We start from the raw sequence: 72,089 nt of genomic DNA, 5'->3' as shown, positions 1-72,089 counted from the left end.
GCTTTTCTCCAAGATTTCCCTAGCTTTCTTTGAGGTTGTGCAATCACCAACCTTCTCAAAGATATATGCATCAACACATTGATGAATCAAATATAGTGCCTTGTAATCTTTCATCTCCTCCTCCTCCTTATGCATAGTTGTTAGTGCATTCGTTGCACCCTCTACAAGTGGAGAAACATTGTTCTTGATCACTTCAAGATTATCTTGATAACCAAACTACACCTTCATCTGTTTGCACTGCTTATCGTAATTTTTCGCATAAAAATTGGGAGATTTGTAGGGATTCGTTCATTAGAACATAAAGCATTTTTGCACCCAAAGTGTTTGATGAATCAAACCAGGCTCTTGATATTAAATGCTGGAACAAGAGAACCACAATAATGGTGATTTCTAATATGGAGAATGAGATAGAGTAATTATTGAAGATAAAAAAGAGAGTCAATTCATTAATGAAATACCTAAAAAGTATATATATTTAGTGAGATACAAGAAACAAACAAAATAACAGAAAAAACTACAGCTATAACCGGTTACATCCGTGTAATAATCGGTTATTGAACGCTATTGTTTTCTGCTGTAGTAACCGGTTACAACTAGAATGTAATCGGTTATCCAATACTTCTGGTTGAGTTGTAACTAATTATAGCTATAATGTTATCGATTGTCAATTAATTATGTTTGAACTATAAGCGTAAGCGGTTTCAGCCCCGTTGAATTGTAATCGCACCCAAAGTAAATAGATCCATGCATTTGGATTGTACTTTTTCACTTAATTTATTCACCTATTTATCTCTTTCATTCGTACTATTACTATCGTTTTTTCTGTGTGTGGCAATCAAGATACTTTTTTTTTCTGATAACTACTAGTCAAAACTCTGAGAGCTCTAGTCTGATCCGATAACAACAGTGTAATGTTTCCTTGCCCGAGCTATATTTTATTGTCACGGGAGAAACGAGTATTACTATTTTATTCATATCATTCATAAAATAAAAACTATATATATACTGCCATGCCATGCTATTGTTACCAACATATTTCTCATTCTGAAGAAGTAAAAGTAATGGGTTCTGAATCTCCCATTCACATTCTCCTTATCTCTTTCCCAGCACAAGGACACATTAACCCTCTTCTTAGACTAGAAAAATGTCTTGCTGCAAAGGGTTCTTCTGTCATTTTCATCACTACAGAGTATGCTGGTGTAACATCCGAAATTTTTACTTGATAGATTTAAACTCACTTAAATTTTTGATATTATATTTTTAAATTTCATGATAGTATTTTTTTTTTTTAAAGTTTGAAAATAAATATTTTTTTATAATAATAATAATAATAATAATAATAAATACTAATAGCTAATTTTTTTATTCTCTCAAAACATGAGAAACTATTTACACTATTTTATAGAATTAATATCCTAAATTAATTGAGATTTGTGTACATGACAAAATACATATTTAATTAAATCTAACACTAATAAATTGTTACATTATTATTTTAGTTTATACAATATTAAAATATAATAGTATGGCTATATATTGCATGTCACGTAAAAGTTATTATAATATAAGGGTATTACTATCTTATGACCTAGTTATATGACATTGTAACTTTAATCTACTCATGCATAGAGACATTTATTATTCTGATAAGTTCTATGGCACTACTATTTTATTTAACTTTTATTTGTCATGTAATAGTTACATAAGATAAGGATACATGCTTAGAGTAAACACCTCATAACCCTATAATCTATTTGTTGGACCAATCAAAATAATACACCTCTACTTAATTTTGAGTCATAAATCTAGATGAATACACCTCTCCCTACTATGATATGTTGGACCAATCATAAGAGACCAACAAATTTTTACTTTTAACAAACTTATCTTTTATTTCATCATTCTTATAAAATAAATTAATATTTTACTTCATCAAGACTAGTATATATATATCTAATGTCTTGCTACAATTTTTATTCACACTAGAACCTCACAGTATAATTTCATATATATATATATATATATATATATATATATATATATATATATATATATATATATATATATATATATATATATATATATATATATATATATATATATATATATATATATATATATATATATATATATATATATATATGTGCTCTTTTCAAATCTTGTTTACTGCAAACACAAAATCTAACGAGATTCTAAGGTATTTACTACTCATCTTCATTACATTTATAATACTATTATGTACAAGTTTTAGTTTTAATATTTTAATTAATTACTATTTTAATAGTGTCATAATATTAAAATAATTTCATTTAAAAATATTATTAGGATTATACTCTCGGTAATTTTTTTAAAAATACACATCAAATATAAACGAGGGTATAATCTAATTGACATTTAATATTGAATACATATTTTATATATCTAGAGATAATTTTCTATTTACTTTCTAAAATTCGTACAACCCGACGGTCTATGAAATTTAGGTTCTTTTCAAGGATCGAAAGCATCATCTGAGGAAATTCTCATAACGTCTCCAATAACAAAAGGTGGGGGCAAAGATTTCGTATATGTTGGGACGGTTAGCGTAGAATAGTTTAATATATATGTGTAGTGGTGACCCAAGCCCTACTAGAGATAAATAAGTAAGGAAAGCCTATTCTCGATTAATGATTTTCACGAATCACTAAACGAGGTTACGCCGGCCTTAATTATTTATCATAGGAATAATCTATGACAATTTGAAATTGTATTGTGTTTGTATTGTTTGATTATTTTCCTACATGTTTATTTGATTTATACTTGAATGATTGTGATTGTTAGACTAGGAAGCAGATCTATTAATCCTTCGAGGTGAGAAACAACAACATTGTTCAATCCCCAATAACATAAGTGAAGTTGAATACATTGAACTATTGTATTTGGTTGGGTTCTGGCTAAGGAAAGACTTGGTCGACTATGCCTTTTACGGTCCACCTCTCTTTCCTGGGAAGTCAACCATACACTATTCATTGTACAAACCGAACTTATTGTGTATATGTAGGGTTGGTGTGATGCAAAAACAAATGACAAAGACACATTGAGGTTATTGGTAGCACCCAACATAAGTACTTAGCATATGTGAGGACTAAATGATAAGTTCTTGAAGATTCTATTACTTCTTGGGGTTAGAGTTTCCATGATCTAATTAAGGGTACATATAGACTCTACTTAGAAGTGTGTAAGTCCACTGCCGTGTGTATGGGCGCACGAGGTTGATTAGCTGCCTGGATCCTGACGAGGATTATTCTGTGCACTTGGCAAGACAATTAGATCTTGGCCTGTTTATTTAGGGGCAATCAACTTATAACACTTGGACTCCACGTGAAGTCAGGTGGCGTTGCTCTTGGTAAATGGGAGAACGTATGTGGCATGTGGTTACGTGACATCTGATCTCGGTAATTGGGAGGATGCCCTTGACAGCGTTAGTGGCCAAAGTCAACATATAATATAGAAATGCATCAGGATAGATAGACCCTAGCTTAGAAGTACACATTTGAAATTAACACGCTTGATTGATTATTTGTGTTTGACATATATATTCCTATTTTATGCCAAATCCCAATTTTATATACTTGTACGAAAATCTTAGCCCCGTGATCTCTATGTTTTGTATATTTCATATAACCTTACAGATGGAGGGCCATTTCCCGACCCACATCCGCATAGCGGAGGGTCAGAGATTATGGAGCACGCTCGAGATTGAGTACCATGAAGACGACGAAGGCGAAGAAGGATGAAGGATAGATGCTCTTACTGATACTCTGACCTTCACTAGCCTAGTGACTTATACATATAGAAGTCCTGGGATGTATGATGCTTTATTTACCGCTCCCGTTCAGATTACTCAAACGTTACCGTTCCACCGTATTTGGGATAGCCATCGCCGGTTTCACGAACCCGCACCACAGAACTTGGGTAGAAGACGTGTAGGTGGGGATGCTTGTACTTACCGTCGTCTGTTTGACCAGGTTTACCGTGGATGAGGCCGTGGACATGGGTTTCGACATGTGCCTAGGGATCAACCTGCCTCAAGTGAGGATTCAATTGTTTCACTTTATCACCCATCTGATCCCTAGATGTTTGTTTCGATGGAGGTGGAATGGCGACTCTTTTGGACAAGGGAGCATTTTGTTTGTATAGCCAGTATAGTGTCTGTCTTTTTGTTTTGCCGACCGTCGTCATCTTTTATGGGTACTCTTGGTTTTGGATCTTTAGTTCTGTTCCTTTTTGGTATGGCGGAGCCACAGTTAACTATAATCTAACTATGTACAAATGTGTGTATATATATATATATATATATATATATATATATATATATATATATATATATATATATATATATATATATATATATATATATATATATATATATATATATATATAGGGGACGACTCAAGTGAGAACACTTGGTTATTATGAGAAATGAGAACAATGAATCACGACCATTAAATTTTGATTTTGTTGATTTTAATGGACTGGATTGGTTTCTCTTTCTATGATCCTTAATATTTATTTTAAATCAATATAGAAAGAGAAACCAATCCAGTTCATTAAAATCAACAAAATCAAAATTTAATGGTCGTGATTCATTGTTCTCATTTCTCATAATAACCAAGTGTTCTCACTTGAGTCGTCCCCTATATATATATATATATATATATATATATATATATATATATATATATATATATATATATATATGAAGTATGTTTGCTTGTATGATACTTATTTGTTTTAAAATTTGACAATATTTTTATATTTTATATTCGAGTTATTAAAATTCCACCAATGGGACATAGGCTTTCTATATCCCATTGGTGAAATTTTAATAACTCGAAGATAAAATATAGAAAAATTGTCAAATTTTAAAACAAATAAGTATCATACAAGCAAACATACTTCATATATATATATATATATATATATATATATATATATATATATATATATATATATAACATTTGTACATAGTTAGATTATAGTTAACTATGGCTCTGCCACACCAAAAAGGAACAGAACTAAAGATCCAAAACCAAGAGTACCCATAAAAGATGACGACAGTCGGCAAAACAAAAAGACAGACACTATACTGGCTATACAAACAAAATGCTCCCCTGTCCAAAAGAGTCTCCATTCCACCTCCATCGAAACAAACATCTAGGGATCAGATGGGTGATAAAGTGAAACAATTGAATCCTCACTTGAGGCAGGTTGATCCCTAGACACATGTCGAAACCCATGTCCACAGCCTCGTCCACGGTAAACCTGGCAAAAAATACGACAGTAAGTACAAGCATCCCCACCTACACGTCTTCTGCCCAAGTTCTGTGGTGTGGGTTCGTGAAACCGGCGATGGCTATCCCAAATACGGTGGAATGGTAACGTTTGAGTAATCTGAACGGGAGCGGTAAATAAAGCATCATACATCCCAGGACTGAAGGATAGAAAAACACTTAGAAAGGGGGGGGGGGGTTTGAATAAGTGTAGCTTTAAAAACTTGACCGATAAAAAATAAATTGCACAGTTATTTTTATCCTGGTTCGTTGTTAACTAAACTACTCCAGTCCACCCCCGCAGAGATGATTTACCTCAACTGAGGATTTAATCCACTAATCGCACGGATTACAATGGTTCTCCACTTAGTCAGCAACTAAGTCTTCCAGAGTCTTCTGATCACACACTGATCACTCCAGGAACAACTGCTTAGATACCCTCTAAGACTTTCTAGAGTATTCTGATCCACACGATCACTCTAGTTACAACCTGCTTAGATAACCTCTAAGACTTCCTAGAGTATTCTGATCCACACGATCACTCTAGTTCCTTACAACTTAATGTAATCAATTCTAAGAGTATTACAATTGCTTCTTAAAAGCTATAATCACAAACTGTGATATTTCTCTTAACGTTTAAGCTTAATCTCACTAATATATTACAACAGCAATGTAGTGAGCTTTGATGAAGATGAAGATTCTGAGCTTTGAATAGAACAGAGTTTCAGCAAGTTAATATGAGTTGTTTTGTTCAGAATCGTTAACCTTGCTTCTCATCAGAACTTCATATTTATAGGCGTTGGAGAAGATGACCGTTGAGTGCATTTAATGCTTTGCGTGTTCCGTACAGCATCGCATTTAATGTTATACGCTTTTGTCAACTACCTCGAGCCTTGTTCACGCTGTGTCTACTGACGTTGCCTTTAATAGCTTTTAACGTTCCTTTTGTCAGTCAGCGTAGCCTGCCACATGTACTTCCTTCTGATCTGATGTTTGTGAATACAACGTTTGAATATCATCAGAGTCAAACTGCTTGGTGCAAAGCATCTTCTGATCTTCTGACCTTGAAGTGCTTCTGAGCGTGATACCATCAGAACTTCAGTGCTTCTGATCTCATGTTCTTCTAATGCTTCCATAGACCCATGTTCTGATTCTGCTTCGACCATCTTCTGATGTCTTGCCAGACCATGTTCTGATGTTGCATGCTGAACCCTTTGAGACAAAGCTTCTGAGCGCTGAATTATGCATACTCTTTATATATTTCCTGAAAAGGAAATTGCATTGGATTAGAGTACCATATTATCTTAAGCAAAATTCATATTATTGTTATCATCAAAAATAAGATAATTGATCAGAACAAATCTTGTTCTAACAATCTCCCCCTTTTTGATGATGACAAAAACATATATAAATGATATGAATTTGCGATCAGAAAGAGCAGACGGCAAAAGACAAATTACACAGCTATAGCATAAGCATGTGAATATGTCTCCCCCTGAGATTAACAATCTCCCCCTGAGATAAATAATCTCCCCCTGAAATAAATACTCGAAGAACTTTAATAAAAGACTTCCCTGATTATTTCGATAGAGACGATCACATAAGCTTCTGTCTTCAGAGAATTCATAGCTTCTGACTTCTGCTTCCATTGGACAGCTTCAGAACTTGAATTTCTTTAGATCCCTAGAACACTCATAGCTTCTGATTCCTGCTTCCATTTAGGACAGCTTCAGAACTTGAATTTCTTTGATCTTCAGAACATTCACAGCTTCTGATTTCTGCTTCCATTTAGGACAGCTTCAGAGCTTTGAATTTCTACCAACATCACTTCATGCTAGATTTGTATCAGAACATTGTTGAATGTACCAGAGCATCATCAGAGCATCTCTACATCCTGAAATGTTACAGAACAAAAACTAAACGACAAAAGTCAGCATGAACGAGTCAGAACATAAAATGTATATTAGAACACATGATATGTATCAGAGCCATATAGGCTAAAATAATGTATCAGAGCAAATAGAATTTTGTCAGAACAAATAGACAAATATGGATCAAATTCTATTATTAGTGCTTCTGATTCTGAAGCTTGACAGCACTCAGCTTGCTTCAGTTTCCAAGAGCTATCTCTAATCATTTCTTCTTGCTTCTGATTCTGAAGCTTCATAGCACTCAGCTTGCTTCAAGAATCCAAGAATTTGATTCATCTTGTTGCTCCTCATGTTGGTCTTGAATGATTCCTGCAACAACACAACTTAAAAACATATGAAGCTTGCAGCTTCTGTTAGTAAATGTGGGGTCTTTTTACTCGGTAACTGATAATATTAATCAGATCATTTATCATATATTTTCTCCCCCTTTTTGTCATAACATCAAAAAGCATAAAAGATTCAGATGCAAAGCAAGAGACAAAAGGAAAGAAACACAAATAACTTTTCATTGATTTCAACAAGAAAGATTACAAAAGAGGAATGCAGGAAAACAGATGCAACAAGGAAAGAAAACTACAAAGACCAAAGGACTAAGATCCTAGCCTACGCAAAATCCGCGCCAGAACATCATGAATCCCGTCAGTGCTTGTAGCTTGCCTTGCCATGAAGGAGCGAAACTCAGCATTGGCTACTTCTTGCGCATCCAAACGAGAAGCCAGCATAGCTTGATTCTGATGAAGAGCTTCCAAGGTCTCCATCAGAGCTGAGGCTTCACCAGAAGAAGAGGCACCAGAATTTCTGCCAAAAGGGACAGCAATCTCAGCAGGGTGATCTTCTGGAAGGTCTTTAGCTTGTGCATCTTCCATTTCCTCATCTGAGTCTGACTCAGAAGTAGCCTTAGCATATTCTGGTTCAGGCAGCTCAGAAGTTCCAACTTCCAACGCTTGAAGAATAGCTGCTAGGTTTGTTGGAGGAGTAGGACCAGCAACTTCAGCAGGATAAACCACTACTGGAAAGACCATGTGAGGTGCTTTTTCAGAAGGGTTCATTCAGAACCAGTTAAACAGCCACTGAAAATCTCCAGTCAGCACAGGAAACCATGGTCTCCACACCACGATGTCTCTGCAGAGATTTTCTTCTTCCAACTCATCTGCAGGTATCTTCTCCTCAAGAACTCTTCTGTTCCTGATGAGATGGTGATAGCTGCTTTCACCAACTTCCAACCGAAGACCACGAACACCAGGAGCTTCAGACATGATCCTTCTCTGAGTGTCTGTAGCCCTAACCAGAAAATCCTGACGAAAGGTATCCCAAAGGTTGCTTGTAGCATACTCATCCAGATGGTTAAGGTGAGTAGCACCCAGAATCTCCAACCAGCCATTTACATCAGAATGTAAAAGCTCCAGAAATGATTGAGTGGTAGGGGTTGGAGGGTTGACAGTGAACCTGGAGTCGGGAAAAACAACACTGTAGGGGTTAGGTGTTCTGGTGGGAAAAGGGTGTGAGAGAGATGAAGAAATATCTGATGGATGGGTTGAAGGAGAGGAGATATCAGATGGTGAAGAAGGTGGTTCCGAGAGGATGAATGAGGAGGAAGAGGTGGTGGAGGTCTTTGAAGAGGGAGGTGATTGAGGGGTACCGTCAAGGGGTTGATACACACGTCTAGAGTAGTTTCCAGACATCATAGCTTCAAACGGGTTCACTTTGAGAGGGTCATAGGTGATCCTTACTCTTTTTGGTTTGGTTTCTAGTTCAGCAGTTGCCTTTCTCTTTTGTTTTCGATCATTATCTTGATTCCCAGAGCTTGACGATGGATTCATGATGAAGTTGCAGATATTGGAAACTGCTAGGGTTTATGATATGAATGCAAAGAGAGAGAACGAAAAAGAAACTGAATGCAAAGTGAGAGAAATATAAGAGGGAAAAGAAACGTTTGAAGAATATAAAAAGAAAACTGAAAGAGAGTAAATGATGAAAAGCATTTAATGTTACGTGACGTGAGGAGAGATAATAATGACAAAAGACGTGATTTGCACAATTACCTAAGTAGACGTCCCCTCAACTGCACGCATGCTTGTCCAGGAATAGTGAACACGTGTTTACCATCTGGATAGCCAGTTACAGCTGTTTTGCTTTTAAAGAGATTCTGAATCAACTTAGACAATGAAACGTTAGTAATAACTGAATCACAATTTCTAATTGATTTCAATCAGAACTTCTTATAAAAAAAAAATTTCATTTCAGAAGATACTCATACATAAGAACTTCTCATCTTCTCATTCTGGGCATAAATCCATACTGATGTTCTTCAGAATGAACTTAAACCTATCTTCAGCCAGGGGTTTTGTAAAGATATCAGCCCATTGATGGTCTGTATCCACAAAGTTTAAAGATAGAACACCCTTCTGAACATAGTCCCTTATGAAATGATGTTTAATCTCAATATGTTTAGCTTTTGAATGAAGAATAGGATTCTTAGATAAACATATAGCAGAAGTATTATCACAGAATATAGGAATGTTACTCTCATATATCTGATAATCTTCTAGCTGACTCTTCATCCAGAGCATCTGTGTACTGCAACCAGCAGCAGCGACATATTCTGCTTCTGTTGTTGATAGAGCAATAGTTGCTTGCTTCTTGCTATACCAGGAGATCAAATGACTTCCAAGAAATTGGCAACTTCCTGAAGTACTCTTTCTTTCAATTCTGTCTCCAGCATAGTCAGCATCGCAGAATCCTACTAAGTTGTATTCTTTAGATTTTCTGTAAACTAAGCCAACATTAGTAGTACCTTTCAGATACCTTAGAATTCTCTTAACAGCAGTTAAATGAGATTCTCTAGGATCTGATTGGAATCTAGCACACAAACAAACACTGAACAGAATGTCAGGTCTAGAAGCAGTCAAATATAGAAGAGATCCAATCATACCTCTGTATAACTTCTGATCTACCTTCTTACTTACCTCATCCTTACCTAGGATGCATGTTGGATGCATAGGAGTTTTGGCTTCTTTGCAGTCTAGAAGATTAAACTTCTTCAGAAGTTCCTTCACATACTTGGTTTGGTGAACATACGTTCCTTCTGATGTTTGATTTATTTGTATTCCAAGGAAATACTTGAGTTCTCCCATCATGCTCATTTCAAACTCAGCCTGCATAGACTCAGCAAACTCCTTTCCAAGTGTAGCATTAGATGTTCCAAAAATAATATCATCTACATATATTTGACAAATTAAAATATCCCTTTTAAAGGTTTTACAAAAGAGAGTAGTGTCCACTTTTCCTCTAGTGAAACCATTATCCAGAAGGAAAGAACTTAAGCGTTCATACCAAGCTCTGGGAGCTTGTTTCAATCCATACAACGATTTCTTTAGTTTAAAAACATGATTAGGAGACATGGAGTCTTCAAAACCAGGAGGTTGATGGACATAAACTTCTTCATCTATATAACCATTTAAGAAGGCACTCTTAACATCCATCTGATAGAGAGTGATGTTATGTTGAGTGGCAAATGAAATTAATAGACGAATAGATTCTAACCTGGCCATTGGTGCAAAGGTTTCTGTATAGTCAATCCCTTCTTGCTGACTATAACCCTGAGCCACCAGTCTGGCTTTGTTCCTTACCACTTCACCTTTCTCACTGAGCTTGTTTCTGAAGACCCATTTTGTACCGATTATATTGAATCCATCTGGTCTAGGAACAAGATCCCAAACATCATTCCTTGTAAACTGATTCAGTTCTTCTTGCATAGCAATTATCCAGTCTGGATCTTCTAGAGCATGATCAACAGAAGTTGGCTCGATCAAAGATACAAGACCTAATTGACAGTCTGCATTGTTCTTAAGGAATGCTCTTGTTCTGATTGGATCATCCTTCTTTCCAAGAATGACATCTTCTGAATGACCAGAGATGAGTCTGGATGATCTTCTGACAGATGGTTCTTCAGAAATGCTTAGATTCTCCAGAGAAGCTGATACTTGATCTTCAGATTCTTTGCTTCTGAGAAGCTCTGCTTCTGATGCGTTGCTTCTTGGCTCAACAACTTCTGATACATCAATATCACAATCTGCAAAATTATCAAACTGCTTTGGTTTTTCAGAACCAAGCTTATCATCAAACCTGATATTGATTGATTCTTCTACAATCAATGTTTCAGTATTGTATACTCTGTAGCCTTTTGAGCGTTCAGAATATCCAAGAAGGAAACATTTTTGTGCTTTGGAATCAAACTTACCAAGATGATCTTTAGTGTTCAGAATAAAGCATACACATCCAAAAGGATGGAAATATGAAATGTTGGGCTTTATATTCTTCCACAATTCATAAGGAGTCTTATTTAGAATAGGTCTGATAGAGATTCTATTCTGAATATAACATGCAGTGTTTATTGCTTCTGCCCAGAAATGCTTAGCCATATTGGTTTCATTGATCATGGTTCTGGCCATTTCTTGCAGAGTCCTATTCTTTCGTTCTACAACTCCATTTTGCTGTGGAGTTCTAGGACAAGAGAAATCATGGGCAATACCATTTTCTTTGAAGAACTCTTCAAAGAATCTGTTCTCAAATTCACCACCATGATCACTTCTAACCTTTATGATTTTACACTCTTTTTCAGATTGAATCTGAATGCAGAAATCAAAGAACACTGAATGAGACTCATCCTTGTGTTTCAAGAATTTTACCCATGTCCAGCGGCTATAATCATCTACGATGACTAATCCATATTTCTTCCCTCTGACAGATGCTGTTTTGACTGGGCCAAACAAATCAATGTGCAAGAGTTCTAATGGCCTTGAGGTAGAAACAACATTCTTGGACTTGAATGCAGGTTTGGAGAACTTGCCCTTCTGACATGCTTCACAAAGAGCATCTGATTTGAATTTCAGATTAGGGAGTCCTCTGACAAGATCCAGTTTGTTAATCTGAGAAATCTTTCTCAAACTAGCATGACCTAATCTTCTGTGCCAGACTCACTGCTCTTCAGAAACAGACATAAGACAAGTCACCTTCTGACTCATAAGATCTTGCAGATCTGTCTTATAAATGTTGTTCTTCCTCTTGCCTGTAAATAGGATTGAGCCATCCTTCTGATTTACAGCCTTGCAAGACTTTTGATTAAAGATTATATCATAACCATTGTCACTCAATTGACTGATAGATAAGAGGTTATGTGTTAATCCTTCTACAAGAAGTACATTAGAAATGGAAGGAGAGTTACCAGACTTTATAGTTCCAGAGCCAATTATCTTGCCCTTCTGATCTCCTCCAAACTTGACTTCTCCTCCAGACTTAAGCACCAGGTCTTGGAACATAGACCTTCTTCCTGTCATGTGTCGTGAGCATCCAGAGTCCAGGTACCACGACATGTTGTGCTTTGTCCTTTTTGCAGCCAAGGATATCTGCAATAGGAATAATCTTATCCTTAGGTACCCACATTTTCTTGGGTCCTTTCTTGTTAGATTTTCTCAAGTTCTGATTGAACTTGGATTTAACATTGTAAGCAATAGGAGGAACAGCATGATAATTCTTAATGTGAGTTTCATGATATTTCCTAGGTTGTGTCACATGCTTCTTAGTGTGTGTAATGTGAAAACTTTGAGCATGGGAAGTGTGCCTAATATCATGGGAGTGGCCATACTTGAACTGATCATACAATGGCTTGTATGTGATTTTCATTTCATCAACTGGTTCAAGTTTGTATGGGGTTTCACCCTCAAAACCAATGCCGACTCTTTTGTTTCCAGACACAGCATATATCATAGAAGCTAGCTGACTTCTGCCAATACTTCTAGATAAGAACTTCCTGAAACTTAAATCATATTCTTTCAGAATATGGTTTAGACTAGGAGTGGATTTTTCTGAATCAGAAGGAGATCCAACATTATTGGATAATTTTAAAAGTTTTTCTTTTAATTCAGAATTCTCCAACTCAAGCTTCTTTGTTTCAAATTCAAATAGCTTTTTCAGCTTTTTGTATTTGAGACTAATCTGAGACTTGAATTCCAGAAGTTCTGTTAGACTGGAAACTAACTCATGTCTAGTAAGTTCAGAAAATACCTCTTCAGAATCTGATTCTGATGTAGATTCTGATCCGTCATTTTCTGTCGCCATCAGCGCACAGTTAGCCTGCTCATCTTCAGAGTCTGAATCATCTTCTGACTCATCCCAGGTTGCCATAAGACCTTTCTTCTTATGAAACTTCTTCTTGGGATTTTCCTTCTGAAGTTTTGGACATTCATTCTTGAAGTGTCCAGGCTCATTGCATTCATAGCACATGACCTTCTTCTTGTCAAATCTTCTGTCATCAGAAGATTCTCCACGTTCAAATTTCTTTGAACTTCTGACGCCTCTGAACTTCCTTTGCTTGTTCTTCCAGAGTTGATTTAGCCTTCTGGAGATCAAGGACAGTTCATCTTCTTCTTCAGATTCTGATTCTTTAGGATCTTCTTCTCTAGCCTGAAAAGCGTTAGTGCATTTCTTGATATTGGATTTTAATGCAATAGACTTACCTTTCTTTTGAGGCTCGTTTGCATCCAGTTCAATTTCATGACTCCTCAGGGCACTGATCAGCTCTTCCAAAGAGACTTCATTTAGATTCTTCGCAATCTTAAATGCAGTCACCATAGGACCCCATCTTCTGGGTAAGCTTCTGATGATCTTCTTTACGTGATCAGCCTTGGTGTATCCCTTGTCAAGAACTCTCAATCCAGCAGTAAGAGTTTGAAATCTTGAAAACATCTTTTCAATGTCTTCATCATCCTCCATCTTGAAGGCTTCATATTTCTGGATTAGAGCAAGAGCTTTATTCTCCTTGACTTGAGCATTTCCTTCATGAGTCATTTTCAAGGACTCATATATGTCATAGGCCGTTTCCCTGTTAGATATCTTCTCATACTCAGCATGAGAGATAGCATTCAGCAAAACAGTTCTGCATTTATGATGATTCCTGAAAAGCTTCTTCTGATCATCACTCATTTCTTGCCTTGTCAGCTTTACGCCACTGGCATTTACCGGATGTTTGTAACCATCCATCAGAAGATCCCATAGATCACCATCTAGACCAAGAAAGTAACTTTCCAGTTTATCTTTCCAGTATTCAAAGTTTTCACCATCAAATACCGGCGGTCTAGTATAACCATTGTTACCGTTGTGTTGCTCAGCAGAGCCAGATGTAGATGTAGACTTTGCAGTTTCATCAGCCATCTTTTACTGAAGCGTTTTTCTCTTCCTGAATCTTTTCTAAACACGGTTAAGTGCTTGCACCTTAGAACCGGCGCTCTGATGCCAATTGAAGGATAGAAAAACACTTAGAAAGGGGGGGTTTGAATAAGTGTAGCTTTAAAAACTTGACCGATAAAAAATAAATTGCACAGTTATTTTTATCCTGGTTCGTTGTTAACTAAACTACTCCAGTCCACCCCCGCAGAGATGATTTACCTCAACTGAGGATTTAATCCACTAATCGCACGGATTACAATGGTTCTCCACTTAGTCAGCAACTAAGTCTTCCAGAGTCTTCTGATCACACACTGATCACTCCAGGAACAACTGCTTAGATACCCTTTAAGACTTTCTAGAGTATTCTGATCCACACGATCACTCTAGTTACAACCTGCTTAGATAACCTCTAAGACTTCCTAGAGTATTCTGATCCACACGATCACTCTAGTTCCTTACAACTTAATGTAATCAATTCTAAGAGTATTACAATTGCTTCTTAAAAGCTATAATCACAAACTGTGATATTTCTCTTAACGTTTAAGCTTAATCTCACTAATATATTACAACAGCAATGTAGTGAGCTTTGATGAAGATGAAGATTCTGAGCTTTGAATAGAACAGAGTTTCAGCAAGTTAATATGAGTTGTTTTGTTCAGAATCGTTAACCTTGCTTCTCATCAGAACTTCATATTTATAGGCGTTGGAGAAGATGACCGTTGAGTGCATTTAATGCTTTGCATGTTCCGTACAGCATCGCATTTAATGTTATACGCTTTTGTCAACTACCTCGAGCCTTGTTCACGCTGTGTCTACTGACGTTGCCTTTAATAGCTTTTAACGTTCCTTTTGTCAGTCAGCGTAGCCTGCCACATGTACTTCCTTCTGATCTGATGTTTGTGAATACAACGTTTGAATATCATCAGAGTCAAACAGCTTGGTGCAAAGCATCTTCTGATCTTCTGACCTTGAAGTGCTTCTGAGCGTGATACCATCAGAACTTCAGTGCTTCTGATCTCATGTTCTTCTGATGCTTCCATAGACCCATGTTCTGATTCTGCTTCGACCATCTTCTGATGTCTTGCCAGACCATGTTCTGATGTTGCATGCTGAACCCTTTGAGACAAAGCTTCTGAGCGCTGAATTATGCATACTCTTTATATATTTCCTGAAAAGGAAATTGCATTGGATTAGAGTACCATATTATCTTAAGCAAAATTCATATTATTGTTATCATCAAAACTAAGATAATTGATCAGAACAAATCTTGTTCTAACAAGGACTTCTATATGTATAAGTCACTAGGCCAGTGAAGGTCAAAGTATCAGTAAGAGCATCTATCCTCCATCCTTCTTCGCCTTCGTCGCTTTCATGGTACTCAATCTCGAGCGTGCTCCATAATCTCTGACCCTCCGCTATGCGCATGTGGGTCAGGAAATGGCCATCCATCTGTAAGGTTATATGAAATATACAAAACATAGAGAACACGGGGCTAAGATTTTTGTACAAGTATATAAAATTGGGATTTGGCATAAAATAGAAATATATATGTCAAACAAAAATAATCAATCAAGCATGTTAATTTCAAATGTGTACTTCTAAGCTAGGGTCTATCTATCTTGATGCATTTCTATATTATATGCTGACTTTGGCCACTAATGCTGTCAAGGACATCCTCCCAATTACCGAGATCAGATGTCACGTAACCACATGCCACATACGTTCTCCCATTTACCAAGAGCAACGCCACCTGACTTCACGTGGAGTCCAAGTGTTATAAGTTGATTGCCCCTAAATAAACAGGCCAAGATCTAATTATCTTGCTAAGTGCACAGAATAATCCTCGTCAGGATCCAGGCGGCTAATCAACCTCGTGCGCCCATACACACGGCAGTGGACTTACACACTTCTAAGTAGAGTATATATGTACCCTTAATTAGATCATGGAAACTCTAACCCCAAGAAGTAATAGAATCTTCAAGAACTTATCATTTAGTCCTCACATATGCTAAGTACTTATGTTGGGTGCTACCAATAACCTCAATGTGTCTTTTTCATTTGTTTTTCCATCACACCAACCCTACATATACACAATAAGTTCGGTTTGTACAATGAATAGTGTATGGTTGACTTCCCAGGAAAGAGAGGTGAACCGTAAAAGGCATAGTCGACCAAGTATTTCCTTAGCCAGAACCCAACCAAATACAATAGTTCAATGTATTCAACTTCACTTATGTTATTGGGGATTGAACAATGTTGTTGTTTCTTACCTCGAAGGATTAATAGATCTGTTTCCTAGTCTAACAATCACAATCATTCAAGTATAAATCAAATAAACATGTAGGCAAATAATCAAACAATACAAACACAATACAATTTCAAATTGTCATAGATTATTCCTATGATAAATAATTAAGGCCGGCGTAACCTCGTTTAGTGATTCGTGAAAATCATTAATCGAGAATAGGCTCTCCTTACTTATTTATCTCTAGTAGGGCTTGGGTCACCACTACACATATATATTAAACTATTCAACGCTAATCGTCCCAACATATACGAAATCTTTGCCCCCACCTTTTGTTGTTGGAGACGTTATGAGAATTTCCTCAGATGTTGCTTTCGATCCTTGAAAAGAACCTAAATTTCATAGACGCCGGGTTGTACGAATTTTAGAAAGTAAATAGAAAATTATCTCTAAATATATAAAATATGTATTCAATATTAAATGTCAATTAGACTATACCCTCGTTTATATTTGATGTGTTTTTTTTAAAAAAATTACCGAGAGTATAATCCTAATAATGTTTTTAAATGAAATTATTTTAATATTATGACAACATTAAAATAGTAATTAATTAAAATATTAAAACTAAAACTTGTACATAATAGTATTATAAATATAATGAAGATGAGTAGTAAATACCTTAGAATCTCGTTAGATTTTGTGTTTGTAGTAAACAAGATTTGAAAAGAGCTTATATATATATGGAATTATACTAAGAGTGAGGTTCTAGTGTGAATGAAAATTGTAGCAAGACATTGGCTATATATACTAGTCTTGATAAAGTAAAATATTATTTTTTTTTACAAGAATGATGAGATAAAAGATAAGTTTGTAAAAAGTAAAAATTTGTTGGTCTCTTATGATTGTTCCAACATATCATAGTAGGGAGAGGTGTATTCATCTAGATTTATGACTCAAAATTAAGTAGAGGTGTATTATTTTGATTGGTCCAACAAATAGATTATAGGGTTATGAGGTGTTTTGATAGAGAATGAATAATAAATTATAGATTTATATATATTCAAGTTTATTTGGTAGTTTTATTTGGGTGGTTATTTAGTTGGACTCATATTAGTATTTGGGCTTTAGACTTTTATATTTATGATCCATTAAGAATGTTATATAATGTAGTCTCATAGAGACATTGAGAATCAATCAAAGAAATGAAATGAAATTTATTTTCTTAGTTAGTAATAAATTATAGATTTATATATATTCAAGTTTATTTGGTAGTTTTATTTGGGTGGTTATTTAGTTGGACTCATATTAGTATTTGGGCTTTAGACTTTTATATTTATGATCCATTAAGAATGTTATATAATGTAGTCTCATAGAGACATTGAGAATCAATCAAAGAAATGAAAAAGTCTTTATTTTATTAGTTTATTTTAGTTGTCTCTTTTATTTCTCTAAGTTTTTCTTAGTTTGTTAGGGTTCCAAATTAGCTTCCTAACATTGGTGCTTTCATTCTTGAACTTCAATCCTTCCATGGCATATCCATACTATCCATATGTCATCCCTTCATATGTTAGTGCTCCATCACCATTTTATCATCACTCCATTCCTCATTATTACTCCACTGTGACAACCATACCACCTACATCATCTAACCCATACACATCATATCCACCTTCACCTACCTCATACACTTCATACCAACAACCACCTCAAAATTTCAATTCACAACCAGAAACATTTCATCAACAACTAGAAATTCTAAAACAATATTTGATTAAAACCCATGAGATCTCAAACAAAAATAGAGAAGAGTTGAAGGAACAAATTCAAAGTTTGAGTTATTCTCTCAAAGCATCACAACTTGCTTTCAAGGAAAGATCACAAAAAATTTCTCAAGAAATTTCTGACGCCCAAAAAAATTGCAAGGAAAAATATCAAAAAATTACAGTTGACACCGAACCAGAAAAACGAGTAGCTGAGGTAGAAACTTCTGCATTTTCTTCACAAAAACTGCCGACATCTTCTCCAGCAAAACATCAGGTAACTTCTCCGGCGACACTTTTAGCGTTTTCTTCGACAACACTTTCAAAACAAACAACCTTATTCAAAGTGCAAAAGTTCTCCACCTCTGAATCCAAAATAAAATTTGATCCTTCGCAAGCGAACTTAGCACAAATGGACACCAAAGGTAAAGAGAACACAACGATCTCAAACTCCATCTTTATATTTGATCCCGGAGGAATCTTCTTTGTTACTGTCTGCTCCTCTGTTTATCTCATAAAAGAATCTCCGCCACCGCCGATTTTCTCACCGCCGTATCTATTGTGGTTTCTACGTGAAAAAAAAAGTAGGTCAAATTATTTGTGGGCTCGGGTTAAAGAAAACAGGCTGGGCTTTAAAAAAAAATAAAGTAAGTTGTAGGAAGAGAGATGAAGGAAGAAGAGAGAGAAAAAAAAAATAGAAAAGGAAAAAAAATTGTCATTATTTTGTGAAAATATTGTCCCATTCACTTTCCAATACCATTCGTCAACGGTCCCACCATACAGCTGTCTCCAACCACCCACCAAACACACACGTTAACCCTTCATTACTCATTCCCAAAACACTCATTTATCCTTTCCTTCTCTCACACCTTGATTAAACCGGACACAACAAAATTCATATAATTGAATCCGGTCAAAAAACTGCACCCATTTATCATACTCCATATCATCAAGTCTTTCCAGTATTATTTTCAATTTATCACAAACCTTGAGGACAAGGTTTTATTTGGACCGGATAGTAATGATAGAGAATGAATAATAAATTATAGATTTATATATATTCAAGTTTATTTGGTAGTTTTATTTGGGTGGTTATTTAGTTGGACTCATATTAGTATTTGGGCTTTAGACTTTTATATTTATGATCCATTAAGAATGTTATATAATGTAGTCTCATAGAGACATTGAGAATCAATCAAAGAAATGAAAAAGTCTTTATTTTATTAGTTTATTTTAGTTGTCTCTTTTATTTCTCTAAGTTTTTCTTAGTTTGTTAGGGTTCCAAATTAGCTTCTTAACATGTTTACTCTAAGCATGTATCCTTATCTTATGTAACTATTACATGACAAGTAAAAGTTAAATAAAATAGTAGTGCCATAGAACTTATCAGAATAATAAATTTCCCTATGCATGAAATTGTTTTTGCTTTCATTATAAATGTGAACTGTACCTAAAATTAATATTGTGTGGTGATGATAATTTATAGAGTAGATTAAAGTTACAATGTCATATAACTAGGTCATAAGATAGTAATACTCTTATATTATAATAACTTTTACGTGACATGCAATATATAGCCATACTATTATATTATAATATTGTATAAACTAAAATAATAATGTAACAATTTATTAGTGTTAGATTTAATTAAATATGTATTTTGTCATGTACACAAATCTCAATTAATTTAGGATATTAATTCTATAAAATAGTGTAAATAATTTCTCATGTTTTGAGAGAATAAAAAAAATTAGCTATTATTTATTATTATTATTATTATAAAAAAAATTAGCTATTAGTATTTATTATTATTAGTATTATAAAAAAAATATTTATTTTCAAACTTTTCTAAAAAAAAATACTATCATGAAATATTAAAATAAAATACCAAAAATTTAAGTGAGTTTAAATCTATTAAGTAAAAATTTTGGGTGTTACAACTGGCAAAGACATGCGAACCGTTAACAACATCACTGATAAATCACTCACTCCCATTGGTGACGGTTCTCTCACTTTCTACTTCTTTCACGACGGTTTATCTGATGATGATCCCATCAGAACCGATCTTCCTGCTTACCTTGAATAACTCAAACTTGTTGGATAGCCATTTCATTATTTTTTATCCATTAGATCATGAGCATGAGGGGTGGCTGAAGACATGGGGCATGAGAGGATCCATTTACGGAAAATTAAACAAGTTGGTGACGAGAGATGAGGTGAACAAGTGCTTATTGGAAGCAATGACAGGAGAGAAAGCAGAGAGGTTGAAGCAAAATGCAATCAAGTGGAAGAAGGCGGCGGAGGATGTGGTGGCGGCTGGTAAGGACATTAAGAAACATCGTGCGGTTAATATTCAGAAGATTCTATAAGTACATTTTATTGTTTTTGATGTTTTTTTTATGTACTAGTATTTTATGTTATATTCTCATTGTACGGTTAATTTTTTAATTATGTATATTTAGTACTATTTTTTTTGTTACATTGTAGGACTAACCCCATGTTTGGAATCACGGTGAGAAAAAAAAAAGTCTACTAAAACTATATTTTGTAGCTTCTTAAAACAAGTAGAAATGCATTAATAGAATGTTTGATACTTGGTTTATGAAGGGAAAGGTTTCGTAGAGTTATGTCTATATTTTAAAATATATTTTGGGTGGAAGTAGATCTGGTGGGGATGATGTCTTCAACAATACTTAAATTTTGGAGGGTGCATATTTGGACATGGGCCCGTCTTCTAATTGGGATGTTTCTCAAATCACACTCGACAATAAGGTTTGTAGCTCCTTTAATGGATGTTCGACACCCATTTATGAATTCCTATTTTCCATATTGGATTTAGGCTTCCTTTCAACAACTTTTAAGTGGAAGTATCAAACCATTGGTGAATTGCTTCATCCCAGCTGCAGCCCGTGGCATTAGCTTTTGTTAAGGTGTTTGAGGATGGGTGTGAGTACCGGGGTGAAGTGCTTAATTTAAGATTTTTTTAAATATCTTCAATGTAATAAGTACTTTGACGAGAAAGGAGTGGGGTAAGGATTGCTCTTATTCCGTCAGCAGAAAAAGGTGTTTGATGTTTACCTTGATAGCTAGAAGAATTTTATGGATGGTTACATCATAATCACTTCTAGAAATTAAGAAACCCATTATAGATTATGTGTTCTTTTCAAATACAACCTTTACCCTTCATGTTCCATGTGGATATATGTGCTTGTAGGTACAATATCTGCAACAGTCGGATGCTTTTTTGGTCTTATGATAACAACACTATGATGTGAAGTTTTCATCAAATGTGGCAACTAACCCCTTATGATTTTGTTGATGGCAACACTATGATGTGAAGTGGTCATTTGAAGTGGTGATCAATTTGTGGTGCTTCGAGATCAAGGAATCAAAATCCTGTCTTTATAGGACAACGTCTAATGTCAAATGGTGTTTGATGAAGTCAACGAAGATCTTTGATCAACCAATTTGTTTGATAATGATGTTCATCCTAAAGATTCATCTCAAGCATCATCAGATAAAAGTGAAGATCAAGTCGTAATTAAGTGATGAATCATTGTTGTATCTAGCAACGGTTCCTGAATCTTCAGAATTGTGAAAGAAAGGAAGTGTGAAAGCTTCCTATGTCTAGATCATGTGATTTGTTTTTGTAAAGGTATAAGATTAGCTATCAAATTTACAATGAAAAATCACGCACACACATGCACACAATCTTTTGAAGTATCGAAAAGCCTATCTTATTTTATTAAATCAACCAGAAAAATGATTTTGTGCCTATCTAATGGATTAGAGACACTTTCTAATCAATTAAAAGGGTTATTCACTTGGCATAATCGATTAGCCCCTTAGGATAGTTGATTATCCATTTTGCGAACCCTAATATTCTATTATCTTTATGTCAAAATCGATTATAAGTCTTAAACAACCCATTGATTCTTTCCATAATTTATCCACCTTTTGTCCTATAAATAGAGGGCTCTTTTCTCATTTCATACACACCAGAAAATATATTTGAAATAACTTTCTCTCACTCTCCTCATATATATATATATATATATATATATATATATATATATATATATATATATATATATATATATATATATATATATATGTTCACTTTTGCTTTAATGCTTTTGAGAATGAATATTTTACCTGGGAGGTGTTTAAGTCTAGTGTAAGGGCATTGTTGAGGTCTATCTTGTTTGTTGTAACACCCCATTTTTACCCGGCAATTATTCAAGAATTCGAGTCTTAAAATTTCTCGACAAACAAATGAGGCATCACATATTCACTTCGCAATAAATCACTTTTATCGCATTTAACGGATACATAGCAATTTCTTTGATCAATTAAACAAATACTCAGCATATAATACTCTTCAAAACATAATAATTCTTTTATTAGAACATGGCAAAATCATAGTTCTCAATCTTTGAATCAATAACATCTTATTCAGCTAAGATAAAATAATAAACAACGACATCATAAACATCATAAATCATCCCCCCGAGTGCTACGTATCAGAGCGACAACCGACTCGATTAACAACAACTAATTATCCATACTTGAACACCTGCACGTTACCAATATAAAGGCAACGACGATCAAGAGAAAAGGGTGAGATATCAAATCATATAAGTGAGTGCATGATAAATTGTATATTAGGATTCAGACATATATGGTTATCACATCACAAGTATTAATAGTGCCATACACTTCATACTTTCACTAACTCACAAATCTCACATACTTTTCATCGTACAATAAGTCACAACACTTCATATTCACATCAATTATATATATATATATATATCATTCATTTACTTTGCAAGCCAATTCACGATACATCATTAGTATAAGTCACAATTCTAGTCCCAAAACATCACCGCATATAAGTCATACATCTAGTCATAAAACATCACAAATAAGTCACACATCTAGTCACAAAACATCACATATAAGTCACACATCTAATCACACCAGACAACACGAGACACGACTTGTGCATATGCATGTGGTACCAATCGGAGCTTCAGCCTCCGTCACCAATTACCCAATTCAGAGGCACAAGGCATAAGCATTTGTCACTAATTTGCCAATCCAGGCCATCACAGAGTATGCATATAAAGTGTGACTCGACAAACAAGACATATTCAACATACTCATCACAAATAATCTTTCATCTTCACATAGAAAAAAATCATCACGATATCATCATGCTTTGGTATATCACGAAAAACATATAAATTCACATATTAACAAAATCATCACAACATCAGCATGTTTCGGTATATCACATCAAATCAACACATTGAGTCAATTCAAATTAGTCTCACAATACTCCATAAATTATTGTTTTATTTAACTCACTAAATCACTATCATTCATTCAAAATCATTCACAAGTATTCTTTATTTAAACGAGTATATTTTGCGTCGTTACTGATTGTCTAATGTTCGTGTATATCCTTAATATCATGACTTTACAAGTCCTCGGGTTATACTTCCAAGTCACTAAAAACACAATTCAAAAAGGTTAACTCAGAAACGATTCAGTTCTTTATCGGTTGTCCGATTAATTCACTATCTACTATCATAGAATAATCCCTCTGTTATTCTACTAAATCCTAAAACATGATTCTTTTGATAATTGGCACTCTGCTAATTAGATCACACTACTGGTATAATGAAACCACATCTATTGTAAGTCACACCAGTATTAATTTCAATTCTTGTAACCAATCATGTGCCATGACTAAGTCCTAATTATTAATTGTCCCGTATACTATCCTAATTAAATAGAGATACACATTAGCCTAGGTTAACAAAGAAGAAATAAAGGGAAAAAGGGTAAGGGGGAGGCGTCCACCTCCATGTACATGGGACGCCCATCTCCATGTACACGAGGCCCTTGCCCTCAACTTACATCATCCAAGGGGCGACCATCTCGAATAATGAGACCAGCGTCTCAAGCAAGGAAGAGAAAGGAGGGACATCTAGCTACTAAGGAGGGCATCTCCATTGAGAATCATCTACAGTACTAATTGCCATTAACAAAATAAAGGAAACAATTGGAGGAAACATGGTGAATACTCGAGAAGGCCATCTCAGTAAACAAAATTCGTTCATCTCAGTTCTGTTTTCAATTCCTTTAATAGAACAACACTTTCGGAAATAACATCTTAAATTCATCTCAAATTCATATTACTCATGATAGATTCTCAATTTTCCAGCAACGATTTACACAAGAAAAAGCGATAAATTTATACATCCAATCCCCGACATACAATTGTTCATAAGCCCCATTATAGGAAGATAATCCCACCCTTACCTTATTCAATTTGAAGCAACTTGATGGGTCTCCAATTGCACTTCCGATTTGGCACCATGGATGGAAATCTTTTAGCTTGTTCCTCTTCTCCAAGACTTTCTCCCTCCTCTTCAAATCTTGTTTTCTCCAAATTGATAACAATACTCTTCTCATTCTCTAAAACCCTAATTTTATCATTTCAATTGGGCTTAGTCTTTAACACTCCTATTTATTATTCTTCACAAACCAATTTAGTCCCAATAAGATAAATAACTCAAAATAACTAATATATCACTTTTAATAATATTCCATCGATATAATAATCCATTTGCCGACATAACCACTTATTCACTAAAATATACTTCTCAACCGATAATTTTCGAAAATAAAATAATAATATTTAATTAAATAAATAATTAAATAATTGGGGCGTTACAACTCTCCCCCACTTATAATATTTTCGTCCTCGAAAATCTATTTGACACCACCATCCCAAACACAAACCTCGTATTCCAATTCTCTTGTCTCCAAGTCGCACTTGGTAATAACTTCAATCGCTACCTCCCCGGCACAACAACGATTCCACAAGATATAAATCAATACACACGTTTTTGCCATTTCGACTACTTTGATATCAAAATACGAATGCCGCTTCATTCTCACACACATATATATATATATATATATATATATATATATATATATATACCAACTACGCGCCGACCATTAGCAAAATGTACCAACAACTTTACTTGCCATTACTACCAATAATTTGAGGTAATACAACACCACAATTATTCCAGTAACTTCGCACAAACAACAAAACAATTTCGATAATCACTCAGTCACAAGAATCCAATAACGGTTCCATAATGACGCATTCACATTACTATTCTTACAAGATTCGCAATAATCTACGATCCGATGCAACATCCTGGCTCATCGCACTTATTCCAATAGTCTATCAATCCAAACATCAACATAACTCCACTTCACAGACTTCTGACATATAGTCATTCCCTTCTTACAAGTCGTATAACAACAGTGCCACCTAATGCTTCCGCTGCGCAAATCTGATAATGCTTCTTTAAGTCACTGTCCTTGTTAAAATTTCTATCAACTGTATGGTTCAAAAATTTTCAATCCAACGCATACCTTCCTTAACACTCATCCTCACATCGTTGTTTCACTTGTTACTTCCAAGTATTTCACCTTGCGACATTTGCTTGCACAAAACTCACTACTCCGAATTGTTCGTTTTGTCCAACTCTTACTCAACCATTCTTCTCATCAAGTTACACAAACTGGTGAGCGATTACCTTCGTGATATAACATCAATACTCTTTCCCCACTATTAAGATAGCAAGGCAAAGCTATAACATCCAACACGATTTTCGTCTACCATTAAAAATGGATTGAGGGTGATTAGTTCCCCAATTTGTCAATTAGTATTCGACAACCACAGTGGAGTATAAACCATCGTTACTTCATAATAGCGTCATTTCCGAATTTTCACTCAAATCCATTAACATATCATATTCCAATAATTCACTTTGGGTTTTAACAACTCCCTACTCATTATATCTCGTCAATGAGACACCAACATCCAAACATCTTACAAAATTCGCTTCATAGTCACTTAGCATCACACAATCGTCAAACGTCTTTCCATCTCCAAAATTACTTTTATACTCGTACTTCACAATTTATCTCATCTCAACCAAAGTCTCCTCACGTCAAATTGGTGATAAAAATTCTCTACAATCCTTCTTATAATACAATTCATCTCGTTATCTTTCCGACGCTTCAAACGGAGCTCAAATTGGATATCCAGAATTCAAGTTATGAATTTTTAAAGTTTCACAATGATTCTGAATTTTCTACGACTTGCTTACGAAGATCCCACTCCGAAACTCACTTTTCTTCGACTCAAGCATGTTCCAAACAGCCTCTAGCATAACTCCATATAACTCGAAATATGCATTCTTTTATTGAAATTCCAGTCTTGATATCACGACGACACCAATTATTTTCACAACTATGCGCATCTTCAAGTTTCCAAATCGGACTCGTAATTCACCACACTTCACGCATCGACTCCATTCAGACAATCACTTATGCGAGTCCAACATAAAGTCCACTGCAACTTCATTACCCTATTACTCTTCAAACATCGGCATCTCACGCAAAGGTTACTCGCACCGACAACTTCACAGTCCTCAACCGTTCTGAACATCGCAACTCTCTAATTCTGCTTTCCAAAATCATTCTTAACTTCACGTCACCTTCGAATCCGGGTAACATCCAAAACTCTCAACAACACTTGCACCTTTGCTTATCGACAGCATACCAGACTATCCCTTACAATAGAAACCTCTTCGTGAAGCAAGGCTTCTACCCCACTTATCGTCAAACTACTTCCTGCAACAAAACAAATAAGTACCAACAGTGTTTCACACACATGTTGCATACTACAGGATAAAACACTGATAGCATTCAACTGTCGTACAAACTCAACAAACTCGACAACTTGGCCGGACGGACCGACCTGCTCTAATTCCACTAATGTAACACCCCATTTCTACCCGGTAATTATTCAAAAATCAGAGTCTCAAAATTTCTCAACAAACAAACGAGGCGTCATATATTCACTTTGCAATAAATCACTTTTATTGCATTTAACGGATACATAACACTTTCTTTGATCAATTAAACAAATACTTAACATATAATATTCTTCAAAACAGAATAACTTCTTTTATTAGAACATGACAGAATCATAGTTCTCAATCTTTGAATAAATAATATCTTATTCAGCTAAGATAAAACAATAAACAACGACATCATAAACATCATAAATCATCCCCCTGAGTGCTATGTATCAGAGCGACAACCGACTCGATTAACAGCAACTAATTCTTCATACTCGAACACCTGCACGTTGCCAATATAAAGGCAACGGCGAACAAGAGAAAAGGGTGAGATATCAAATCATATAAGTGAGCGCATGATAAATTGTATATTAGGATTCAGACATATATGGTTATCACATCACAAGTATTAATATTGCCATACACTTCATACTTTCACTAACTCACAAATCTCACATACTTTTCATCATACAATAAGTCACAACACTTCATATTCACATCAATTATATATATATATATATATATATATATATATATATATATATATATATATATATATATATATATATATATATCATTCATTTACTTTGCAAGCCAATTCACGATATATCACAAGTATAAGTCACAATTCTAGTCCTAAAACATCACCGCATATAAGTCATACATCTAGTCACAAAACATCACATATAAGTCACACATCTAGTCACAAAACATCACATATAAGTCACACATCTAATCACACCAGACAACATGAGACACGACTTGTGCATATGCATGTGGTACCAATCGGAGCTTCTGCCTCCATCACCAATTGCCCAATTCAGAGGCACAAGGCATATGCCTTCGTCACTAATTTGCCAATCCATGCCATCATAGAGTATGCATATGAAACTAATTTGCCGATTAATTCACTATCTACTGTCATAGAATAATCCCTCTATTATTCTACTAAATCCTAAAACACGATTCTTTTGATAATTGGCACTCTGCTAATTAGATCACACTACTGGTATAAGAAAACCACATCTATTGTAAGTCACACCAGTATTAATTTCAATTCTTGTAACCAATCATGTGCCATGACTAAGTCCTAATTATTAATTGTCCCGTATACTATCCTAATTAAATAGAGATACACATTAGCCCAGGTTAACAAAGAAGAAATAAAGGGAAAAAGGGTAAGGGGGAGGCGCCCACCTCCATGTACATGAGACGCCCATCTCCATGTACATGAGGCCCCCGCCCTCAACTTACATCATGCAAGGGGCGACCATCTCCAATCATGAGACCAGCGTCTCAGCAAGGAAGAGAAATGAGGGACATCTAGCTACTAAGGCGGGCATCTCCATTGAGAATTAGGTACAGTACTAATTGCCATTAACAAAATAAAGGAAACCATTAGAGGAAACATGGTGATGGCTTGAGACGGCCATCTTAGTAAACAAAATTTGTTCATCTCAGTTCCGTTTTCAATTCCTTTAACAAAACAACACTTTTGAAAATAGCATCTTAAATTCATCTCAAATTCATATTACTCATGATATATTCTCAATTTTTCAGCAACGATTAACACAAGCAAAAACGATAAATCTATACATCTAATCCCCCACATACAATTGTTCATGAGCCCCATTATAGGAAGAGAATCCCACCCTTACCTTATTCAATTTGAAGCAACTTGATGGGTCTCCGATTGCACTTCTGATTTGGCACCATGGATGGAAATCTTTAAGGTTTTTCCTCTTCTCTAAGACTTGCTTCCTTCTCTTCAAATCTTGTTTTCTCCAAAATGATAACACTACTCTTCTCATTCTCTAAAACCCTAATTTTATCATTCCAATTGGGCTTAGTCTTTAACACTTCCTCTTTATTATTCTTCACAAACCAATTTATGCCTAATAAGATAAATAACTCAAAATAACTAATACATCACTTTTAATAATATTCCATCGATATAATAAACCATTTTCCGACATAACCACTTATTCACCAAAATATACTTCTCAACCGATAATTTCTGAAAATAAAATAATAATATTTAATTAAATAAATAATTAAATAATCGGGGCGTTACATTTATGAGTTTTTTCTGGTGATAATAGCTCTCCTTGGTTCAAAATTGCCTTGGTGGTAAAATCTCTTGTTTGTTGTGGAGGTCTATGTAATTAAAACTCTAAGTTTGTTTAAGAAGTTATCCATTGTAAAAATCAAACCCTTGGGGAGATGACGTAGGTCAAATCATTAGGTCAAACCTAGGGGTGTACGTGGGTTGTGTTGGACCGGGTTTGGCCAAACCCGTTATCCAACCTGTTCAAACTTAAATGGGTTGGGTTTACTGTCCAACCCGCACTTCCATTATCAAAATCAACCCGAATCGACCTGTTCATTTATGGGTTGGGTTGGGTTCGTGGGTGGTGTTTCAAATTAAGAAATAATGATTTTTTTCAATTTAAAAATATTGTAACAAAATTAAATACATTCATACTTATTTCTAACACACAAAATGGATGAAACACATCATATAATATCTAATAATATTCATCAACATGACATAACACTGGATAATAGTATAAAATTCCACAAGACACATTATTTTTATAAAATATGTAAGTTGGAAATGATACAAAAGAAAATAAGAAACAACATTTAGTTTTAGAATTACGTAAACTCATTTATCTAGTAATATTATTGATGGAGAATAAAGCTTTTTTGGAAAAATTATGGTGAGTAATAAGATAATAATTTAAATTTCTATTTAAAACAATAATAATAAAAAATTACTAATGTCACATCAATGGGTTGGGTTAACGAGTCCGTGGGTTGCAAAACTCAAACCTGATACCCGAACCAAAACTATATGGGTTGTTGCGGGTTGGGTATACCCATAAATGAACGGGTTGGGGTAATTTATGGGTTGGTTCGGTTTGGGTTAGAGGGTTCGTGGGTCGACCCGCACCCATGAACACCCCTAGTCAAACCTCTATAAATCTCGGATGCATATTTCTTTTCTCTTATCTCTTTACATTTCAGTTATTTATATCCATTGCATTTCTTTCTCCATGATTTACGCCATTCTGCTACTTATTTCTTGTTTGTTTTACAAATGTGTTTTAAACTATTTAAATTGGAAATGGTTTTTTAACTCACACAATTCACCCCATCTCTTGTGATTGGAGTCACATGTCTAACAAGTGGAATTAGAACCTAACTCCAATTTAAAGACTAATAGTCTCATGAAGAAGATGATGGCTACAAGCACTTATGTTTTTTAACATGGAACTTTTCATGAATACACCTTTGATAGTGATATATTTGAATCATGGAAAACTATATTTTGAAATGTGGGAAATTTTAATTAATGGTTTGTTTATTTATAATTTCTCCTTTCATGATAAACTAGTAAATCATCTGAAATTTCATTGGACAAAAGAAGATTAGAGAAAAGTGAAACTTGGTTTTATAGTCAAATATCTTCATATCAAGACTTCAAGTTCTAAATATTTTTATTATGTCTTTAATTGTGATTCCGCCAAGGAAGTGTGAGACACTCTTGAGATGATTTATGGAGTTTTTACAAGTATCAAGCAAGAGAGAATGATCACAAAAATCCAGGAAGTTGGAATTCCAAATGAATATAATTAATAATCAATCTCATAGATGGTACTCATAAAGCACAAAGGATGCATCCTTAAGGAGAAACCCAATTTGTGGCTTAGAAATTTTAGAAAAATCTTTACTAAACTAGTGGTAAAGTTCCGCATGACCTAGAAATTTCTTTTTTCCTTCACCGAGGTAAAAGGTGACAATTTTTCAATTACCTTAATTTTTTTCGTCCACATCAATATCTCTCTCAGTCGCTAGATATATATTCCTTCTTTAACCATGAAATGGAATTTCTTACAAATAATGAAATGTATACAAATTTTAGTAATAATGATGACTTTCTTCTTTGTGTAGTTTCTTAGTATTTTTGTTCAAACTATTTCTTCTTCTTCTTCTCGTTGTGCTTCATTATCATATCCATACTTTAAATTCTTCTTTATATAGATGATGACTAGTTTTATTGAAGGGCAAAGTTGGAAAATATTTAATATCACATCTTGCATGAAGACGTTGATTGTGTTGTAGTAAAGTGGTGCTTGCATCAAAAGCGTAATTATACATGTGATCATTATCATAGAAATCTTTGTCATATCACATGACATTCTTGTTACTTAGGTAGCAGTGGTGTGTTTCTAAATACCACTCTCCATCTATAACATTAAGTATGCAATTTAATATAATTGTCCATGTTATGAGATACTACAATACATCAAATTAGATAAACGAGAGATTAAATAAAAGAAAGATTCATATTTGATTCAGTGGTGCATTCTTACGACGCACTAGTGCATATTAGAGAAATACAATATACCATAAACTAAAGTGCGTGTATAAGTGGTTATATAAATATAACTCTTATAATAAAGTGACAGTCACTTGTGAATTCTCAAAACCCTAGCCGCACTAGGATTATGAGTTTATATTCTCTCAAAATCTTTTGTTTGTTCACAACTTTCATCGTAGACAGAAGACTCTCATTGTAGATTTTAATTGTATGGACTAGGTAAAGGTGATATCGTTTGTGTCGCGCTCGTGATCAATTTGTTTTGAGGATCAAAAGTTCTGCATTACAAGTGCATAAAAGAAGTAATCAATTGATTTTAGATTTATGACCATTCATAAGAATGTATCAGAAAAGAAATGTTTTTAATTAAATCTATTGTATTTATCATGATTATTTGCGATTTCCCTTTATAACGGAGAAAAAAAACACCAATACTTGATAACCTTGTGCCAGTGATTCCAAAGGGTTAATTAAGTTTTCAGTCCCTATAAATTAGCCACCCTGCAAAAATAGTCCCTATAAAAATTTTCTTCAAACTTTAGTCCCTAAAACATTAGACGTTAGAAAATTTAATCCTCGCTGTTAAATTTCATTAACGGTGAATGACGTGGCATGTATGACATGAAGATAATTTTTAATCTTATTGCCAGCATGGAAAGATTTGAAACATAAGTTAACTATTTTTCCCGTTTGTCACTTTTACAAAACAAAAACATAAGTTAAACCCATTTGTCACTTTTCCATTTCCCCCCAAATTAAAAACCCTAGATGCGCATGGAGAAGACTTGTTCGTGGTGGTCCCAGGTTCGTGAGCTGCAAAATCTTGTTCGTGGTGGTCCAATTTAGCGTTGCTTTCTTCAATCTCCTTGTGGTCCCAAGTAAATCCCTTTATCTCAATATAGTATGTTAGGGTTTCATCTTTACTGCTATAGTGAAACCGAAAATTGTTGTAGATGTTTGTTAACCTAGGTTTTCTTTTTAAATGGTATTCAACAGGAACATGTCTAGGTTCAATGTTGTGTTTTATATTAAAGGGTGTTTTGTAAAAGACCCAGATATTAGGTATGAGGGTGGGGATGTACTTGGGTTCAGCAACCAACACACAAATTATTGGTCATTTTTTAAAGCCTGTGACTTAGTGAAAACCATAGAGCCTGATTTTGATGATAAAAAGGTTAAGATATGGTGGAAACACGAGAATGGAAATTTTGATGTAGATTTACTAGCATTTAGAGATGATGCAGATGATGTTGAATTATCAGCCATAGTGTTTGATAAGAAATGTAACGTTGAGATATACTGTGAGCCAAAACCTGAGGGTGGGGTGAGTTCCTTTATGGATAAGATTAAGTGGAAGGGAAAGGGTGTACTGGATGATGAATCAAGTGACGAGTCAGTTAGGGATGTCCATTTTGATGATAGTGAGGAGGACAGGATGAAGGGTTTTGAAGAGGCAATTTGAGAAAGTTTTTGTAACAGAAGAATTGGGTAAGCAACATGTCATTGAAGACGAATACATGACTGATGAGTTGGACAGTGGAGCTGAAGATGATAGTTCTGATGAGAGGCCTTGTGTTATAAGGTTCAATGAAGAAGATAAGTTGAGCAAAGAATATGTGTTCAAAGTAGGAATGGAGTTTCGTTCCTTGAGACAATTTAAGGATGCAATACTTGAGCATAATGTGTTAAATGGTAGGGATATCAAGTTTGAGAAAAATGACTCAAATAGATGTAGAGTGGTTTACAAGGATAATAAAAAATGTAACTACACAATTTTGTGTAGTAGAGTGTTATCTACTGCAACTTTTAGGATTAAAACACTCTTTGATAAACACAAGTGTGGAAGACAATTTTTTAACAAAAGTGCTAAGGCTGAATGGGTTGCTAAGGTTATTATTGATGGGCTTAAGAACAATAGTAAGATGAAACAAAATGAGGTAGTGGCAGATATTAAATCAAGGTATTCCAGAAATTCTAGGATGCAGGGCCTTTAAGGCTAGGCAAATTGCTAGACAAATAGTTGAGGGTGATTCAAGTAAGCAATTTAGCATGTTGTGGTCTTATGGTGCTGAATTGAAGAGGGCTTCAGCAGGCAATACTTTCAAAATCAACACAGCTGCTCTAGCTCCAAGTTTGAGGCCAAGATTTGAAAGGTGTTATCTTTGCTTTGATGGGACCAAGAAAGCTTTGACAAAAACATGTAGGCCCTTTATTGGCTTGGATGGATGCCATTTGAAACATAGGTATGGTGGAATTATGTTGATTGCAGTGGGAAGAGATCCCAATGATCAGTATCTTCCAGTTGCTTTTGCTGTAGTTGAGAGTGAGACAAAAGACACATGGAGTTGGTTTATGAAGTTACTAATAGAGGACATTGGAGATGACAGATGGTGTTTCATATCTGATCAACAAAAGGTATTATTATTGACTTACATATTATATACTTATTTTGATTGACTAACATTATATAACCATTTAAATGATGTTTTATTCAGGGCCGGATGCAAGTATTTGAAGAAGAGTACCCATCTTGTGAACACAGATTCTGTTTGAGACACCTATATGCAAACTTCAAAAAGAAGTTTGGAGGAGGTACCTTGTTCAGAGATTTGATGATGGCAGCTGCTAAGGCTACCTATTTTGAGGCACATGAAGCAAAGATGCTAATGATCAAGGAGGCCAAATTGGAAGCTTATGAATGGTTAGAGGCAATTCCTAAGAACAAATGGTGTAAGCATGCTTTCCCCTTTTTCTCAAAATGTGATATCTTGATGAACAATTTAAGTGAGTCTTTTAATGCCACCATATTACTTCAAAGGGACAAGCCAATAATTACAATGCTAGAGTGGATTAGGAATTATATGATGGGTAGGTTTGCAATCCTTAGAGAAAAAGTGGAAGGATATAAGGGACAAATAATGTCCAAACCATTGAAAAGGCTAGATAGAGAGATTGAGAAGAGTGCAAGTTGGTTAGCCACATATGCTGGTAAATTATCTTTTCAAGTTACACATGTACTTTTTAGTGAGAGCTATGTTGTTGACCTAGAAAAACATACTTGTAGTTGCAATTTTTGGGATCTTGTTGGTATACCATGCAGACATGCAGTGGCAGCAATATATAGGAAGGTGGATGATCCTGTGTCATATGTAAGCAAGTGTTACCATAAGAGCACATATGAGGCATGCTACAGTGAAATAATCACCCCACTGAATGGGCATAATAAATGGCCCAGAACAAACAATCCAGACATGTTTCCACCACTCTATAAACGTGGTGCAGGTAGGCCAAAGAAGCTACATAGGAGAGAGCCTGATGAATCTAACCAGAATAAGTGGCAAAGGACCAATACTAGTCATAGATGCAAGGTTTGTTTTCAGTTAGGCCACAACAAGAGGACCTGCAAAAAAAATGCCTAAATTGTTGTTGTAGATTTGCCCACACAGGCCAGTCAAACTGCTGAAGATGTTCCAGCTGTTGAAGATGTTCCAGCTGCTGAAGATGTTCCACATGCTGAAGATGTGCCCACACAGGCCAGTCAAACTCACCAAGCTACTAATGCAGCTAAGAAAAAGGTATGTGTGTTATTTGATATTTGAATACTTTGATATTTGAGTACTTTGATTTGTGTGTTATTTGATATTTGAATTGAAGATGTGTTATTTGATATTTGAATACTTTGATTTGTTTGTTTCATCCCAAGAAGGTCAAGTCAAAGAAACAAAAAAAAATCAACATCTAATGGATCTGAACCAAGTGGGACCAAGTCTCCACCTATTGATAAGTTTGCTGAATGGGATGCTTCCACACTTGAGGCCTTGCTGGATTGGGAAGACGTTCTAAACATCCAGCCTTTGCGTGTGGACACTACAACAGTTGAGCCTGAACAAGAACCTAATGTGAATGAAAAAGCCAATGCACCAGTGGATCAGGACACTACACCAGTTGAGCCTGAACCTGAAACCGATGAGAAAAAAAACGTCAGTGCACCAGTTGAGCAGGACAGTGCACCAGTTGTTGCTAAGCCTAGGTCTGGACCAAGAATGTTCTTTGGTCAAGCTCCTAAAAGGGCCAAAATCCAGACCAAGCCAATTAAAGAGAAAGCAAAACAAGTTCAAACCAAGCCCAGAAAAAGTAACACTGATATGCAGGTACCAAAAAGGCAAAGTGACCGGCTGAGGACCCTGAAGACAAGGGATGTTACAGGACCTGGAAAAAGACCAGATGACCCTTTGGTGATCCCTGAGGAAGGTGATGCAAGTGAGGATTCAACTTGTCGTGCAATCAATACAAAGAAATGGGATGACATTTACAAAGGATTGACTAGTGAAACAAGTGTTTGATGATGTATTTGCAACCTTTTTTTGTAATCAATGTTTTGGAATCATCTTTTTACTTTTTTAATGTACTGATGTAGTTTATATTTATGGGTTGGAACCTTATTTAATGTATTGATGTGTTGGAAACTTATTTTGTAATGTACTGATGTGTTGGAAACTTATTTTGTAATGTACTGATGTACCTTTTTGAAGGTCTACTAATTATATGAATGTAAGGCTATGCCTACTTATGTCCATCAAAGTTATTCAAGTCAGAGCTTAAGCAATTATATACAAGTCAATTATAGCTTATTACATTAAGTCAATTATAGCTTATTACAAGTCAATTATATACAAGTCAATTATAGCTTATTACATTAATTATAGCAATTATATACAAGTCAGAGCTTAAGCAATTGTATAACAAACATTAATAAACTCAATTCTTATTACTCAACACAAACATTAATAAACACAATCCAATCAATTCATAATAAACTTCTATTAAACATTACATATTACAACCTACATGTTATGCTTAACCTTAATCTAATTCCTTCTAACATTTATAAATAACAATCAAGTACAAATTGATCATCAATGATACAATGAGGCAAATTGTCTTCATCTTTCCACATAATCCATCTGACCCAAGCTTCATCTCCATTTCCACGTTTTTCTTCACTTCTTGCTCATATAACTCTTTCAAGGTCCCGACAGTTTGCATCTCCCTAGTATTTGTTGCATCATTTGTCCATTCTTCATCAGCCTCGATTGCATCATGTCCTGACCCTATTTCATCATCCCATTCAAATAGATTGCACGTTTCATCGCTTTGCCACAACGGACATCTCCAGAAGAGCCTCCCTCGATTGCGACCATTTTTGCAACGATAAGAAACCATACGCATATTACAAGCACATACCTTCCATCTACGATTTGAAACTGATTGATATGAACCTGTTTTGCTTCTACTAGCAGAAGAGGCCATACCTATTACCTGGGGCGCAGATAGAACGATGGAGAAGAAAGATGGAGAAAGGTGGAGAAGACTATTAGGGTTTCATTTGGGGATGGATAAAGGTGATATAAAAGTATGGGATGTTTAAGAACGAAAATAAAAATATAAACAATACCTACGTGGCCATCCACGTAATCCACCGTTAGAGGAAACTAACGGATAGGACCATTTATGCTAACGTCAGAATTTATGGAGACCATTATTTGAAGAAATTTTTTACAGGGACTAAAAATGCAGGGTCGCGTTTTTATAGGGACCCCTGGCATAATTAACCTGATTCTAAAAAGCTGTCGGTGTATATATGTTTTTGAAATAAAACCCGTAAGATACCGGACTTATGATTGAAGCAGCCGCCTATAAAAATCTAGACCAATAAAAATTTAATTCTGATCTTTATTTGGTAGCCATTTGTTCAGCACTGGAAAATTAGGCCATTACACATGCGAAAAGTCTCCATGATAACAAAGGCATTTGCAATAGACAAAAGAGTTAGGTTCTCCACAATGCTAAAGTAGTAGCAAAATGATCCATATCCCCACCCGGCCCTCCGCAATAATGAGCCTCTTTCCAATTCAAGTGTTTTTCTGACCCAACCTCCATTCTATATACTGCATACGGCTTGAAGAAGATTGGATGCTATTTTCATGTCCCTGTTAACTCTCACATGTTATCATGTATCATGTCTTGCAAAGCAAAAGGATTGAATCTCACGGCCAAACCAACTTGCAATTAGGTACTATCAAGACCAGCTTACAAAAGTCGATTTCAGCTTTTTAGAGGCCCAGACAAATAATAAAAACGGATCTTTAATAAAATACTAAATAATCAACTTTGAATTTTTTATAATATTTTTAATAATTAAAAAATAATTATATATAAATATAAAAGCGCATACGAACAAAAATAATTTTAAATAATTTATAAAAACTCTAAATTACTATGTAGGTTAATTTGTAGTTTTAAAATGAGATAGAATTTGAAGTCTTTATAAAATTAACTTTGTTCTTGAATTAAATCAATTGAATCATATGAAATTCCTTAAAATATTTAATAATTTTGTGAGAATTTTTTAAAAATATATTAGAAGTTATTTTTAATTATTTTTTTATAAATTAAAAAAAAAATTCACATATAAATATTTATCATTAAATTTTTTAATATAATATAAATTACATAATTTTTTTAAAGTGATATACTTAAAAAATATTTTTTTTAAAATAACATTAAATTTAAATAAAATTTTGAAATCTATAAAAATTATAATAAAATATTAAAAATTGAATTCATTATGAGAATCATTAAAGCAAGTAGCAATTTAAACAATTGAATAAAAATAAAAACTATATCGTGGAAATTGAACCCAAGACATGTTAGAATTACCTTGTAGTCTCTCAGCCACTGCGCTGTGTGTTCATTTTGTAATAATGTTGTCATAATTATTATTTAATATTTTTTATTTATTTACAAAGCTCGTAAAATTAAATTTTGAGGCCCTAGGCTACGGGTCTACTTGCCCTGGCCCAGGGCCGGCCCTGAAAAGGCACATGTATGACAATTAGCAGCTAACTCATTTGAACGGCTAGCTGAAAAAATTCTTTTATATATATATATATATATATATATATATATATATATATATATATATATATAGGGCATATCATATGAGAATGACATATTTATATGAGAATGTAAGAATGAATCTGAACCCTTGAATTTTAAAATAAATGCTGGAGATTATGGGTGAATATTTTTTTCTCTCTCCTACATCATTTATTTCAAAATGTAAGAGAGAGAAAAAAAGATTCACCCATAATCTCCACCATTTATTTTAAAATTCAATGGTTCAGATTCATTCTCACATTCTCATATAAATATGTCATTCTCATATGATACGCCCTATATATATATATATATATATATATATATATATATATATATATATATATATATATATATATATATACACACGACGTATACTTTGAGAATGAGTAAGTTATACGAGAATGAATCTGACTATCATATTGAAAATAAATGGTGAAGATTATGTGTCATTTTTTCTCTCCTCCATTATTAAAATAAATGATGGAGGAGAGGGAAAAAAAAGATTGACATATAATTTCTACCATTTATTTTAAAATCTAATGGTTCAGATTCATTCTCACATTCTCATATAACTTACTCATTCTCACTAGATATGCCATATATATAGGGAACATATCATATGAGAATGCCATTTTTATGTGAGAAACATGAAAATGAATCTGAACCATTAGATTTTAAAATAAATTGTGGAGAGTATGTGCCATTCTTTTTCTCTCTCTTTCATCATTTATTATAATAATGAAAGAGAGAAAAAAGATTGACACATCATTTCTACCATTCATTTTAAAATCTAATGGTTCATATTCATTCTCATGTTTTCACATAAAAATGACGTCATCATATGAGCCAAATTTCCTATCGGTTAATTCCTACAACCAAGGGAATATGCTATTTTGATTGATTTAGTAATAAAAAATTTGAAAGGCGTCAATTGAAAAATAAACAAAAAGTCAAAATAACGTAAGCTTAGATTCCAAGTTTCATCCCTTAGCAACATTTTCTATCGGTTGTTATCCATAATTGAGGTGATAAAGTGTATTTTTTTTAAATTGAGTGTGGCGCGCCCACGGATTATACTTCGAATATTTTATTGGATAAAGTGAAAGCTTTGTCATAAAATATATTATTTGTTGTTATGGTTGGAGTGCTAATCTTGTAGGTCCACCCTCGCGCCGCCATACCGGAAGTTCAGTGTACATTCTCACGATCCATATCATCATTTCAACAATAACTATTATCCTATATTTGAATAGTGGCACCACCTATGAGAATTAACCTTTGGTTCTCGTAAAATCCTATGAAGGACTACAATTTCGTCCAATGAAGATCCTAATATCTGATCTTCATCCGCCAAATCATTGACCTCTTCTCTTGAGAGCGTGATATCAACTCCTTCAAGCTATAGGAACATCAAGAAACACTCGATCTGCAAAAGTTGTTGCATTTGTGGCTACTATTATAACTCAATAATTTTCCCTAAAAGTTGAAGATCAAGTCCTCGTGACCTCTCAATCTTATCCAATGCTGCAAGATCTGGCTCTTTAAAGAGTTCTCTAAAGAGCACTCCAAACCATGCATGAGGCGCTCCCCGACCTTCAATTGTTGTAAACTAGTCTAGGCATGCATGGAGCAACTAATCTGTTGAATAACATGTAAAACATTACTCATAAAGTCTTGGCTTATAGGATCTTAAGATCTAAAGAGAAATTGTGAGTCTCTTCTATAATAAACATCACCGAACGGGGGGTGACCTTGCACATCTAACTAATTGTTGTTCCAAAGCCAATCCCGACTAAAATGACACAACACATGAACAAGGTCCACAATCCTAATCCATACACCAAAGAAAGAGAGGCCCATGAGTTTGTCGTCTGTTTCCAATGGAATAAGTGGGAATCACGCCCCAATCAATCGAGGTTCACAATTCCCAAAGAAGGGAAATGATACTGCTATCTAGGCATATCATTGATAGTAGATTGAAAAGATCCCTGGAGAAACCCCTAAAGAAACCCCTTTGTATTGTTGAAGCTCAGGGTCAACATATTGAGTATTTTCAAATGAGAGTTTATACAATTGGTAGTTCAAGTATTTCACCACTACAAAAATGCATTGTTGTTATTCATATGTTTGCATATGGAACATCTGCTGATAATATGGATGATTATCGGTGAAACTAAGACACTAAAATGGGTCGATAACTTTACAAGGGGGAGTGGGGTGTGATCAACGTCTCTGTGGTACAATAATTCTTAAAACATCAAACGTCTACTACAGATGGGGATGCCCGAGGCTATCCATGTATCTTAGGGAGCATTCATTATATACATTGGGAATGGAAAAATTATCCAATTGCATTGAAAGGGCAATATGTTCGAGGTGATCATACCTAACTCGTATCGATCCTAACACTTAAATGCATCCCAATGTATAATGCATATGTGCATGATATTACACAACATGATTGTTGAATATGAACATGTACCTTATGTTAAAAATATTGATTTTTCTTATGATCATTTGAGTAATGACGCAACAACATTGCCGTATAATTCTAATATTAAATTTTAAGAGTTTCTACGTAGAAGATTTGATATTCGTGATAAACAAAATGAAAAAAATTTGATTCGTTTCAAAATGATTTTCTAAGTTTTAGTGTTGATGCCTTTTTGAAGAATTTTTCTTTAGTGTTTCATGTAGAATGATAACTAGTTGTCTTTTTTTATTTTATAAACTAGACTCTCATTTTTCCTAAACAGTTTTTTTATTTTGCTGTATATAGCATATCAATAAACTCAAACTAATTGAGAGAAGACTAACATATTCCAACCCCCATTCAAACACTCAAACATTCTCATAACATTTTATCATTTCATGAGTAAATACAAACAAATTTACAAAGTTATGAGCATATAAAAATAGTTGTTGCTTTCTGCATCATTAAACTATATATATAAACATAATCTCCTTCAACCATTATTCAACTGTATAGTGCAAAATTTAAAGAGATAAATAATAAAAGCACAAAAGAAAAAACAAAATGGAGTCTAAAGCTCCCATTCAAATCCTCCTTGTATCTTATCCAGCACAAGGACACATAAACCCTCTCCTTAGATTAGCAAAGTGTCTTGCTTCAAAGGGCTCCTCTATCATTTTCACCACCACAAAGAAAGCTGGCAAAGACATGCAAACTGTTAGCAACATCACTAACAAAACCGTCACACAAATCGGCAACGGATCACTCACTTTCGATTTCTTTGACGACGGTTTGAAAGACGACGATCCCATCAGAGCAAACCTCAGTGACTACACATCACACCTTGAGCATGCTGGGAAACAATATGTTTCCCAACTGATCAAAAATCACGCCGAATCGAAAACACCAATTTCATGCATCATAAACAACATTTTCATTTCTTGGGTTTGTGATGTAGCCACAGAAAATGAAATTCCTTTTGCTATTTTGTGGAGTGAATCTAGTGCTGTTTTCACTACTTACTATAACTATTTCCATAAACTTGTACCTTTTCCTTCAAAAACTGAACCTTATATCGATGTTCAATTACCTTCTGTTATCCTTAAACATAACGAAATTCCTGATCTTTTGCATCCTTTTAACACATATCCAGTTTTAGGGACACTTATCTTAGGACAAATTAAAAACTTGTCGAAAGCGTTATGTGTGTTAGTGGATTCCTATGAAGATCTAGAGCATGATTTCATCGATTATATTTCGAAAAAATCAGTCATCATAAGATCAATCGGTCCTTTGTTTAACAATCCAAAAATTAAAAATGCAAGTAACATTCATGGTGATTTTGTAAAGAGTGATGATTCTAATATAATAGAGTGGCTAAACTCGAAGCGAGAAGGTTCTGTGGTTTATATTTCGTTTGGGACTATTGTGCATCTTCCAAAAGATCAGGTGAATGAAATTGCGTATGGGTTATTGGATTCTCAAGTTTCATTTTTGTGGGCGTTAAAGCAAGATGAAGATTTGCATGATGGGTTTTTGGAGGGGATAAGTGGGAGAGGAAAAGTGGTGAAGTGGTGTCCACAAGTAGAAGTACTTGCTCATCCTTCAGTGGGGTGTTTCATAACACATTGTGGTTGGAATTCAACAATGGAAGCACTTGCTTCGGGAGTTCCGGTGTTGGCATTTCCGGCATGGGGTGATCAACTCACAAATGCGAAATTCTTGGTTGATGTTTTTGGTGTAGGGATTAGAATGGGCTATGGTAGAGGTGAAAAGAAGTTGGTAGCAAGAGATGATGTGAAGAAGTGCTTATTGGAAGCAATGGAAGGGAAGAAAGCGGAGGAGTTGAAGCAAAATGCAATGAAATGGAAGAAGGCGGCGGAGGATGCGGTGGCTGGTGGTGGATCATCTGATCGGAATCTTGATGCATTTGTGGAAGACATTAAGAATTGTGGCGCTGTTAATATTCAAAACATATGATAAAGTTCTAAACGAATCACTTGACTCCGGTGATAAAGGAGCTTCGTCTAAGGACGCAATTCAGAGAATACCGGGTTCTATACTTAGGCGAGAATAATGTTTACCAGTGTCCATTCCTTTCGGCACAGTGAGAAAGAAAAAAAAAACTTTGATTATGTGCTTGTTCTTATCGTGGCAAATAAGGGCCATCAAACCCATTGTGAAATAAGTCTATAAAATCATAAAACAGAACAACAACATATTGGGTTGGGAGTTCATCTAGTATGTCTTAAAAATAGTTCTTATTTGTCAATGTATTATTAATTACTTTTTATTGAGTTATATACTTTAAATATTATATATCATGTTCTTATGTACAATGTTATATTTAAGAGAATTAAAATTAACTAATGTTCCATTTATCTCAAAATAACTTTTTAACTCATTAATTAAAACATAAAAGAATGTATAAAAGAAAAAGAGAAATAAGTGGGATAGCTTAACCGATATAGATTATAAATATTAAATATAAAATATTAAAACAAAAGTTATAAAATAATGAGTTTAATTGCTATGCACTAGTATAACAAGTTTTAGACCATCACTATATCATGACCATTAAATTATATTACTTTTTAAAAAATTAAAATAAAAGTCAAACATTACCAACTTATTAACGGTTGTAACTAACTGACACCGTACAATTTCTTTATACTATCAATGCATTTCAATTAAATTCTAAAATAATATTAATTAGAGAATATAATTAAAAAAATTATAATTGTAATATAAATTAAAATAAGCGAATTTTTTTAACAAGTATTAAATAGATCAAGTATTTTGAAATAGATGGAATACTTAATAAAATTAATTTAATAATTAATTATAACTTTTTACTTATTCTTTCATTTTTGTAATATATTGTCTTTGGAAGAGACTTAAAGGTTGGCCGTCCCAATTACTATTTTTTTTCTATGGGCCTCGGGGGCATGGACTAAAAAATATACTGGAAAATCAACATTTTTGGATGGAAGTTTTAGACAATTATGGTAAGAGATTTTGCATATTTTAAGTGCCGTAACCGGTTACATGGGGTGTAATCAGTTATAGGAATCAAAATAAGTCAAATAAATTGGAAACAGTGTTTTTGGAGTTGTTGTAATCAGTTATGCATTTGCAGTAATTGATTACACCTGATAGTGTCTTTCTGTTTTTTGTCAAATATAACCGGTTACAAGCTCGACTTTTTGTTTTTTTCTCTTATTTGACTTGATATTTTTGTATTACAATCACTTGTATATATACCTTAGAGGTGTGTTTGTAACTGATATTGAATGAAATAGAAAATTCTCTCCCTTAATTATCTCTTTCTCTCCAACTCTCCTCTCTCTCACTCTCTCTTTCTCCACACACTCAAACCCTCAATTGTTTATCAATCTTATGGTTGAATGTTCTAACATTTGTGAAATTCTGGTGCAGCAGACCCAGATGTCCTATAAGGATGTCGAGACATTTGTCCTGACATTGATAAAACAGGCAAGGTATAACGTATTGAAAAGATAAATAACACCAGAAATTGTTTACCCAGTTCTGTGACAAACACACATACTCTGGGGGCATACCAAGCCAGGAATAAAGTCCATTATCAGCAGTATTAATTCAAAGCTAAACTCCCACGTTTAAACTCTTCACTTAATCCCTACCCAATGACCCTTCTACCTAGATCCTCTCTAGATATGGAATATCTCCATCCCACTTCCAATCACCTCAGTGATGTTGTACATGTTTCCAGTCCCAGGATCTGTAACAACGACCTAATCACCAACATTATGATCACACAGACAAACAGTTTTCGAAGACACACTTCCATGACAATACCTAGTCAAGACTCTTGACTAAGAACAATAACAATAACTTGGAGTTACTTCAAAGCTTCATCCAAGAACATACATACTCCTCTTTCCTACAGGCTTCAAGGATTACGGTGATCTTCTCGCAACTCGGGAGGTTCACTTAACCTAGCCCTAATGATTACATCTTGATATGCTTCGGCTGATTTATTTTCTAGGTTACAAACCTTTCTATTTATAACCTACACCCAATTGGATTTGGGCCTTCAGTCACTGCTAATTTGCTATTACAAGATAGCAGTAACTTCTGCTACAAACAAGGTCTTCAATATCCTAGTTTTCGAATATATCTCCATATTTAGAAACTATATAATCTTGAAATATTCTGATTGATTCTTTAGACCTTTTAAACAAATAATGCCTTATATGATTTGCATAATATTTAGAGAATATTCTGCATCTGTTAAATCGAAACTGAATCTCATTACTCTAGCTCAGCAGGCACGATGTCAACAGCTATTCCCTAGGACATGTTATTCCACAACATGTTCCAACATCTCATAGGACATCTTCTTTCTGTACCTGTTGTGTTTTGTACATGTGTTCTATTAGCAAGTTTTACATCCTATGATACATATTGTTGCTGTTATTTGTTTTTACAAAAATTAAGTCAACCCTAAAAACAGAGAACTTACCATTTGGCATCAAGATCCTTGTTCGATCCACCAAACACCTAGTGTACAACATGAATTCTGTCTCCAATGAAAAAATTCCTACAAACCTATCAGCCGTTGATGCAAAGAACTACGACAAATGGTGCAAGCAAATGAAGATTTTGTTTGACTACCTAGCTAGATGTTCTTGAAGTGATCAAGAACGAGGTGAATACCTTTGTCGAAGGTGCGACGGATGCACAACGAGCAATGCATAAAGAAGAGAAGAAGAAAGAATCCAAGGAATTGTTCTTGATCCATCAATGTATGGATAGTGACAACTTCGAAAAAGTTAGTGATTGCGAATCGTAGAAGCAAGCGTGGGAAATTCCAGAAAAGGCATATGCTAGAGCTGATAAAGAGAAGGTGGTGAGGTTAAAAACTTACAAACATTGTCTTGAATTATTTCAAATGGAGGAAAAGGAGGCAATAAGCAATTACGTGACAAAAATTACTCGATTGGTGAACCAAATGAAGGCGTAGGGGAGAAACTATTACGGAGAAGAATGTTGTGTCAAAGATCTTGCATTCTTTGACGAAAGTATTTGACAACAATGTGATGGCGATTGAGGAATCAAAGGATCTTGCAATGTTGAGCAAATAAGAGCTCCAAAGCTCTCTTGAGGCTCGTGAGCAAAGGATAGAGGAGAGAAATAACGACAAGAAAAATGCACAGATTGCTTTTCAAGCTCAGTTCATTGAGAAGAACAAGAAGCCGAAAGGAAAATGTCTCATGAATAGTATAGGGAATTTTTAGAATTTTGGAGCAAGAGAGTCTCAAAATTCAAAGAATTTGACTTGTCAAAAGGGTGAGAGCAGTAGAAACAAAAATGGAGGTCTAGGCAACTTTAGAGGTGAAAAGGGAAATTTTGATAAGAGAAAGATACAATGCTACAATTGTTAAAAGTTTGGTCATTTTGTAAGAGATTATAACGTGAACAAGAAATAACCTCAAGCGGATGAAGCCAAGGTTGCAAGACAAGAGTTTGATGATGATAACACACTCTTGGTCATGATCGCAGAAGGCGAATATAGCAATAGCAAGCTGAGAGACAACAACAACAGTTCCGGGAACTCTACAAAAAAGTGTCATGATTGGTTACGTAAAGACAATAATTCGTTGCAGGAAGCAAAAAACAATATGATGAGTGCGAATGAGGGAGTTAAAACTAGTGAGAAATGGTATTTGGATTCCGGTTGCTCAACTAATATGATGCGGATGAAGGATTGGTTTGTCAAAATCAATCAAGCCATAAAAAATAAAGTGAAATTCACTATTAACACCACTTTAGCGCACTACGGTACCGAATATGTTTTGATCATGAAGAGGGATGGTAGGCATTCCTTGATCAAAGATGTATTGTGTAACATCCCAGTTTTTGATTAATTGTTTTAAGTGATTTATTTATATCATGTGCATTTTATTTAATTATTATATGTTTAATGAAATAAATAAGTGTTGGAGGGTGTATGGTTAGTGTTGTGGAGTGTAGGGAGAAAACTAGATTAAATCTAGAATATTATAATTTTAATAATTAAAATAGATAAGAAAATAGAGAGTAGTAAGAGATTGGGCTAAATTATGAATTAGTATAATAATGTGGTGAATGAGTGAGATAAGAGATTAAGTGGGGTGGAAATTGACTTTTTATTATATTAACCTAATATTTAAGGTTAAGAGAGAGTTAAACTAAAATCTAGAGAGTACATGTAAACTGAATTAGTATGATTGTTTATTTAATTTTCTGGAATGATTTGGATTATTATAATAAAAAATCAGAGCTTCCATAAGGCTACAATGGCAGAATTCACGTTTCTACGTTTTTGAAGCATGTGATGGGTGTCATCAGCGTGATGACCAGGTCGTCGTGCGCCTTTGGGTCGATGACAGGCTTCATCGCCATGACGGGTGAGGCGTCATGGAAGCCAGGCTCAATTTGTGGAGTCGTTCGTCACATAAGTTATGGTTGATGCTTTTGAGTCGATGACAGGCGTCATTGTTCTGACGGGTAACCCGTCATGCACACAAAATGAGCGTAATAAGCTATGGTTCGTGGAATCGAGTCCCAATTCTAGTTTTTGCTATTGTGTTATGATTCGAGGTGTTGTTGAGTAATTTTTGGTGTCTATGATTGATTATTAGTAGTGCTTAATTAATTTTAACATGATTTAAATGGTGAATAATATCGTGGGGTGCAAACACTGAATGTTATGTTGATATTTGTTGTGATTAAAAATTGTTGCATGTTGATATGTTTTCCTATCATAATTAAATTTTTGGTATTATTGGAGTTATGTATGGTCAGAATAAGGGTCATATGTGCATGTGTTTAAGTGCATGTTGTTGAGTCATGCATTTATGGTGTATGAACTTCAGTTCAATTTTGTTGTGCTCTGTTCCTATGGTGAGGATTGAGAGGGAGTAGCTGGTTCTAGTGGAAATCAATGAAGCGTTACCCATGGTGATGGTATTAATTTTGGTGTTCTAGTTCCACAGAGGGAATAGGGAGCGAGATGAACTTGAGTGTTCATATTGGTACCACATGCATGTTGAGTGAGTTGTTGAGTACTTTTGCATCAGTGTTGCATTTGTGAATGATATTTTGGTGATATGTTATTTGGATGAGAATACTTGACATATTGATGTTGTTATGATTAGCGTGTGTACTTGTTGTTATGTGATATTCTACCTTTGCTTGTTTACACCACAAAATTATGGAAGTGCGTTGTCACCCCCTTTGCGTTAATGCTGTCCACCATGAACATCTAGCAGATAACCAAGATTAGATCTTGTTGTTGTTATTGGGAGATAGCTTGTTGGAGTTATTTTCATTATTATTCTAGAATTTATGCTCTGATTATGTAACATTGGGGTTGATAACATTTGTTTTTGCTTATTTTGCTTTTGTTTAAGTTTAATATCATGTTTGTTGATGTTTTGAAGTTGATCAGAGTTAAACAATACAAATCTGTTTTAATTACGTTATGAAAGTTATATCGTTATGAGAGTCTGGAGTGGATATGTGGTTATTACTTGATTTAATGATGTTTTTGCCACAATGAGCCTAATGTATCAATGCGAAATAATTCGAATATAAACAAGATTTCACATTTAGGGTGCCACACATCTCATCACATACCTGATTTGTAACACTTTTAAATGAAACATATAAATCAAAACACCTCTCATCACATGCTCGCCTTTGCTTTGACTCATTGCAGCAGAATTAATCAACTCAACAACAAATTAAGTCTCATAATAAATCTCCTTTAAAATTAAACTAGGTCATGGGGAAATTCCTTCAACATCAAAACAATCCACAAACATTAGAAGTTATAACAACTAACTCTCGAAACAACAACTCATAATAAAGCAAATCATAAATGTTCATTCACCCGGTTTTACTGATTAGAGAAACTAAATATAAAAATGCATAAAAATGGGAAAATCTAGAATAACCTAAACGCCATCCTTAAGCTCAAATGTAGCTACTCATTTAACTATTTATCTGTACTCCAAGAAGAGGCACAAAGCACCACAAACAACAAAGTGGTGAGAATATGCTCAAAATATATAATGGTGCAAAATAAATGCTATGGGTAGCCTAAACAAATATATCATCTTTCACACACATCAAATACATCAATTAGAATAACTCAACTACATTAGCCAAAACATCTCAATCGCACAACAACAAAAAACACTCAATTGCACAACCTTTATGTAATGCAATGCAGACAATGACTCAACTTAGCATGTCGTGTCTACTCAACAAAGGTTCTTCATACGAACTGGGTCCCAACATGTGAACCCTGAGGCCCATCATTTGAGCTTCGGATAAGTCACTAGCCTCATCGTCTGAACTAGTGACTCCCCTCTTTCACAACAACGACAACATATGATGCATGTCATACAAGTTAATGCAACAACAACAAAAATGTTTAAGGCCCCTCTTCTGACTATAAATAACATGCATTGACAACACAATAATAGTCCCCTCATTTGAACCAATATCCAACAATTACAATAATAATAGTACACAATTAATCACCATATAATTATGCACCTGTAACACATAGTAATATTCACAACATATCACTACAACATCATCAAACAGCATTGCACGCGTTCACACCATTAATACGTACTCAACCACAACATGTAGATAAATCAATAATTATCCAATCATTTGTACCAATCCACCATAATATATTTATCACAATTATGTACGCTTCACATAATCATTCACCAAAACACAAAAACCTCATCAAATAGCATAATTGATTTAATTATATTCACAATATAGTTTTCTAATTAATTAACATCGTACAACAATACCAGAAAGTAGCCACTTGTGACCGTCCAAAAAAACGATCACTGAATTTTGAACCAATAGTTCAAAACACGCTTCCTGACTCCGTGACGACCTGCCCGTCACCCAGTCAGTCACATTCCTCTCACGCACACATCATCCTCTAATGACCGACACCTCAAATTCAACATGACTTCCAGGTCGTCATGTCTATGACGACCGACATCCATCAAAGGCCAGTCAAGAGACCATGGAGGTCTCCCCATCATAGTGCTGAGACCCTTTAGCGTCTCCAAAGCCGTGACGACCGTCATCCTCACACAGAAGCATAAACTCATTTTTATGTTATGGAGTCCATTCCAAACTCTAATATTTCTCCCTAAAACACCCAAATCGTCTAGAAACAATAGTGAATTAACATATTATAATTTGTACATCATACATCTACCAATTAATATACAATATCATTATTTAATCTCCACCTTTAACATTTTATTCATCATAATCATATCACTAATGTGAACACAAACTCATACCAAATTCACCAATAAAAGCATGCAATTTTCATGGTAAAAATTAGTGCACAAAAATCAAGCAGTCACAACAATTATCTCATGTTATTACAAAAATCACATTCATATCCTCCATCATTCATTATTGGAAGAAAAGTAGAGAAAACCTAACAAAGATTAAAGACTTCTCCCAACCCAATCATGCAATTGTCACCATATTTAGAGTAATCCCCCATTACCTTGGATTTCCAGCAACAACTCTAAGCTTTAGCTATGGTGATTTCTTTCCAAACTCTTGTTCTCCCTTTACCTCCCATTTTGCCTCTTTTCTCTAAAACTCTATTTTTTATGTACTTACATAATTAGGCTTCCCATATTCTCTTTTTATTCAAACACTAATATAATCCTTTTTAATTATATTACTTTGGCCTAAGTCACCTTACCTCTCACCTCATTATCCATTTATTTCTATTATTTCTAAATCCCACCCCAACACCTCTTTCTATTATTTTAATTATCTAATCATTTAATTACAAAATTCAACTCTACTATACTAACCCCAAACATCATATAAACATACCAATCATCCAAACATCAAACCATAGCGCATAAAAATATTTTAAATAATTAAATAAAGCCCAACATCAATTAAATAAATAATTTAAAGAAAACATGTGATATACAAAGCATGGAAGGCAATGGTAAAAGGATGGAAACATCATGTGACTATTTCTGAAGATGGTACAACTAGTTTGAAACTAGAAATTGGACTAATGTTAAAGATGATGAAGCTCTTGGAAATTCCAAGGATTTGAATGCTATTTCCAATGGTGTGGATAATAACATGTTCAGGTTGATCAATACATGTTCAAAGACTAAAGAAGCATGGAAGATTCTCAAAAATGCACATGAAGGCACATCCATAGCTTGTATGTCAAGGGTGCAACTCCTTACCACCAAGTTTGAGAATATGAGGGTGAATGAAGACGAGTCTATCAGTGAATTCCAAATTAGATTGCATTACATTTCCAACACTTCCTTTGCCTTAGGTGAAAAGATGTCTCAAGAAAAGGTAGCCAGAAAAATTCTCAGATCATGCCTAATATGTTTTATATAAAAGTGACCGCTATTGAAGAAGCTCAAGACCTGAGCATCATTAAGGTTGATGGGCTCATTGATTCCTTATAAACCTTTGAGACAAAGGTATAGCTTTTATCTCCAACACTGAGGATGAAGAAATTCAAGATGATAAGAAAGATAGCTTGTCATATGCTATAGATCTTTTTGGGAAAAAGTTCAACAATTCCTTGAAGTATTTGGATAGAAAGTGAATGACAAATGTCCAAGACAAGAGGTCCAACATCAGTCCCCAGATCAAAGACAGAAGTGAAGACAAATCAAATGGTTGCCCTACTACGGAAAAAACATATGACAATGGTTTTGATATACTTATAATGACGGTTGTACATTTGTTGTTAGGTAGCGTGTGATTGTATGTATGGTGGTTTTAACCACGAGTGTTTGACCGTGATGATAAACTAGGTAGCACGCTACCTATCACAACGGTTATCTTAAACAATCGTTGTGATATATGTTAAGGTCATGGGTTTGAAAAGATATCCATTGTGGTATGTATACCATAGTTTATTATAAAATATATAGATAGCTTGTTTTTCCCTACATCTCACTAAACATGTACAACCATTAAAATTAATTTAGAAAATAATAATCTGAAAATTATGTTATATTTGAAAACCAACTTAGATCAATCAATGTTTTTCGAATTGCATGCATCTCGTTATTCATCTCTCGCTCTTTAACACGTAGAATTTGGTTCAATTTCCCAAAAAATTTCAAAGCTATGATTCATTATCTTCTAATTTATTTTGCAAAGTATCAATATGTTGACTAATTTGGAGTCATTATCATCAATATGATCATCATTATTTTAATAGATGATAGTGATTATTATGATGTCTACTTATGAAGACTCGAAACTTGAAGTCAGTCAAAGCTCAAGGATGAAGAAACTCTGATAGGTCACTATCAAACTTTGAAGACATTTTGTCTTCTTCTGATCACGTGAAGACTTAGCAAAAATCGGCAGAAGACAGAAGGAATGCAACTGATAATTCCTCTTGTAAAAAAGGATGTTCAAATGGCATCTCAACAATATTAACCATATTAGAAAGCTTTCCAATGTATCTCATGATGCTTCCCTATAATACTCCTTATTCATGAAGTCTTTCCCAACGACTCTTTTGTGTTCCTCTATAAAAGAAGTTGGAAAACTTGAAGAAAATACAACATTAGGCCTTGGTAATAAAAAAGCTGTTATTATGTCAAAACTATTGCACAAGCTTACACTTATAACTTCTTATCAATTGTACATTATTTGAAGTTCCTAAATCCTAGAATCTTTTTACGTTGTATTTAGTTTACACCTTTGATTGTATTTCAAATGTAAGTTTTAAACAATCCTTAATCTATAAGATATGTTATTATAAGTCTCTTGCTTATTGCTTGAGCATGTGAAATTTCTTGCTTGTTTGCTTGAGCATCTGAACTCTCTTGCTTCTGTGCTTGAGTATTTGTAATCTTATTTGGTTATAGTGAAAATCCCTTGGAAGTGCAAGGGGACTGGACTACTCCTATTTTATGAGAGGAACTAGGATAACTGCTTGTGTCTCTCTTTCTCTCTTCTTTACCTTTGAACCCTTATTCTGTTGCATACTTGAGACTCTGACTCAGATTCTAACCTTGTGTTCTGAATTTGATAAGAGATTTTAAACAGTAAAAGATGAAAAATTTAACCCAATTTAACCCCCTTCTTGTGTTTTTCTCACCTTCACACACCCATAGTATGCGCTTTCTTGAGTTAATTTTTTTCATTCACTTTCCCTACAAGTCAAAAAACACCATACCAAATGTCAATAGATTTGGAAACATAAACTCAATCAAATTTGGAAACATAAAGACTTGAACCATATTTTGAAATATAAACAGCTTTCAGAATGTTAATCTTATTTAGAAACATAAACTAGCATGACATTAACAACATGTTAATGTAAACGAAAACATAACCTAATTAGAGATAACCCAAGAAACAAGAAAATCATGCCAAATTTAAAAATTCCTTTTTAAGAAGAACTAGTGCCATACGTAAAACATATATGACTAACTTGGAAGAAAGCTTAAGATGAAGAAGAAAGATAAAGCGTATGAACTTGATTACCATTTAGTGTAAAGAAGCTTATGAGGACGAGTTCGCTACATGTTCAAGAGAGATATGTTAGGATTTTGTTTTGAGAAAATGAAAGAAAGTGTATGAATAACTAGGAAGAAAGCTTACGAAGAAGAAGAAGAAGAAGAAGAAGAAGAAGAAGAAGAAGAAGAAGAAGAAAGATAAAGCGTATGGACTTGATTACCTTTTAGTTTGAAGAAGCTTACGAGGACGAGTTCGCTGCATTTGGAAGAGAGAAATGTTAGTGTTTGTTTTGAGAGTGACGTCTATTATGTGCTGAAGTTTGATAACTTCACTTATATATATCACAATGGTTGTTATTAAAGACCGCAATGAAATGTATTTTAATGAAATAATAATAAAATTCAAGTGTGCTAAAATAAATAATTACTACGGTTGTTTAAACGACCGCAATAATATAGTATTATCAAAGATATATTTTGTAGTAGTGTGGTAAGGATAGTCAGTGTTTTGAACGTGAAGACTATGAACATATTAAAGCAAAGTGTCTAATCTTTTTTAAGAGACAGAAAAAAAGACTTTTATCACTTGCTCTGATTCTAATGAATGAGGGAGAAATTTCCAATAATGTGATGGTTTATTGTGGTAAACTTAAGTCTGAAGGTGTGTCTAGTAATGAAGAACCAATGAAAGTAGAACTTGATGAGTTCAGATTAATGCTCTCCAAGTAGAAAGAAGGATGTTTAACAACAAACAACAAGAAGTAAACCATGCTTTGTGTAAAAATCTTAGAACCCTGTTCCTTTAATATGAGATGTGATAAATCACCCTCTTTATATTCATAAAGTTGGTTAGAATTCACAAAATTTAAATAATGATTTGTTCCTTTAATATGAGATGTGATAAATCACCCTCTTAATATCAATCTATTCTAATTGTAAAGTAAAAATTAAAAGGGTTAAATATACATTACCTCTTATAATTAATATAAGCCAATTTCATTTTACCCCTCTACAAATTAAAATTTAGATCACTCTTTAAATATTAAAATATATATTTTTTATTACTCCCTAAGTATATAAGTTACCCATGTAATATTATTTTTTTATTTATCTCTCATATTATTTAATTTATATAATTTATATGCTTAAAGAAAAATAATAAAAAAATTTTACAGAAGAATAATCTTAAAAAAAAATATTACATAAGGTAAAGCAAAATCGCCTACCTTAGGAATAAAATGGAATTAACCCAAATTAAAATACACTGAGTCCTAAAATGTAACAAAAGAAAATAGTAGTACTAAATAAACATAATTTAAAAATTAACCGTACAAAGAGAATATAACATAAAATACTCAAGATACTAGTACATAAAAAAAAGGTAAATTCTTTGGTACCCAAGAATTCAAGTTGGGTACCGGTACCTTTAGTGTAAATTATTATTAAATGTTAATTTATTTTAAAATAAATAAGTGACATGGCATGAAATTATAATATTTGATTGGTTGAGGGTACCGGTACCATCTAAACTCAAGGGTACCTGAGTGTTCACCTAAAAAAAAACCTCAAAAACAATAAATTCTACTTATAGAATCCTCTCAATATTAACCACCATGTTTCTTAATGTCCTGGATAAATGCATCAAGATTCCGATCAGTTGATCCACCATGCGCCACCACATCCTCCGCCTTCTTCTTCCACTTGATTGCATTTTGCTTCAACCTCTCTGCTTTCTCTCCTGTCATTGCTTCCAATAAGCACTTGTTCACCTCATCTCTTGTCACCAACTTGTTTTCCATATGACCATAACCCAATCTAATACCAACTCCATAAACATCAACCAAGAACTTTGCATTTGTGAGTTGATCACCCCATGCCGGAAACGTCAACACCGGAACACCTAAAGTAAGTGTTTCCATTGATGAATTCCAACCACAATGAGTCATGAAACATGCAACTGAAGGATGAGAAAGTACTTCTACTTGTGGACACCACTTGACCACTTTTCCTCTCTCACATGTTTCCTCTAAGAACCCAATTGGTAGAACATGTTCCTTTAGTCTCAATTCTTTAAAAGGTTGTTTCAATACCCACAAAAACGACACTTGAGAATCCAATAACCCATATGCAATCTCATTCATTTGTTCTTGTGAAAAGTATGCAATACTTCCAAACGAAATGAAAACAACAGAACCTTTCTCATTTGAGTTTAGCCACTCTATAATACTACTTTCATCGCTCTTGACAAAATCACCACGAATATTACTCGCACTTTTAATCATTGGGTTGTTAAACAAAGGACCAATAGGTCTTATAGAGATAGATTTTTCTGAAAGATACTCGATGAAATCATGTTCCAGTTCTTCAAATGTATCCACCAATACACAACAAACTTTAGATAAATTCTTAAACTGTTCTAAGATGAGTGTCCCTAGAAATGGATATTTACTAAAAGGGTGTAGAAAATCTGGGATTTCGTTGTATTTAAGAACCAAAGAAGAGTTGAGTTGAACGTCAATATACGGTTCTGAATCCGTAGGGAAAGGTACGAGTTTATGGAAATAGTTATAGTAAGCTAGGAAAACAGCAGCGGATTGAATCCATAACAAAGCAGAGGGAATATCATGTTCCGTAGCTACATCACAAACCCAAGGAAGAAAAGGGTTGTTTATGATGCATGAAAATTGTTTGTTTGAATCAGAATAATTTTTTATTATTTGAGAAAGAAATGGCTTTCCAACAAGTTTGAGTTGTTCAAGGTAAGCAGGAAGATCGGTTCTGATGGGATCATCATCAGATAAACCGTCGTGAAAGAAGTGGAAAGTGAGAGAACCGTCACCAATGGGAGTGAGTGATTTATCAGTGATGTTGTTAACGGTTCGCATGTCTTTGCCAGCATACTCGGTAGTGATGAAAATGACAGAAGAACCCTTTGCAGCAAGACATTTTGCTAGTCTAAGAAGAGGGTTAATGTGTCCTTGTGCTGGGAAAGAGATAAGGAGAATGTGAATGACAGATTCAGAACCCATTACTTTTACTTTTTCAGAATGAGAAATACGATCGTAACAATAGCATGGCAGTATATATATATATAGTTTTTATTTAATGAATGATTAGTAACAATAGCATGGCAGTATATATGATTAGTCTTTCTTGTCAAGTGAAAATGATAGAAAAATTTTCCTATCAAACTTATAAACTAGGGTCTCTATAATAAAATAAAAGGGAAAGAACACTAAAATGATTACATAAATTAAAAGGAATAAAGATAAATTTTATTTATTTTTTTATATCCATCAATGTCTCATAGAGACTGCATATATAATAGTCAGAGTGGATAATAAACCTAAAAGCTCAAATACAAAAAGAACACAATAACACTAAAAATAAAGACTTACTAAATTAATATTCTATCTAACTTAATTGATTTCTCACTCATTTGTTTAACTAGAATTTTACTCTCTCTCACTCATTAATGAATAGACTCTCATTTTTACTCTCGATTATTACTCTCTCTCATTCTCCACATTAGAAATCACCATTATTATGGTTCTCTTGTTCCAACATTTGGCATCAAGAACATGGTTCGATCCATCAAACACTTCGTGTGTGAAAATGCTTTATGTTTCTCATAAACGAATCCCTACGTATCTCCTAATTTTTATGCGAAGAATAACGATAAGAGGTGCAAATAGATGAAGGTGTTGTTTGATAATCTTAAAGTGATCAAGAACGGTATTTCTCCACTTGTAGAGCGTGCAACGACTCCACAAAGGACTATGCATAAGGAGGAGGAGAAGAAAGATTACAAGGCGCTATATTTGATTCAACAATATGTTGATGCATATATCTTTGAGTAGGTTGGTGATTACCCAACCTCAAAGAAAGCTTAGGAAATCTTGGAGAAAAGTTAAGCAGGAGGTGATACTCAAAATGTGGTGAGCTTACAAACTCATAAGAGACATTTGGAGTTGATTCAAATGGAAGAAAAGGAAAGAAAAATAATGAATTACGACAAGAATAACAATACTAGTGAACCAAGTGAGGTGTGTGGAAAAACATTTACAGAGCAGTATGTTGTTATAAAAATATTGTGTATTTGATGTCAAGATTTGACAATGTAGTAGTTGCGATTGAGGAATCAAAGAATCTCACGACGATGAGTAAGGAAGAAATGTAGTTGACAAAAGAAGTGCGTTGTGCTATAATTGTCAAAAGTTTGGTCATTTGGCAAGAGAGTGCAGTTACAAAAAAAAAGAACTTTAAAAAAATGAAGCTAGAATGGCAAGACAAGAGTATGATGATGAGAACACACTCTTGGCGATGATCGATCAATAAAGGAGAATGCAACAGTAGCAGGTTACCAAGCAACTTTAAAAGGCTACAACAAGCTACCAGAGAAGTTGTAATTGGTTACTAATATGATGTAACTGGTAACAATTAGAAGAAATCACTATGGTGACTACGAAAGAGATTGTATAGGGAAACGATCAATGATATTTGGACTTCCGATGTTCAACACACATGACCGGAAGAAAATATTGGTTTGTTAGACTCAATTGTGCAATGAAGAGCAAGGTAAAATTTGTAGATGATGCCACTCTAGCGGCATAAGAGATCCGTGATGTATCGATCAAGAGAATGTGATAAGTTGTATATTCCTTGATCACCTTGTTTTGACTTGTGCTATTTGTTTTAGGAGAATGATTTCTATCATTTCTCTAACAAATATGGTACATAAATTTTATTGACCGGCCTCATAGATGCTACTTCTTATAAGTACATCTATTATTTCTTAACATAGCGCTAAATTGTCCTAAATTGATTGATTAATCATCTAACTAATTATTAACCATATAATTGTACTAACTTTACTTTAGTTCAATTTAATTCTTGCCTTTAATTTCAGTCATTTAAATTCATGCCTTTACTTTATGCAATTTATCTTTATCATTACAATTCGTACTATTTGTTTATGTTTGTGCGATTTTTCTTTTGTCCATTTGGACATTTTATTTCTCTATCTTAAAACATTAATAAAGGGAAAACCCTAAAAAAGACTTAATCACTTCTTTGGACTATGGTTACTATCCTTTTCTTAAGGAATTCGGCTTTTGGAACTAGGGTTAGAACCTTGGCTTGGAGATATTTATTTGATACCAATGTATCTGAGACCTTGGAATTTTTTCGTTGGTTGTTGTTTGGTTTGTCTGTTTTGTCTGTGTGCAGGTGTTCTGTTGGTTTGAAACTTTGGAAATTCATCTGATACAAATTTCATCTGATGCAAGTTCATCTGAGACAAGTTCAAGTTTTATCTGATACTTGCTTGATTAGATTTTTATTTTGAACTTATGGCTTTGGTTATTCATCTGTTTAAGTGCTTTGGTTCATCTTATGTTACACTTTGAGGTTAATCCAAAGGAACATAATTCTTGTATTAAACTTTTATACTTCTCATTGGTTAGATATTTCTTTTCCTTAACTTTTACTTTTTGCTTTATGATATCCCCTTCATCTCTTGCCCATCTTCTTAAATTTCAAAGTCTCCTATCTCTTTTTAAAAATCTTCTTGTTTTCAAACTTGAACTCTTATACAATAAACCTTGACTCTGTCGAGTGATCATCAAATCTTTTCTTGAATAAATTCTGAATATCTTAAGCATATCATAACTCTTTCAAAATTAAAGGAAATGTTCAAGTACCACTTGCCCAAGGGGACTACTTGAGATTATTCTCCTAACAAAACACAAACTCCACTCAAACCTTTTGCCACTTGTCTTTTACTTTTAAAATGTTTTATCAAAAGATTAGACATGATTAATCATCACTGTTGAGATGTAATTTTCCTACCTCCATGATATTGATTGATATGGTGTTGATTCTTTTCCACTTGAAAGAGCTAGTGGCATACCTGTTGTTCTCTAACCAAGTTGGAGACATTCTTTCATTGTGATGCAAAGATCAATCTATTATCATGTTTATGGTTGATCAGTTGAGTTTATTCCTTTAAGATGACAAAGTGTCTCGTAATTTAAAATCAATCAAAACAAACCATCGTTTTTTCTTTATGAGCAGAACTACAAATGCTCTGACTTCTCTATTTCACTCAAAGGGTATGTAGGCACAAGATGCGACGTCTTGCCGTGCATAAATAAAAATTATAAAAGATATTCTTTTCTCATCCCATCAATCTTTTTGCATATAACTCTTTATTTTAACACAGATTTTCAAAAAGGTTCCCGTGGAGTACCACAGATGTGAGGGCTGCTAATACCTTCCTCTTGCATAACCAACCCCTATACCTGATAAGTGCAAAAATGTCATTATTTTCGTTATTGTTTCGTACAACTTATCGATTAATTTGTATTGTATTCTTTGAATAAATCCCCCGTTTTTGTATATATTTTGTAATAGTTTACATATTGTATATAATCTAGTAATATGTGTAAATGATGTAATGTTTGATAGTTTTTATGTCTTTTTGTAGGTATTCATGCATGGTTGGAGCATTGAGTAATAAAGGCCAAAGACTAAGCTTCAAGAATGCAATGTTTAGCAATTCATCAAAGAATAAGGCTCAAATTAAAGATGATCAAAATCATCGATTTGGTTTCCATTTAGTCATTGTTAGTTAGAGCATTAAATAAGGTTTCCAACGCTTCCAACCGGGCGCGAATCAGAGTTACGGTTCTCAAATTATGGCAAAAACAAAATCTTATTTTTTTCACGACAGGAAAGTGCGCTAAGCGAGCTCTACTATTGCTAAGCAAGATTTCAAATTTTATAAATAGAGTTCCAAACATATTTAAAGGTCATAGGCTGAGTATTTTTGAGTCCCGACACCATCACAATCATTTTTTAGTAGGGATCCGGAGTCAAATTGCTCATCAATCGGAGTTGACAAACTGGTAGATTTATGATTCTTCTTTTATCTCTATGTATTCTCTATTTTTTTGGGGTTTTTTTGTAAGTTTGCTCTGAACCTATGTATATTTGTTACTCTATTGTTGTATAAAGTTTGCTTTACAAATCTTTGTCGGTGTTTCATTGATCTTTTTGCTTAAATGCTTTAGATTTGTGTTGTTATAGACATATAGCTCATGAATCTTGATTAGGGGGATATCTAATTGCTTTAGATTCTAGAGATAGGTTTGGGGTTAACATCCACATAATACTGGAGTTTAATACCTCTATGTTGTTTGACCGATTAAGACATCGTCTAAAGAGAAATATGGTTGAACTCTCGTTGGTGTTTCAGAAATGGACATTGATGTGAGGGATATGTGGTGATTCTGACGAGCATTGTAAATTGATTGCAACAAAGTGATAGGTTTAAGTTTGTGATGAGTAGTTTACATTCGTGCCGCATTAGTTTCTTCTCTCGAAAATGCATTTATTTTGTGTTTATAATTTAGTTTTCCGCACTTTACTTTAAAACCCATTTAACCCGAACTCAAGAACTAAGAATTCGTCGAACGACAATTCTTTTCAACCAGTCCCTGTGGAGACGGTAAATTCCCGGAATAATATTTCTAAATATTTTGTTGCTTGCCCTCTACTCCTTCAACAAAATGGCGTCGTTGCCGGGGACTAGTTTTGGTATTGGATAACATTGCGATAGTTTCTAGGTTTTTGAGTTTTTCTACATACTTGTATATTTGTACATGTTTTCATACTTGTGCATTTCTATGTTTATGGTTATCACACTTGTAAATTTAGTGTTTGCTAAGCAAATTGAAATAGGACCAGTTTTGAATCCTCAAATCTTCTCTTTTCAATTTGTTTAGCCAATTAAAATTTTGTGAATATTTGAGTTTTGTGAATATTTGTGTTTTAACACATACTTGTGTATACTTTTGTTTTTGATTCGTTTGTTAAGTGTTTGGGTTAGGATGCTTTCTTTAGGCTGCGTTGTGGCGAGAGCACCGACGTGTCGTGGAGAAGTTACTTTCCAAGGACGAAACAACAAAAGGCGTCAAGCTAACAACGTAAAACAAGCCCTTGTGAGAGGCACCCCATCGTTTATACATTCTTTTATGCTTTAGTATATGTCAATAAATGGCAATAGAGGTTAGAAGTGGATATGTATATGTATATGTCAATATAATTATAAAGACAAAAGGATAATTATACATATGATCATTATCATAGAAATCACTCTCTGTCTATAACATTAAGTATGTGATTTAATATGATTGTCCATGTTACGAGATATAACAGCAGATCAAGTTAGATAAATGAGAGATTAAATAAAAGAAAGATGCATATATGATTCAACGGTGCATTCTTACGGTGCACTAGTGCAAGTTAGAGAAACACAATATACCATAAACCAAGATGCACGTATAAGTGGTACTATAAATATAACTCTTATAATAAAGTGACAATCACTTGTGAATTCTCAAACCTTAGCCGCACTAGGATTAGGATTATGAGTGTATGTTCTCTCTAAAATTTTTGTTTTTTCACGGCTAGCATTGTAGACAAGGTAGAGGTGATATCGTTTGTGTCGCGCTCGTGATTAATTTATTTTAACGGTTAAAGGTTCTACATTACAAGAGATAATTAATTGATTATAGGTTTATGACCATTCATAATGATGCATTGGAAAATAATTTTTTTAATTAAATATGTTGTATTTATCTTAATTATTTGCGATTTCTCTTGTATTAGACGAACATATTTAAATGTTTTTCCACGGATAAAAAAGACTCCAATACTTGAAAACCTTGTGCTAGTGATTCTAAAAAGCTGAAGAGTTTATATCTGTTTTTGAAATAAAACCTTAAGATTCCGGACTAATGATAGAACCTGAAGAGTTTATATCTGTTTTTGAAATAAGTTTATATCTGTTTATATCTATTTAAATTATAATTTTGATAGCCATTTCTTGATCGTTTGAAAATTAGGCCATTTACACATGCGAAAAGTTTCCAAAATTATAAAGGCATTAGCAATACACATGTGATTCAGGATCTCCACGATGCTAAAGTTGTAGAAAAATGGTCTATATCCCTCTCCGCAATAATGAGCCTCTTTCCAATTCAAGTGTTTTTCTGATCCAACCTCCATTCATACTGAACACAGCTTGAAGAAGATTGAATGCTATTTTCATGTCCCTATTAACTCTCACATGTTATCATGCATTATGTCTTGCACAGCAAAAGGATTGAATCTCACGGCCAACTTGCAAGCAGGTACTATCAAGACCAACGTACAAATTAAAGGGGACATGGATGACAATTAGTATCTAACTCGGTTGAACGGCTAGCTGAAAAAGTGATAAAGATATATGAGAGCAATATTATCCGCTTGCTCCCACTTAAAATAGATAATTTCACCATCTTATTCATCACCCATTGTCCTGATCAATCAGATAGCTCTACGTTTAACATGGCGTGTCTCCCACCGGCGTTTTAACTACTCCAAGAAGTATATAAAGAGAAAAATGTATCATCCTCAAATACTCAAGTGCATTTTCATTTTCATATCACTTTAGTTCTCTCATCACTGACTTAGCGTTCATTACTACGGAAAAAGACCTATACCACGGTTGAAGTTTGGATTTTATGTTATTTTGTGGGCTAAATATTGTATGGTGTAATGGAAAGTGCTGTACTTTTTTCCTCGGTCTACTTGGTCAAGTTGAATAAACGTGTAAACAACAACGCCATGGTCACCATGGTTCTTCACTACACCATGGTGACATCTCTAAAATAAGGCGCTACTATATTATTTTTGTTTTTTGATTAAAAATTAATTGTATATAACAACGGTTGAATAGCCAACCGTGGTAAAACCATAAAATTAGGGGTGGCAAAACGGGTTCGGCCCGCGAGGAAAACCTATTTTACCCGTCATGTTTTTGCGGACAGAAACTAAGTTTTGAACCCGCGTATCTAAGTATGCCCTCCCCGCCCCGCACTGCAAAAAAACGAGGCGGACGTGGCGCGGTTACGGGTTGCCCGCGTGCATAATCTAAGTTTGCTCTAATTTTAAACTTGTTTTAATATTACTGATTTGAACTGCTATCAAACATCTTGAAATATTATCAAACATGTTGTTATAACATGTGTTAAATTGGTTTAAGTGCTAATAAATGCTAATATGTGTTATGCTGCTATTAAATGTTTATCTATTGTTGTTAAATATTGTTTGGCTGCTGTTAAATGCTATTCTGTTACTGTTAAATGCTAACCTGCTATTATGTGGTTATTAAATGTTGTTGTGCCGCTGTTAAATGCTGCTAAATATGCTGTTAAATGTTATTCTTAAATGGTTTAATATTGGTGTTAAATGTTGCCAAAGATGCATTAACATAGTGTTTTACATGTTGTAACATGGTCTATTCTTTTGTTGAATTTGTGGCGTTGAACTTGAATTACTTATGTTGGTTTTGATGCAATGCTTGTTGAACTTGAACTTATGTTGAATTAATTGTTGAATTTAGTTATTTCATTTGAATATAGGATAATGATAATCTTTATTTTGATACAATTTAATGCAAGTTTGTTTTTATCTATATTTTTTTATTAATGATGTGTATTTTTAATTTATAACATGAGTGAAAAAAAATTTTAAAGAGAGAAGCTGTTAAGAAATATGGTTGGGCCTAACTCAACCTTACTAAACCGGCTTGTAGAATGAGTATTGCCCCCACTTATAAGCACATATTCAGGCCATATAATGTCGGATGTGGGACTCTTAACACACTCCTTCACGCCCAGGACTAGACAACTGGAGCGTTGAAATAAACGGTGGGTGGCCTGATAGTGGAAACCATAATAGGTGGCCCAACAGATCTTAAACGAAGCTCTTGATACCATGTTAAGAAATGTGGTTGGGCCTAACTCAGCCCTACAAAACCAGCTTGTAGGATGAGGATTTGTTAAGAAATGTGGTTAGGCCTAGAAAACCAGCTTGTAGGGTGAGAATTGCCCCCACTTATAAGGACATGTTCAGGCCATATATTGCCCGATGTGGAACTCTTAACACACCCCCTCACGCCCAGAACTAGACAACTGGAGCGTGGAAATAAATGGTAGGTGGCCCGATAGCAAAAACCATAGAAGGTGGCCCACCGGATCTTAAACGAGGCTCTTGATACCATGTTAAGAAATGTGGTTAGGCTTAACTCATCCCTAGAAAACCAGCTTGTAGGCTGAGAATTGCCCCAACTTATAAGGACATGTTCAGGCCATATATTGTCCGATGTGGGACTCTTAACAGAAGCGGGCATGCCCGCATACCCACATGTCCGCTATTAAACGGGGTGAGTCTTGTAAATGAGCCCACATCTACAACTTTGACGCCCTGCTCCACCTTGTTTTTTTGTTGGCTTTTGCAGGACAGACTTAAACGGGATAGACATGTCCATTTGCCACCCCTACCTAAAATTATATAACATTGTAAAAATCATTTTTTTTTTAACTCAAAACAAACTGACTCATTTTCATCATTTTACATGTTATAGTTGCAATTACATATCAAATCATTCTAGCAGATACAGAATATCTAGAGATCGCATTTACGGTTGCCAATGCAATCTATATTAAGTGTCATCAATTGTTTCTAGATCTGCAAAAGAGACTGCAAAATAGTTCACTCAATTTTGAATTTGGGGAGACAATGAATCGGAAGCATATTTGATTAAAGAAGGGTTTTTTATTTCAAAATATAGTTCGGTTGGAATGATTATATTTTAATTGATGTTCAAGTGTACTTAAATATAACTTATATTTGTTCTGTTTTGCCAATTTAGTTGATAGTTCTCTAAAAATATAGATAAGGGCGCACATTTAAATTCATGATGACATGTGAATTCTCCTCTAGACTACTTGAGAAAAAATGGTGAAATTATGACTCCTTTGGTGAAGTCATTTATTTGGCCAATGAAAAAGTAATATTGACTTAATTAGAGTCACATATGATTATATGGTACATAGTATTTATTATGTATCTTCCTATCTATTAATATTGCAATTAAGTCTCTAACAAATTTAAAACGAAAAAATTATTCTAATATTTATATTGTTTTTTAATTTTAATTCTTTCTATTAAAAAAATATCACCATTATAAAAAATAAATTTTCTTTTTTAAATTGCAAAATCAATTTTGTCAAATAAAAATCATTATAAATTATTGTCTCCTATATATTCAAATTTTTTTTTTAATTTGTATACAATTTAATATAAAAAAAATTCACTATAAATTTCTTGCTATAAACTCATGTGACATCCTTTGTTATTTTATTGATAAATTAAAGTGATTTCATCGAAGAAATTAATTATACGACGAAGCTCCCAAAATTATTATCATGGAAAGTGACATAAACCAAATTTTACAACATAAACCAAATTTTACAACATAAACCATATCATTGATGAGGATGGGGGCCAATAAAGATGCTTCGTACTATATAATCTGTGGCTTAATCATGTGCTGTGGCTTATTCTAAATATGGCCAATCCATTGTTAGGCAGAGAAAAGGACCACCCTTATGAAAACAACTTTTCAATATGCTCATAGTAATGCGTGTGATAATCTGATGAACGCCTTCCAAAACTAAATTTCAAACAAAAGACACCATGTCTATTTACGCAATTTGGTCAAGTGTTCATATCAATATGATGGGTCCTGACACGCTACATTAATTATTTTTCAAATAAGTAGCACTTAAAATATCACAATACAAGTTAACTCCACTTTACTCAAGACCTAATTCTATAACCAATCATATAATCCATAAGGTTGCTTTTGTAGCCTTAAATACTACCATGTATTCTTCTTCAATTGTATACAAGACCACTATGGACTAAATTGATGATTTCCAGCTAATAAGTCCATTTGCAAGAGGAGAGACGTATTTTTTTATAGACCTCTTATCATACCATTAATATAAATCACGTGTTTTACCTATGTAGGAACGAGGCCTTCCCAGTTTTGTGAGTAAGGTAATAAATGGTATAATGAAAAGTTTGTCTTTTTTTTTTCTCTTGGTTGGTTTTTACAAATCAATAATTTTTTTCCACGATTTACAATTCCATCGAAGTGAAATCAAAACTATAAAATCATTCTCTATGATGGATTACAAGTATAAAAAATTATTTTGATCAAGGTTGAATCTTTAATGTAACATGCTTGTAAAAAAAGATTTAATGTTGTTAGAAAAGTATGGATGTAGTTATTGTTGTTGTTTGTTGTTGTTGATGATGTTTAATATTTCTAACAACAATAACAATGACGACGACAATGGCAACAACAACAACATCGTATAACAACAACAGGATTTTTAAGTTGCGTTCATGCTTTACCTAACTAGCATCAAATATTTTTAATAAGCATCCGTTTTAAAAAAATAATTTTAGAAATTATAGGAGAAGATACATTAAGGAACCTACTTCAATACATTTCTCTGTTCTGCAACTGATCCTACTGTAGGTGTTGTACTAAATTCAATAATTTCATTATCAATATATGTTTTTATTATTAGGGTTGTTTGCATTTTAGCACTCAGCACTACGCGTTTCAAGATAAATGATTATGGTAATTACAGTTTAATAGATTGGTTCGTGTGTGTTTAATGAGGATCGTTGATGTTTCATGTGGATTGATGAGTTGACAATGTCTTGACCATTGTTACTTTATAAATTGACAACGAAGATATGTTGGTTATATAAACAAACACACATTTTCCCCCTCTGTTGACAACCCAACCGAGGGAATAGGTATAAAATAAAAAATAAAAGCACTAAAATGACGTTGTTGGCATTTGAATGGGGTGTTGATCATAACCTTTTTCCACCAGTTTCCTGCAGAACCGAGAGAATAGGCCATAAATTAAAAATTAAAGAAAAAAAGAATAAAATGCACTTAAATGCAATTGTTGGGATTTAAAGGGGGTTGATCATAAATTTTACCCTTAGTTCCTACCACAACCGAGGGAATAGATAGTATGTTTTAAAATAACTAAAATATGGCGCGCATGTGGTTGCCACCTCGGTTGATTGTTTGCTTAGGTGAAAATTTTATCATAAAATGTATTATTTGTAGTAGTGTTCATAGTGTACATATCATTTGTATATCCCAAATCAACTTATCATACAACTGAATGATCAATTTGTCTACTTTTAAACAAATACCATGACATATTGTACCTTTTAAGTACCAAACAATATATATTTTACTGCTTTCTCAATGATGCTTAACTGTATGGACATAAACTTTCAAACTTTACTTACAGCTTAAGCTATATTTGGTATAGTGCAAATCATAGCATATAATAAACAACCAACAACACTGGTATAAGGAACCAATGAAATATAATTATTGTCTCTATTTTTATTTGAAAGATGGTCAAATGAGAGTTAAAGTGGTTCACCAATAGAGTAATCATAACCTTTGAATTATCCATGTCAAAAAATTTAAATACATTTTCAACATAAATTTACTAAAACAGCCGAGCTTTCTAGCCATCATATCCCTGTGAATTTTTATCTCAAGAATATTCTTAGAAGTATCTAAGTCCTTGATCAAACTCTTATACCATCTTCTTTGAAACATGATCCTATAACTTGACCCCCATCACACATTTAGAATAATTGACAAAGAGACACTTCTATAACTTTGGATCAATTTTAGATCGATCTTCACTAGATATATACACATACGTTGTACTCCTAAAAAATCTTCAAATTTTCTAAATCATTGGGGTTACATGTCCATATCTCTTCTGCAATTTTCCATTCCAAAGAAGCATGTGATGACATGTTAATGAGATAGTACGATATGTTAATTTCATCTTCCCACAAACTTTCTCTAAGTCCAACACTCAACTAAAGCCATTAATTTTCTCCTTTCAATTAGATTGCATTTGTTTCAGGTTTCCAAGTCTTAAAATGAATACAAAAATGTTTTCTAAATATACAATACATGCAGAAACCTATCTTGAACTACGAATAAGAGTTTGATAATACAAAATTATACTGTATATTTGACTTAACTCACATGCATTTTAGTACCATTTTTGTTTATTTTTGTCTTGTTATGCGAGTATTGTTGTTCCATTTCAGGTACGTTCTAATACAGAGCTCACATGCGAAAAAGAACAAGAAATGACGAAGAAACATAGGAGAATGGATGAAAGGAGAAAAAGATACAAAATGCAATTTTTGAAGTCGTGACCCTCGCCACAGCCCCCTGCCACATCAACCTTGTTTAAGTATGTGGCACTTGCCCCACACCTGTGACCCTCCCCACAGGTGCGCAATATAGATTTTTCTGAATTGCCTCAGACTCAGTCCAGTCCATTTTTCTTATTTTTCTCTAGGATGTCAACTGAGTCTAGGTCATTGGAAGCTAGTTAGCGGACTATATGAGAGGAGTTATTCATGAAAAAAGGGGAGTTTTACAAGAGTATTGTATTTAGAGTTTTAAGCAGAGGAATTACTTGTAAAAGTGATAGCGCTTCCACATCGAGGGACTATCACAACTCTAGTTTTAGGCGTTTTTAATTTTATTCTATACTTGGATTATCAAGTGTGCCAGCATGATTTGAATTCAGTTCTGTTATTGTACGCCAAGAATATTTTCCAAAGTTATTTCAGTTTTTTATTTTGGCGTTATCTCCAAGTTCTGTTTAATTGGTATTTATTTGTTTATGATTGTTTCGATACCGTTTATGTGTTATTATGCCATACTCCTATATCTTAACATAAATTAATTCTTGTTTTTAAAATCATGTTTTGTTTCATGTTTAATAATCGTAATAGCATGTTTATGTTCAAAATGATGTCCGGCTAAATCGTTTGATACTGGTATGTAAAAAGCCAACAAAGGTTACAATCAATAGAGCGACACTTTGAGATTTTAACCGAATAGTAGAAATTAGGCATTAATCCTAAACATAGCGAAAGAGCTTTAGGATTAATTAGAACTTATTGATTTCCAAAAATTACTTTTAATTCAAATGTTTGTGCGACAACAAATCATTCTGGTTTAAGAGTATAGTTAGATTCAATAGCACGACAGTGTGAGATAAAGTCTTTTAAATAAATATTTTCTACTGAAAAGTATTTTGACATATTTTACGCCAACTTTTTATCGAGTTCCTAAAGTATGATGCGAGTTACATACTGGTGTCTCGTTATTGAACATTTCTATTAAAGTTTTAGCTCTCGTTTAAATTTATTTCCCGTTTCTCTTAACCTCAAGAAAAATCATTAGTCTTAGATTTACATAGTAACATTAGATAATGATAAGTTTTATTTTTGGTGCTTTGGATTTGATAATCTTTTAAAGCTACGCGATACGAGTGTGCACTTGCTTTCACGAATCCTAGAGAAATTCTAAGTCGCGATCAAGTTTTTGGCGCCGTTGCTGGGAACCAATTAAGTAAATATCCTAACTACATTGTTGCGCAGTATAAACTAAGACAACTATTTCCCTTTGTTTATCAATGCCTAAAACTCGTTCACAAGGCGAGGACTTAGTACAAGAAATTGAATAAATCAAATGTTTTATTAATTTAAGACGTCAAATCCGCGAATACTGGATCAAATACAATCTTCCCCTAACCGATCCAATTCCAAAACCAGTACATGGTTCAACCAGCTAACAATCATCTTGAGGATTATCTTTCTCCATCTCAGGATGAAACACATTCAAGTATTGCACCCCCTTCCATCGAGGCACATAAACTTCGAGCTAAAACCTTCATTGTTGCAAGTTGTGCAACATAACCAATTCCCAGGTAGTCATACAGACGACCCAAATCTTCATCTGTTAGTGTTTGTAAAATATGCAGACACAAAAAGCCAATGGTGTTAATACCTAAGTGATACGATTACATATTTTCCCCTTTCTTTGAGAGACAGAGTTAGAGCGTGGCTCCAGTCCTTATCTTTTAACTCCATAACTACATGGTACGAATTAAAGAAAGTTTTCTTTGCAAGATATTTCCCACCTAGTAAAACGGCTATGCTAAGAGGCCAAATCCGAAGGTAGAGAAAAACACAATAAATGGGTGTTTGAATTGGGTTTTCAGAACTTTGCCCTTTTAGAAAAATATTCGTTCAAGATAAACATTAGCCAATGCAATAAAGAGAAAGATGACACATTCAGTTATCCAGGTTCCCCTTAGGAAAGGTTAGTCTTGTCCACCCACCAATGTGATTTTGCCTTAGAAAAGGGCTTAATCCACTAATCATAAAAATGATTACAATTGCACTGGCCAACTTCCGGTAACTAAAAACCAAACACTGATCAATTCTGTTAGTGATCTCTTAAGAATTCTCCAACTGGTCCCCTAAGATATATAACGATCAACGACTCCTTAAAGAATTTAAAACCAGCTGGTCCCCTAAAGAAGATTTCCCATGACAAACTGTCACCGTCTTCTTGAGTATACAGACTAAGACTAGTCACTCAAGGAACAATAAATAGAAATTGATTAACAGTTGTGTTTACAAGATTGCTTCTAATAAGAATATTACACAAAATTTTAAGTACAATTACAACACAAAAGTGTTGAGCAAGATATGAGGAGCAACTCCTTGATTTTAACAAGATTTTACAAATATGTATAAGATAGAAGTTGAGTTGAATCTCGTAGTAATCTTTTTTCTCTTCTTTCTTTGTCCTCTTCAGTTTTAGCTTAATAGTTTTGCAACAAATTTTGCTTTGCTTTGAATGTATGAGCTTTGGCTTCTTCGCATTTGAGTGGTAGCATTGTAGCTTTAGCATTTGTGACGGACAACATCTTTAGCTTTGGAATTTGTAACCAGAAGCATCTTAGGCTCTTGTAGAGGCAATTTGCAGCTTTGGCTATGGCATTCAGCATCCAACCTCTGCTATGTTCCAGCAGCTTTTCTTCTGAAGTTTTGATCTTCATTTATAGTCTCCTGAGAAAGAGACGTTGAGAGGATAGAAGAGTCTTTTCTAAAATCCAACGGTTAATTTCCAACGGATAGTATCAAGTGTATATGTTGGATAATAGAGCATGTTACTTCCTTAGCCTGTAGCTTGCAGCTTTGACATGATGGCGTGGAAGACAACTTTTGAATAGTATGGACGTCTTGATAATTGTGAGTTATTGAGTAGACCGTTGTACTAAATCTTATAAAGAAAAGTTTCTTGATCTTATCTTCAAATGATTTACTTCTAATCTAAAGTAGTAAGCTTGGAAGAGATTACTTTCTTTGCTTTGTTCTTTTGATGATGTATCTAATGAGTAGTTCAGAAACTGCTTTTTTATGATAGCATAAGAACATCAAAACCAATAGGAACATAACTTTGTCT

The 72,089-nt window shown here is 34.0% G+C and overlaps 4 protein-coding genes across 4 annotated transcripts; 2 read left to right on the top strand and 2 right to left on the bottom strand.

Annotated features, from left to right (window-relative positions):
• The first annotated feature begins 33,871 nt into the window (after positions 1 to 33,871).
• LOC131647573 (uncharacterized) lies at positions 33,872 to 36,165 on the top strand. The gene is made up of 4 exons (XM_058917460.1): positions 33,872 to 34,237; positions 34,318 to 35,190; positions 35,269 to 35,397; positions 35,590 to 36,165. The coding sequence occupies exons 1-4, from the start codon at positions 33,872 to 33,874 to the stop codon at positions 36,163 to 36,165; spliced, it is 1,944 nt and encodes a 647-aa protein (XP_058773443.1).
• Positions 36,166 to 36,700: 535 nt separating this feature from the next.
• Positions 36,701 to 37,132, bottom strand: LOC131647563 (uncharacterized). Its single transcript, XM_058917450.1, has one exon. It carries the CDS (start codon positions 37,130 to 37,132, stop codon positions 36,701 to 36,703), a length of 432 nt encoding a protein of 143 aa, XP_058773433.1.
• A 4,576-nt stretch (positions 37,133 to 41,708) lies between these two features.
• On the top strand, positions 41,709 to 43,474 carry LOC131610790 (gallate 1-beta-glucosyltransferase 84A24-like). The gene has a single exon (XM_058882841.1). The coding sequence runs from the start codon at positions 41,802 to 41,804 to the stop codon at positions 43,215 to 43,217; it is 1,416 nt and encodes a 471-aa protein (XP_058738824.1). The 5' UTR covers positions 41,709 to 41,801; the 3' UTR covers positions 43,218 to 43,474.
• An 11,574-nt stretch (positions 43,475 to 55,048) lies between these two features.
• LOC131610779 (gallate 1-beta-glucosyltransferase-like) lies at positions 55,049 to 56,873 on the bottom strand. The gene has a single exon (XM_058882829.1). The coding sequence runs from the start codon at positions 56,818 to 56,820 to the stop codon at positions 55,396 to 55,398; it is 1,425 nt and encodes a 474-aa protein (XP_058738812.1). The 5' UTR covers positions 56,821 to 56,873; the 3' UTR covers positions 55,049 to 55,395.
• Positions 56,874 to 72,089: the final 15,216 nt, after the last annotated feature.

Source organism: Vicia villosa, linkage group LG1, assembly GCF_029867415.1.
Source record: "Vicia villosa cultivar HV-30 ecotype Madison, WI linkage group LG1, Vvil1.0, whole genome shotgun sequence".
Lineage (NCBI taxonomy): Eukaryota > Viridiplantae > Streptophyta > Magnoliopsida > Fabales > Fabaceae > Vicia > Vicia villosa.
The sequence above is the reverse complement of the archived record's forward strand: the minus strand, read 5'-3'. Positions and strand labels throughout refer to the sequence as shown.

Excerpts from the sequence above, each read along its gene's own strand:
- LOC131610790 (XM_058882841.1), top strand. The coding sequence starts at position 41,802 with ATGGAGTCTAAAGCTCCCATTCAAATCCTCCTTGTATCTTATCCAGCA.
- LOC131647573 (XM_058917460.1), top strand. The coding sequence starts at position 33,872 with ATGTTGTGGTCTTATGGTGCTGAATTGAAGAGGGCTTCAGCAGGCAAT. Across the intron at positions 34,238-34,317 it reads TCATATCTGATCAACAAAAG|GGCCGGATGCAAGTATTTGA; the intron begins GTATTATTATTG and ends TGTTTTATTCAG. Across the intron at positions 35,191-35,268 it reads ATACTAGTCATAGATGCAAG|GCCAGTCAAACTGCTGAAGA; the intron begins GTTTGTTTTCAG and ends TTGCCCACACAG.
- LOC131610779 (XM_058882829.1), bottom strand. The coding sequence starts at position 56,820 with ATGGGTTCTGAATCTGTCATTCACATTCTCCTTATCTCTTTCCCAGCA.
- LOC131647563 (XM_058917450.1), bottom strand. The coding sequence starts at position 37,132 with ATGGCCTCTTCTGCTAGTAGAAGCAAAACAGGTTCATATCAATCAGTT.